Source organism: Struthio camelus, chromosome 11, assembly GCF_040807025.1.
Source record: "Struthio camelus isolate bStrCam1 chromosome 11, bStrCam1.hap1, whole genome shotgun sequence".
Taxonomy (NCBI): Eukaryota; Metazoa; Chordata; class Aves; order Struthioniformes; family Struthionidae; genus Struthio; species Struthio camelus.
The window spans coordinates 11818433-11879380 of record NC_090952.1 but is presented as its reverse complement, the minus strand read 5'-3'; the positions used below and the strand labels follow the sequence as shown (position 1 = coordinate 11879380).

The 60948-nt window shown below is 40.7% G+C and overlaps 3 protein-coding genes across 3 annotated transcripts; 1 reads left to right on the top strand and 2 right to left on the bottom strand.

Moving 5' to 3' along the window:
* Window positions 1–479: 479 nt before the first annotated feature.
* CUL4B (cullin 4B) lies at window positions 480–25585 on the bottom strand. The gene is made up of 20 exons (XM_009671975.2): window positions 24906–25585; window positions 22234–22349; window positions 17428–17531; window positions 16410–16479; window positions 15853–15926; window positions 14514–14676; window positions 14326–14415; window positions 13918–14000; window positions 12718–12785; window positions 11475–11593; window positions 10550–10742; window positions 9315–9419; window positions 8893–9003; window positions 8021–8106; window positions 7071–7178; window positions 6732–6845; window positions 5700–5805; window positions 5453–5625; window positions 4720–4872; window positions 480–3547 (listed from the first exon to the last, which is right to left on the bottom strand). Exons 1-20 carry the CDS (start codon window positions 25435–25437, stop codon window positions 3452–3454), a joined length of 2664 nt encoding a protein of 887 aa, XP_009670270.2. The 5' UTR covers window positions 25438–25585; the 3' UTR covers window positions 480–3451.
* A 6004-nt stretch (window positions 25586–31589) lies between these two features.
* Window positions 31590–38941, top strand: MCTS1 (MCTS1 re-initiation and release factor). The gene is made up of 6 exons (XM_068957471.1): window positions 31590–31696; window positions 32254–32406; window positions 33186–33283; window positions 34341–34474; window positions 35549–35616; window positions 37799–38941. Exons 1-6 carry the CDS (start codon window positions 31686–31688, stop codon window positions 37878–37880), a joined length of 546 nt encoding a protein of 181 aa, XP_068813572.1. The 5' UTR covers window positions 31590–31685; the 3' UTR covers window positions 37881–38941.
* A 253-nt stretch (window positions 38942–39194) lies between these two features.
* On the bottom strand, window positions 39195–43637 carry C1GALT1C1 (C1GALT1 specific chaperone 1). Its single transcript, XM_068957470.1, has 2 exons — window positions 43567–43637; window positions 39195–43213 (listed from the first exon to the last, which is right to left on the bottom strand). The coding sequence occupies exon 2, from the start codon at window positions 43206–43208 to the stop codon at window positions 42252–42254; it is 957 nt and encodes a 318-aa protein (XP_068813571.1). The 5' UTR covers window positions 43209–43213; window positions 43567–43637; the 3' UTR covers window positions 39195–42251.
* Window positions 43638–60948: the final 17311 nt, after the last annotated feature.

The window sequence follows — 60948 nt, the reverse complement described above, 5'->3', positions numbered from 1 at the left end:
TTTACCAACTTAAGAAAGACTCTCTGTACCCATGTCAGACTTGTTATGAAACATTAAAAAGGTTTTGCTTTTTGCATCAAAGGATGCAATGGTGACACATGCCCTGTTTGCAAGTCTGCATAAACTATAACTTTTTGATGCAGTGAAAAAGCACAATTTTATATTCTGGCAGCCGAGTGAAGAGGCTTCTGAAAAGTAACAGGGTTAGTTTCCCTCCCCCCCCACTCCAGACATACTCTGAAGGACTCTCATACAAAAAGTATATTACATTTTTGAATGCTGCTGTACTCTTACAATTTTAGTGTAACTTTTCAAAGAAAATATTCTTCCTACTATACAAAAATCACTAAAAACAAAGTGGGAACATTTCTTTAGATGCTTTTTTTTTTTTTTTTTTTTTTAAAGAAAGCATTAGGGCAAATGATATGTTTAGGAAAAAACAAAAAGACTAACTGAAAAAAAATGAGCAGAGACCAAAATATGAGTCACAGCTAAAGCAACTTAACAATTTGCTATTTTTTTTTTTATTAACTATTTACTTTGGCACCTTTGTGTAAACTATAGAACAAAACAATGTTTACAACACATTTGCAGTTACAGCATTTAAACAAAATGGTCACTTTTTAAACCAGCCAAGACAAAAAAATAGTCCATTTATGGGTATAAAGTTTAAAAAACCTAAAATATATATTTCTAAGAATAAACTGCAATTTCTTATGAACAGGTGCTATAAACTGCATGCAAGTCAAGATTAAAAATGAGCGGCCAAACAGACAAGCTGTGTTATAGCCAGATGAGTTGTGGTCCAGGCCCACTTTTATTTTTTTGTTTTTTATATAGAGATATATATATGGCTCAATAGGCAGGCACATGTTCCCAGCAGGGTTGCAGTGTTGTACGGCTGGACAATAATCTTGGCTGCAGCTCTGTCATTAACCAGGAATGAGCAAGACCTTAACAGAAGAGATGAATGAGTTCTTGGGGAAAAGTCATGAAGATACAAGAACAAAAGATCTTCTCCTCTCCCTCCCCTCACCCCTTTTCTTGGCCTAGCCAACGTTCTCAAAGTCCGTTCTTTGGGTTGCTTTAACTAGACTGCCAACAAATCGCTTAGAGTCAGCCTCAGCTCTTGAAGTCCGAAGAGATTTGAGGACATCTCCTATATTTATAGTTTTTGCACTTAAATTACTGAATGATAAAAATTAAATAAGCCTTCACATCTTTCTGATTGGTTTGAGTGAATGCTTGTCTAATGAGGGAGGATTTTACTTTTGCTTTTTTTTTTTTTTTTAACTTTACTTTTTAAAAATTGTTTGTTTGTTTTTAAATACAGGGTGGTGTTTGAATTATTTGTTGTAATAGACTGATTGGATCCAGTTCAGTATTGATTTTCATCATCTCCTGCCTCCTAAAGAGTTGAGTTTTATGCTCCTTCTCCAAAACACCTTTTTAAAAGGAATCGTTTATTGGCTAAAGATACAAAACACATACAAGAAAAAGGAACATTGAATGCAAAGTACAGGCGGCTTTTTTCAGGCATTCTTTACTCCCCTATGGATCTCTATTTGAATTAATCCTTAAAGATTTGCCTCCGTTTGCAGGAGCAGGTGTCCAAGTTTTTTTTAGTAAAAATTCTATTGTTAGCATTTTCCCTACAGAGGCAAGGGTGGTCCTGGATGGCTACCAGTGATTATGCTGCAATCGCATCAAGGGATAGGTAGATTTTCTGCAGATTGTATCACGAGCTATATGACAATTAGTAGTGGATGGCAGCAATTAATTTAGTAGGAAGAAAACATCTGCTTCATCTGTCAACTGAGGACTGTCTATAGAAGAACTGGAGAAAAACACAGCTGGAGAAAATACAGAATTGAACAGTGGATCAAAAAAGCATTAAGGATGGGATGTGTCAGATACAATATATAAATATACACACACACACATTCTCCCCCTCTCACACACACCCCCCTGAATATGGGATCACAGTGATAAAAGTTATAGATAAGGAGTTAAGTTACACTGCCTTTAAACAAAAGTAACATCTTGTTTCAAGAAATATCTGGTGTTCCCCAGGACTGTCAGTGCCTGAAAGAGGATGAGGTTTTTCATTGTGCTCTGCAACACAGCTGATGGTAGGTCTAAAGCTTGGCTGGGTAAGGAAGAACTGTTACGTGGAGGAGTTACCTTTTCTGGTGACACTTTTTTCCCCTCCCCCCATATATTCCTGGCATACACTACTATAGCAATAAAAATCCGTCTATTGAAACAAAGCTCTACATTCAAGTGACTTATTCTCCCATGTTTTATAAAGATGCAAAGAATGCTCTCTGGTCATCTAAGGAAATAGCTTCTAGATGCCTCGTAGCAATACTTAACTATCTTTTCTTATATGAGAGGTAGGCTTCTGGGTTCTAGGAGGCCTGCCACATCTAGGGCTGAATTCTTAAAGCTTTAAGTTAAAGCAATCCAAAGCAGGGCAGTCGTATTAAGAGCTGCCCTGTCTAAACCTTGAGGTTAGTTCAAGTTTAGAATGTTGCAAAGCAAAACAAGTATTAAAACCCATTTGCAATTTTTGTTCTTACAGCTTTATCAAAAGAACAGTGTGGCTTTTCATAAATATCTTTACATAGATTCTCTTTTGTAGAGTATTGCTGCCAAGAGGTGAAGGCCTCCTACCCATGACTAGTAAAAAAAAAAAAGTCACTTTTTCCATTATGGCTGTTTTATGCTTAAAATTCCCAAAGGTGAACACTAAGTTTTATAGGCAAGCCATATAAATATAAATCTGAATCTGTTTTGTTGTAGCAGTTATTTAAGAATGGTGTTTGTATATATAACATATATGCCCACACTGCAAACTTTATACATCATTTTATATTGGTACCATTATGTCTTAATCGCGTCCAAGAATATATTCCACTAGATCATAAGCACAGCTTGGCTTATTCCCCATTTTCCCTCCCTCAAGGGAAAAATCCAAGTGTGGGTATCAACCAAACCAATGGTATGTTGCTAACTGAAATGCATTCTGTACAGTAAATTAAAAGTTTGCATGCAGTTTAAGCATTTTAAAGGCTATTTTCTTATATTAATTAACCTTCTGTTTCTGTTTAAAGGTGTGAAAGACATCTGCCATATATCAAGGGACTCCTCTTCAGACCCAGAGACAAATGGAATCACGAAGACCAGGTACTTTCTTGCAGCCTTCTGCACATCTCACTAAACAACATGCAAAGAGTTCAACAGCATTCTTCTTAAAATGTAAATAGTACTCTTTAAATGGGCATGTTAACCACTGAAAGAAGTCCACTCTACTATATTTTTCCATTACACTGCTTTCATTCAGTCATCGGTAGTATAAAAAGTCAATTAACGGGATCAACAGGCTAGTTTATCCACTGGCAATTGCGTATGACACCAAGTGTGCAGTAAAACAAAGGCCAACATATGTTTATGCAATATAGTTGTATTGATTTGGGTTCTCTTTATCTCTTTCCATGTAGTCCCTGTCAATTAAGGATTCTATTCTCTTCTTAAGGTCAGCAGGCTGTAAAATAAAGCAGATTGTCAGTGTTACTATTTTGCGTGCAACAATCCTCAATTCTTTCTTTCCATATAACCCAAACATCCGCATTGTTCAAGATGACCGAGGAAACAGGAATCAATTTAAATGCTGTGTATAACTGACTGAAGAGAAAGCTACAGAATTAGCTTGTCACCTGTAACTACCATAATCCATTTACAGCACTGAAAAATACGTGCTCCTTTTCAAATTGAATGCTACTTTGAAAACTGGAATTCGTGTTACCTGCCAACGTGTTTCTATCTCTGACTTTTTTCCAACACAATTTTATCTTGATGTGAGTACATTTTGCAATAGCTTGGGTGCACTATAATTTTGTTGGGTGAAAGACTTCATTAAAACTGCCTCATGTTAAAAGAGTGGAAAAAAAGCATTTAAGTTACCTGTTAAATCCCTACATGCCCAACTGCAGCTTATGTAGTACTTAGTACAGGCCCGCAGGAATTTAATGTGGTAACAAAATAGAATAAAAAAGCAATACCTTTTATTTCCACTGATAGAAAGCACTGTATACTTCATCTTGGAGACAAACAGGTGCATGCATCACTTTCTATTTGAAAATCGATTTCCAATTATACACCTAACCAAGCTATTTAATTTTATATTAGAAATATGGGCTGCATTTGATTTGAGACACTCACCAATATCTGATTTTCATTCCTCATGTTAACTAATATAATCTGTCCAAAAAACTACTGTATATGTATTGTTTACTCATTTATAAAAAGTGTCAACTAAGCAGGCAGAATCAAAAACACTTCTGTGTGGCTTATCTGAACTATTTCCACCTGCCCCAGAAGAAGGCATTGCCAGAGCACTTACGAAATGCAAGAACAGTTTAAGACAACACATAAACAAAGAGGGTTAGCTTCACAGCTACTACTGACAACAGATGCCCAGTTCTGAAAACATTTTGTAATAGGTTTTATGAACTTACTGAAAGCCTGAGATAACATTCAGATAAATTAATGCAACTGGCACTTTTAAAAATTCCTCAAAGTGAAATATTTGCCCTTCCTAATAGTAACAAGATTCATGTTATGGACAGAAACACTGTTTAACTGGAGAGAGACAAGGGAACATTAAAAAGATGCAATTTTAGAACGTTTTTAGAACAAGAAAAATCCGTACTCCACCTTTACTGGGAATTTAAGCTGGTTGTAAACCTCCGACACAAGCAAGTTATGACTCAATGTCTTGCGCATCTTCATGATTCGTACAATTGCAGCATCAATCTGATATTGCCGGTCCTGGAATACTCTCTCTGTAGTGCTTGCCTGTTCCTCTACCTGGAGGATTCGTTTAGAAAAGTTTTTAGGAGAAAAACCAGAACTGTCAAATCAATTTTTGTTTCTCGAAGACAGAAACGTTCTTAGTGTCGGATACTAAGATTTTTTAAATTGTCAAATATTTGATGTAAATTCTTCACAAGTATGAAGACCTGTTATCTATTTAAAAAGTTGTGCAAGGAATTAAAATCTTTGCACAGATTTTACACTGGATGGCTGTTCATAGATTAACAATTGCTGCAGATATCATCTCTGCAAAATATTAAGGGAAAACTCATTCGAACTTGTTCCTATGTTTACAAACCATTTAGTAAAGCTCCACATAACGATCAAGCATCAGAACAACATTTACTACTTAGAGATATCTAGGATCACTGGAATCTAAGTTAGTATGGCAGCTCACATTTAAATCCCCCTCTGTTATGTCTGTGCTATCATCCAAAGTATCCTTTACAAAGATACCAATATACATGTTACAGCTGAGAGGAGAGAGAGAGGGGGGAAAAAAAAATTTGTAAATGAGTAGGCAACAGAGACTTGACCCAAGGTTCTAGAAACTGAAAGATTAAAAAGAATATACCGTTTCTTTCATTTGAATTTGGTTGATCTTTATCCTGAAAAGCTTATGTCTAAAGTCATCATTGCATGTGAATTTATCACCGTCTTCCACATCTTTGCCTTTGGGGCTTTTAGTCAGTACTCTGGCTTTGCCACAAGCCAGAGATTGAAGTGTTCTTCTCAGCTCTCCATCCTCTAAAGCAGAAACAAGTTGTTTAGTATTTCAAGTCAAGAGTATTTGAAAGTAGTCAGCTGTTTTCAATACCAACCTATCCCAGTGGCTTGCTTTATCTCCTCTAAACTGAACTCCTCTCCTTCATTAAACATGAGCAGCACCAGTGTCTGGAACAAGGAGACCTGAAGCTCTTTTTTGCCCTGTCACAGAGAAAGTAAACAGACATCAAGGAAGCTAATTGTGGGGGGGGGGCGGGGGGGGGGAAGGTCACTTAGAGAAAGTGACTGCTATTTTATTCATTTGGGAATATGAAAGAATAAGAGGAACTGGTTATCTTGTGTTAACTGTGAAACGCAGAATAAACGCTCAGAAGGTTAGAATATCACATCCACTGACAAAACTCACTAAGATATGCATCAACATACTCAAAAAAAATCCCAAAGCCATTAAGTGTTTAGAACTACAGTTTGAAACAGCTTTAATCCAAAGATTAAAACAAGCATTAGTTTAAAAACACAGTATTAGGAACTAAAGGATCTTTGAAATAACCAGGTTTGATAATACTTGTTCTATCATTAACGTTTTTCTGAAAAATAGAACAGGTAAGTAAGAGATTTTTTTCTTGAAATATACTCGTGCCAATGAAGAAATATTGAAGGGGAGTAATTGGAAACCCTCTAAAAACAGTTATATTCTTGTGCAATCCAAAACTTTTATTTATTTTAGTAGTGAAGAGCCTATAGTAAACATGCTTAATATTGTCAAATGAAGCAAAGTGCTCTACGGAACAAAGTCCAATTTTCAGTATTTAAAAAAAAAAAAAAAAAAGTAGTGTCATTTGTAATACGGAACCAAACCACATGATATTTTCCCCAAGCAGTAACTAACGACTTTTTTCTCCCTTAATACAGAAATCAAATGCTTCTTCCTTACACCTTAACACATCTATTTCAGAAACTACCATATCCAGAGATGATAGCAAGAAGTCATATGTTAAGAGTAAACGCAAAAACAGTGCTAAGTTTTTCATGACAGCAAAAAAAGCTTTCCTATATATCCCTAAGGTACCACCCAGAAACTTAGAACTGACAAAGTAACAGGAATAAAAGGGAAACAAGACACTCACCTCTTTAAATTCTGCTTTTAGTACACAGTGTCCTAGTGTTGACTGCCACTGAAGTTTCCTACCACTGTGTTTTCCTAAATAAAAGGTCTTGAAAATCTCCTGCAGTTTTACCATCTAAAAACAAAACAAATTCCACTTTAAAAGCATACCTCCCTCTCTCATGATCAAATGAGCCTTAAATAAAGGCTTAGAAAAATAAAGGGAAATACAAAAAAGGGAGCAAGCTTTATTTAAAGAGATACTTCCTAAAGATTGTATGCATATTTAAAAGTTGCTGGTTGATATCAAGATGCATTACTGATATGCAAACACTGGATATACTATGTGTGTAGTCATTACCTCTGGGGGCAAGTGGACCTCCATAGGCACATAGGTAGGCCAGTAACCCATAGTCAGTATATTCACTGTTAGTTCAATGTTTCCGGGTACGTTCTGATTTTGCATATACTGCAGAAAGAAGCAAGCAAATTGCAATAAAGCAACGTTTGTTAAATTTACTTCAGGTACAGCTGAAAAGCTAGTAAAAACAGGTATTGAGTGTGACCTGCACAGAAAGTAAACGATCTTATGATGTCTTTGCTATCCAAAAAGCAAGTTACACGGAAGAAAACTAGGGTCAGAGGAAACGCCTTTCAGATGTTCTTAAAGGCACTTCAGAGGAAAATCCCCCGGCAAAAAAAGTGTTCTAGCAGGTCGATGTGAAGATGTACCTAATTATAAGGTGTGTGAATTAAAGAAAGGAAGTTTAAACTTCGCTTGTAATCAAAATATTAAGGAATCGTCAAAACTAATGGGCAGAAGTATTCTCCTGGCATCCCTGGTTGACTAAACCACTGAACTTAGGAGCCAGTTCCATTGAAATACAGTAGTGTTAAAAATGTTTCATGAATTTATAATTCTTCTTTTAATACCTTCACGCTATTATTAAAAGAAGCAGCTCCTTGTTCCAGGTTTTCTACTTTGTTGTTCAGGAAAACTATTAATAAATTCAGTAAAATTTTCCAAAGGTACAGACAGGAATTAATCAATTCCCACTGATTTTCAGTAGGAGCCGTTTTCCTCATTGGGCTTTTGTCTGCTCCCTTTGAAAGCAATCACCTACAAATCCTTCTTCTCTGTAGTGAAAGAGCATTACAGACAATAAAAGTAATTTGAAAGGAATTTAACTCAATTACAATAGAAACATTTACAATTAAAGTCATCCTGCACCCTCATATTAGGCCTTTTGAGAATAATTCATTCAAAACACAAAGTAAATGAAGGAGCCATGGCAGGCTTTCCAGCAATACCTGTTTAAATTGTATCATTATGTCTTTTGAAAGCTCCATATCTTTAAACATTCCTTCAAGTTTGCTGGTGAAAGCAGCTCCACATTCTACAAGAGAGGAAATTTCATTCCTAAAAGTTATATCTTGCTTATTTTCAACACCATAGAGTAGTTATTCTAAATACCAGAATGCACTTTGATGCAAAAAAAGCTATTTCGGCAAATATTCTTAGCTATTTCGGCAAATATTCTTAAAGACCTAAATTCCAATTAAGACACAGAATAAGTTTATTTAAAAAGGGGGGGGGGGAGGGAATATGGCTTAATGTGGCAGCTATTTTGCAGCCCAACTGTTTTTCCACACAAACAAAACTGTTCGAACATACTAAGACTCCACTGACAACTTGTCACTCAGACTGTAATTCTAATTTTAATTAGCTGCCTGGCAAACCTTGTCTCTTGATGGTTAATCAAGATCGAGTTATAAAAATCTTATTCTATATCACACAGACTCCATACTATGAAGCAATGAAGACCAGACTAGAAGACCGCTAGCTGGCAGTTTCATGTTTCAAATCTTATATGGAGTAAGCGACAAGAGGAAAAAGTGATTCTCAAGTTCTCTGAATACATCACTGATTTTTTCTGCAGAAACACCTCAAGTCTACTCCAAAGGCCAAGACACAGTGAGCTTAAAGCTCCTGATTTTTGCCTATTGCTGCTATAATTACTAAACTAAAAGCTTCTCAAGTATACCAGAGTCATTCAAGACTTCTCACAAAGAATTCTGCCCTCTTATGAGCAGGGCAAAATGAACAGCCCTTCTGGGAAGTTCATTTAAACTAATCTTTTAAAAAAGAAAGAGAGCAAGCTAGAAGAAGTATAGGTATTTACCATGTTTGAGTTTGGAAAGCATCGATTTTTCAGCATCTACTGATGCACTTTTCCCAACTAGTAGCCTCTTTGCTAGATCTTTTTTATAAAACGCCTCAAACACATCTTTTCCTGTAAGAGATGAGATTTGACAATGATCACAAAGATCTTTGGGAACTTTTAAACAAATATTGCCTACAAAGGGCACAATTCAAAGCTCAGCAAAGCTAACAAGGACCTTCACGTTAAGATCTCAATAGCTCATGAGTCAGGTTTTGTTATCGACATTCTAACACACATGCTAGTTAAAAAGCACAACACCAGCAAACTGTCCCTACAGAGTTTGAATGCTTAAAAATGCGGTCTGGTGGCAAAAAAGATTTCAAAGTATCTTTATGTTATTGATTAAACAACTGTACCCACACAAAAAAAATAACACTTACCATATATGAACCTAAATATGATCATGATTTTATCCAGCATTTTTTCAAGTTCTTCATCAGTAGCTTCTTTGTTGCCTGCACGAAGCTTTGAATCTACATATTTAGCTAAAAATAGTTAAGGAATAAAAAATTTAACATACACTTACTATCAAACGAAACTGCAATTTAATTTTTTATTTGTGTTTAAATCTAATATTTATAAGATCCATTGGAAATGTAAAGGATCCTGAAGTTACACCTTCAAATCAGTTTCACCACAGCTAGTTTGATATATTTTCATAGATGCTGTAAAATTATAAAAATGCTACAGCCTAATGTCCCCTTTCAGGTAAGCGATTACAGTAGCCTAGCTTTATTAATGTACATAGTGGTAAAGATATTTACCAATGTAAAACAAACCCTGGTACATATTATGATGTCAAAGTAAAAAGTCAATTTTGTTATAGATTGACGTAATTATAATAAAAGTGAAAAAAACATTATCTAGAATAAAAAAATCAGTGAAACTTAGTTATTGAACTTGAATAAACTGCCTAATTTCTCCAGAAGGTTACAGTTTGTTTTAATTTCAAATGGTTTGGTAAACACATTACAATTAGTGAATTCATTTAAAAAAAAGAAGGGCAGAAAGCATTACTCCACACCCCTAGCACCACAATAAAGAGCAAAACAGGTGTTATGCACTGTGCAGGGAAACAATTAAGCTATTCAGGAGCACAGAGCACCAGGCGTAAAATATACAAATCCGTAAACAATGTTCTTTGCAAACTACAGAGGCTCTGTCCCCACAACACGATAGAGATTATGGGTGCAGTGTGTATCCTTATCCCTCTTCGCTTTTATATGTAAAAAAATAAATAATTGTCTGGAGCCCCTTATAGCAGCACAATTATGTAAGCTCCTGAAAAATCAAATTATTAAAAGTATTCTCCCCTGTGTCATCTCATCTGAGCACCAGGCAACTGCTGGAATACCTTAATGCTAATATTTGTTACTTTTCTTTCGCACTGCCAGTGAACTGGTGAACAGAGGTCATTCATGATGTTTAATGGTATCCTATCAAACAATTCATCTGCATAATAAGGGCACAGTCAGTCCCACAGTTTGATGTTATATTGAGCGTAATGTCTTAATATACTTAATTCCACCGTAGCTCATCTATTTAAGCTGCATCAGCTGTTCCTGCCTGTCCCCCCACCCCAGTTCTCACATGGGAAGAAACTGAAGAAAAATACCGATGAGTTCAGCTGGCTTATTTGGTCTTTTGTTAATGAATGTTTCAAATGCTTCTTTCATGGCGTTTACAAACTTCTCATTCTTGAGAAAGCAAACATCAATAATATGGTCAACTTTATCTTTAAAATCAAGTAGTTCTTGGACCATAGTTTTGTCTTTTTCTGGATTGATTACTATGGTGCTACCAAATGCCTGCAAAATAAAACACATCCTTCAATCAGTCTGAAGTAATGAATTTAAGTGACAAGACTTCTAAAAGCCTAAATTATCTTTATCAAGTCTTATTTGTAAAGTCTCATTTATTCTACTAATACAATAGAAATAAAAGCACTATAAAGTACTTGCTATATAATCAGAGAGAACAGAGATTAATATTAGACCTAACATTTTGATTCAAAACCAGTCTGTCAATAAATGAACAGATTCAGAACCTTTGTCAGAAGAAATAAACTTGCGTAACACGTCCTTTTAAAACATCTGTATCCTCAGGTTTTACACAGGTAAAGCTCCCACTGAAGTAAACTTTATCTAATACTAACTCTATGACATTAGAAAGCACTCCTTCACAACAACCACCACACATTCTGACAAGAAATTTTAGCAGGGAAGTGATAGAAACGTTCTCCCATTACCAGTAAAATCTATGGAAGAAATCTAGTTGTCCCCAAAACTAGCTACAAACAAGAGAAGAATTTCAGATGTGTTTTGATGGCATTCAATACTTTCTTCAATACTACTAGAACAGTTACTGTCGCTTACCCAGTACAGTTTCAAAGGCTGCCTATTAAATATATAATTATAAGCAAGAAATAGCCTTTAATGCTTAGAAAAATGCAGTCTAGTATCTAGAGATGATTTAAATATCTGTATGTAAATCCCATCAATAAAATAGGGATACCTGTTCAAGAGCCTCAGAAACAGTACCTTTATGTATTCAATCCAGTGTTGCAAGAGAACCTGCACTCCGCCTCTCACCCGGCTGAACAACTGATACAGAAGAGACAGGTCTTGAATTCGGTTTTCATCAAGGAGATGGTTTAAACCTGCAAATGAGAGAATTTCAGTAGAAGTTACTAACATACAGTAATCCAAAGAGAACACAGCGTACTACTACAGGAAGGAATCTCTTCAAAGCTAGTATTTTTTTCATCAAGCAATTAGGTTTTTTGGAAAATTACCTAATTTATCTGAAAGACAACAGTGAAACACAGAATGGCTATCTGAACTGGCTCAAACCTTAGCAGCTGTCTGATATCTTGGACTACATGCACTTTACATAGCAGACTTATCGCAACACCGTGGCTTACTTTTACTTCAGTGTTCCCTAAAGATTTGAGAAGTTTATGCTCTGCTGATCAGTAAGGAACGTTCCCTGGCGAGACAGAGCTCTGACTCTCAATTCCAGCTAGAAAATAAACTCTGCAGATTTTAAAGGCAAGGAGGTTCAAGTAGCCAAGAAATATCTTCACGTTTAAGTTTTTGGGAGAGAAGGCTTGATGCTCCATAGCAAGGTTCTAAGAAAGTAGATGGGTAAATTTGCTAACTTGACACCCCTCTCAGTAAATAGAAAGAGTCTGTTACAGATTTACATGGAGATGCTCACACAGCTGTTTCACTCAGAATCTGGCTTGTAAGAACTTGATCACTTTCTTATTATTCCATTTTTGCTACACTCATATTTATCTCTAGACTATCCCTTAGAGCAACAAAGGGTCACTTGACTCCACAGAAACAATTGCAGAGCTGAGGTAACATTCTTCATTGCTTGAATTGTACTAAGTTTTAAACAAGCTGCATTTTATAAGCAGCAAGTAATTGAAGTTTCCTCTTTCTCGTACAGCCATAATTCAAAGGCCACTCCCTTACGTCTATTCTTCAAAATGCTACTTAGCACATTCAATTCAGAAACCCTTATTCTAGTTTTTTTGTTTGTTTTGCTATTTACCTGAAGATACCATTGTGGCTCCTTACCTCTGACAAGGAGAATTGCGCTTGCCCTCTTGCAAAATGGTCAGTGCTATTTCATGAACTGAGTGGCAAAGGGCTTTAAAGAATGATGTAGCTTGTGTCCTCCCCCAGCACCCGAATCTGTCACTTTCTTTTCAGGACAGGAATTGAAAGCCCCGAAGCAGTAATTAGAAACATTTCTATAAAGAAGAAAGATTACCTTTCTGAAGAATGGCTGTTAAATGTTCACCTAGAAGTTGCTTTTCTACAGTAGCAATTAGTGGCTTCCTATAGAAAAAACGTTTAGAATTACTTTTCCTTTTTCCATTATTGACAGTTTAAAATCCTTTTTTGAGATTACATTAACTACACTTGGCATTGGGAGGGCTCTAATTATCTGTGGCCAAGGACCTAAAATGAATACATACATATTTATACTTCTTCCTCCCCAGGAAGCAGCCTTTTTAATGTTTGCTGACTAAAGATTTAATTTACACATCAAACCTGCTGTACGTGACCTCTAAGCAGCTGGATAATGATTCCATCAGAGAAGAAATTGGGCAAAAAGTTTGTCAAGGAATATACCCTCTCTTGCCTTGTGAGAGGAGATTCATGTCTTGGGAGACAGAAAACAAGGAGAGGAGGAAAAAAAAAAGCCAAAAAAGCTTGCTGACCCAAGAGATATCAAAACAACACAGAGAGCTGGCCACTAATGATGGTGTGGAAGGAGAAAGCCACTAGCCAAGCCAAAAGTTCTTAATAGCTGAAGGAGGAAGGAAATCAAAATGTAAGAAGGTAGCAACAAAGCACTTTCCCCTCAGAGAGATCCTCTGTAGCTGCTCTTTAAGAAGTTGCTACCACTCGTTCAAATAGCTGTTACACTACTGACCTGCATCTCCTCTCAGCCACGACTGCTGTGGCTTTACATTAGGAGAAATTTCTCCTACCCTATCAGTCATGACTTCCACCTGATTCTATTCGAGAAAATCCTACCTTTAAGTAGCAAAGATTGAAGACTGACATTATTATTTCCCCACACTCTATTAAGAATATAGAAGTAGTCTTATGTAAATATTCAGAGGCTTTTACTTGAGAAATCTCTATCCCTGGTCCTCTCTTTTCCAGGTAGGCAAAAGATCCAGCTGATTATTTGCATTTTAGCAAGAGAGATGTTTGGACTGGAGGTGGCAACCTGTATTTCTCCAACAAATGCCCAACTCTCATGTCAAAAGAAGTAGAAGCTTATAAGAATAAGTTGTGTGAAGCAAGACGGTGCTTTACTATTATCAGGGAACTGTGGGAAAGAAGCATTTGATGGTCAATCAACCAATAACTGAAATAAATTGCAGCTAGTAGGTGGCCCCCAACAGAAACAGAGCCAAACAGTTAAAGATACAAAACAATGAGAGATTGCACTTACTGCGTGCTCTGATCTAAATAAGTGATTATCCTATCTGCTTCTTCTTCCAAGCGCTTGTTGACATGATGAAGATATTCTGGAACCTGAAAATGTCAAAGCAGTTTTGTATGTTTAAAAAAAAAAAAAAAAAAAAAAAAAAAGGAGGGAAAAAATATATTGGAAATACTGGTTTGACAGCAGCACCAACTCCAATTTTAAGCAGAAAGTAATAGCACCATGAAGGCAGCTGTAGGTGAATTCGCTTTCCCTGAGTACTATAAAACATAAAAGTCATATCATTGCCCAGTACACTCATATATGGCACTATTCAGTGAGCATAATATTCTGGATACAGCAGCAGCATAGTTCCTTTCCTTGAGGAATGTTTCATTACTAGGCATAACAAGTATTGTTAAACATTCAAAATACCTCTCGTTCCTGCATAAGCCTCTGTCCCTCTGCTGCATACAGACGGTTAGTCTCTTCCAAGAATCTATGTTCGAAAGAATCTTGATAGATCTATGGAAATAACATGATGGCAATCCAGGTAAAGCTTACTGAGCTCTAAATATGAATCCAAGCTGTTTATTTGTTTCCAGATGAAACAATTTACTTACCTGCAAGTCAGAAAGCATGCTTAAAAGGCTTCGCAGTAAACTCCTGTCAATAGCCTCACCATTTCTTTCCCTCTCAATCAGTAGAAGAATGCCATCGATAGTTTTGTTCTGAACCTTCTGGTCACTAATTATATGAGTCCTGAATAATTCTAGCCCCATATCCCTAGAAAGAAAATAACGCCTCTTCAATAAATTAAGTAAGAATCAACCCCAAATGATCTTATTGACAACACTTGATCTAGATCAAATGGAGAACCCAATACATACACACATCCCTCAAACTCCTCACTCCTCTGCTGTCAAATCACTCACAGGATGAACGAACACACGCACACTAAAAGAAACCTTGACAAAGTATCAACAGTAAACCACAGATTTTAAAGACTAACACGTACGTTTTTCCTAAATAACCGCCTAATTTTCGCAGCAGTTTTATTTTTCACCTAGTTGGCAGGATAACTGAAACTGAATGAACAGCAGCCTACACTAGGAATGGAGAATAATATCCTGAATCCCAATTCCATCTTTAAGCTCTTTGACAATACTCGTTTTTGTCCATCACTTTCAAATATCAAATTCTCTTGGACGGAGCTTTGAAGAACTCCGTGAACTGAAAGACAGGGATCTCTCCTTTGGGCATCCCAGTCAAAACCTTCCATGAACTCAAAATTGTTCGGTGCTGGACACTTTTAGAAAAGCCAGGCCCTCCATTCACCACTCCTTCAGTCTGTGGTAAACAAAGTAACTCACATAGTTTACTTCCCAGTGAAGGGGCAAATGCTATGTGGTAAAAGCACTGTAGGACATTTGCTAATAATTAAAATATTAGAAAGAGAGAGAAGGGTTGAAGTCCAAACAGGAATAACTTGCTCTGATTTTAAGTATTTTTTCCTCTTCAAAAATACTCAAAGAACTTTCAATAACTAGGTACGTTCAAGCCAATAACTGGCAAGCCGAACCCTGGTGCTTCAGTTGATGAACGGAGCCCTTTCTTTTACTGTGCAAACTAGAGGTTGATAACGACTCAGCTGAAATTTGCAATCACAGCTATACTAGAAGAATCCTGCAATTCATGGCAAGTAGATTGAAAATACAATCACCCTTTGCCACATGCAGCCCTGTATTCATCATCTAATTCACTGGTCACTAGAAAGTTTCATATATATGTGTGTGTGTATATATATGAGTACATATGTATATATACATGAGTACATATGTATATATACAAATATGTATATATACATACACACCCAAAAAACCCAACCAACCCTGCCCAACAGCAAGATAGTACAGGATAATTCAAGCATTCCTCCTTCAATGTTATTCTTCTTGCCCTTACCAAATAGACGGCAGCATTGAATTCTGAAGTACGTAAGTTCGATCCAAGAACAAAAAAATACTTCTAATCATGATCTGTTATGAAAAGGAAAAAAACCACAATCGTTTTACTCTTGAAACTGAAGAGCAACACAACTTGTGCTCGACAGCAACAACAACAAACTCACTGACAAGTTTTGGGCAGTGCTCTGTTAGACAGTTTTGATTTGTTTAAAATATTCCACTGATCTCAGTGATATGATCAATATAACATTTAGCATCTTTCTCTATAAGAGGAGAATAGCTCCTTCTATAATACCTATAAAAGGAAAAAAGTTTGCATAGAAGCAACAGCTAAGAGATTCCACCCCCCCCCCACCAAGATCAGACCAATGTGTCCAGAAATACTCTAGAGACAAGTATTTCAAGGCAAGATTTCTAATGAACTAGACGCAATTTTGCTTCACAAAGAAGCCTTTCAGAAGCACAGCGTGTCTATAAAGGAAAAGGGATAAGCAAAACATTGAGTGGACTATGCAATGGATTTTCTTTAAAGAGAAAAAGAAGAAAAAACCTTACCATTTGTCTGCAGTGATCTTGCCAACATTTGTCTATTTTCTTTAGAAAAAGGACACTATCCAATGAATCCATGAAGAGATCATTAAGAAAATCATGATTACTAGGTAGTGTAAGCAGTGAAATGAACCAACATTACTTTTTCTTTTTTTAAATAATAGCAGACATTTAACAGAGTACACAAACTTACCTACTACCAGATAGAAACACTTAAGTTTTTTTCCAAAATGTTTAGTTTTATTTTTAATGAGGGTCCTGGTGTTAACACAATAGCATTTTCTGATAACAGCAAAAGTATTCGAGCTATTATTTAAAAAGGATCTAAATTAATTCGAGTGTTTCATCCAGTCTCTCCTCCCCCGCTCCAAACCCAAGATACCCCCAAACCTCAAAAACCAACAACCCACAATACATGCAAGAGTCTACCACTACACAGACACTACAGTTTCAGGTCACGTTTAGAGATAAACGACATTCTTTCCACAAAATTTGACCTGCACTCAGTTTCTAGCATAGTTCTAATACGAACAGAGTCTCTTTAATATCCAACGTAACATGATTTCAGTATGATTCAACTCCAAACTTTATAAATAAAATGTTCACATAATAGGCTTTCAGACCACTAATAGTTTTTAAACAGAAAAGAGGAACTAATTTGTCCACGACCACTTTTTCCAAGACCATTTACCTCCGCAAGGTTACTTCGACATACTAAAAACCCCGAAGTGATACAGCAAACAGCTATTTTATAGCCCAGTCTCTTTTGAGCTTCTAGGAAAACATGACAAACTGTTTTTATAAATACTAATGAAACTTTCTCACAAACGTTAAATGGTTACAGACACAAAGGAACTAGCAGGACCTCAGAGAGAACACTGCAAAAATGAAAATAGACCCAATTATGCAAAATTTGGGAGTTTATGACACTAAGCAGTGGTAATCTAAACTAGTGAAAGAAATTTATCACCACATACTGGCAGGTGAAAAGCATTCTGGCTTGCCAGCAATTAAAAAAGGATATTCTCTGAATTGGTGAATTTGTGCTTTAATGTGGTCTTCACAGATCTGTCTCAATTGTTTATACAAGTTTGCAGAAATCTTGTAGGAGCAGAGATTTTCAACAGCCTAAAGTAAAGAGAAACAGACACTAAGAAATCTCTTTGTATTCTCACATGTGGTTTTACAAAGAAAGGGGAAGAGAGACACGGAATTCTTCTGGTTCTCACTGAAAAATTACTAACTCAAAATTTTAACATACTTCTCAGTTGCGCGCAAAACTCCAGAGAGATACATGGCACTATACAGTAATAAGAGACAAACAGAGCCATGCCCTGAGCAGCTTAGACTCTAAGCGCTTATTAATTTCAGTTGGAATATTGGTATCTAATTAAGAACTAAAAGATTTGCCTCTCAGAGAACGAGGATGTTAGTTTAATATGTTTCAGCAGCATGCTGGGTTTAATACTTCAAGGCAGACACTTGAGGTCTTAATTTTATTAACTGCTGTGCTTTGCAAACCACACTAACGTTGGTAGAAAAGCACTGCTGGTGTTACACCTTTTGCAATCCTTACCTTGATTAAACTTCCCCTCAACCCCAAAAGCGTGTGTGTGTGTGTGTGTGCACACGCGCGCACATACGTATATGTATTCCTTAACCCTTGCCTAAATCAATTCAGTTTTAGTTCTGAACAATTTTTAGCAGTAGAGTTGTATTCCAGATGTTTAGACTGACAACAGAAAAATGTCCTATTTCTAGATCATAATTACAGAGTAGGAGAACTGTCTTTGTTCTTCGCAAGTGATTTTAAGCAAGAAGCAAAAAGTTTAATGGGGACATGTCTTAGACAGGGATCAAGCAAGCAAGCAAACGTTCAAAGAATCCATAAGCTTAACTCAGACTTTTTCCACAAATGATATCAATTGCCCAGATTTGGAAAGCACCTTAGCAATCTTAACTCTGTGGATGGGTGAGAAAGAAACAGACAATATGTAATTATTCTGTAAAACTTATCTGTTGAAGCTGGAGAGAGACATAACTGATTTTCAACTACTGCTTTTATTTATTTATTTATAAATTTCAATTGCCAGTACAACCAACTCATGGAAACAGTAGACTGGAAAATCAAGTTCATTCCCCAGCAGCCGTAGGCAACCGTGCAGTAACAACGTAGTCCAGAAGCCTACATAGCTTATCTACTCCATTATTCTGAAGTCCCCCAGCCGTCCATATAGAAACAATCAGCAAACAATAAACAGCCATCACTAGAGTGGAGCAGAGTAACAATCAAAAGATCTAATCAAGGTGTTCCCCAGTTTGTCCCAGAATATCAACAAGAACGATTCCGGGGGTGGAAATAACAACACAGTCAAGCAAGTGCACGACAGCTAATATCGGCTCTGGGACATAGAGGAGTTAAGAAACAGAAAACTCCAAGAGAAAACCAAGCGTGCATAAGCTTATTGGCAGAAACAAACAGATATAATAAGAGAGTAAGCGTACCAGTTAAGACCAAAAGGGCATTGCCTGAATACTGATACACACAAATACAAGCTAAGTACTTAAGCTCTGAATGGTGATTATTAGGAAAGCCAGAACTTAATTACTGCTGAAGTATATAGCTCTTAATATTTGGAAATAGCAACAAATTCAACCCTCAGTTAAGAAATCCCAAACAAATATAATCATGTGATGAAAACATATTGTACAGTTCATCGTTCAGAGCATGTTACTGACAGTGCTCAGCTTGATTCTTCTGTTGTACATAGGGTCAGGTTCTAAATGAGACAGCGGCAAAACCACAGGAAATAAATGCTACTTTGATTTTAAAAGAAAAAGTCTATGGAAAACACTAATTTTAAAGAGTTTGATTAGACCTTCAAAGAAGTGCAACAAATAGATTTCTTCCTTTCACTTACTTATTTGGGAGAAGCCAACAGAGCTGGAAAGATGAATGTTTTGGATAAAACTTGCTAGTCACCTACATAACCCCCGTTAGTCTCACTTTAACTAGTAGGCTATGACACCACTACTTTGCTGTACTTTATACGTAAAAATTTCTGGTCAGTCCATCCAATCTCAACTACCTACATTTTCATAGTTCAAAACAAGTACTACTTAAATCATGCTGCTCTAATCCCTAGAAGAATTTAGTCTTTGCACTGTAGATGGAAAAACACACGTACTCATTAACATATGTTAATATGCACTTATTCTGTAATTTTTATATACAGCTGTGCTTTTGCATTTGTGTATCGGAAATTCCAAAACGTTAAACATCAAAAACTCAGATACTAAAACACACATGAACATCAAGCACAAGCCTCCTGGATCTTCACTGAAGTTAAAACATTTTTTGTGGACGTTCTAATTTGTGAGTTCAGCCTGAGCTACTGACATTACTTTTTTTTGGTAGAGGATAAATTGTCTAAGCACTAAAGTAAAACTCACTCTGTGGAACATAACAACACTACTAAAATGTTATGTGTGCAAGTGTAATTACTGATGTTACAAAATGATAATTGTAATATATCAAAAATTTCTGACAACTTCAGGAGCTGTAGTTCACAGAATTATCGTATTCTGAATTAGTGGAATAAAGGTTCCTGATCAGGGAAACTGCCCTGAGGATGGTTAAGACATCTGAAGGCAAAGTGTCACTTTTCCACCGTGTAATAACATTTTGTTTTGTTAATTGCAGCATCTGTATTTGTGTTTTTGTGTTGGGGAAAGTACAAAAAAAGAACATTGCACTGATAGGAGAACATCAGAACTTTCTGGAAGTACTTAAATATGATTTAAAAAAAAAAAAAGTATGTATTTTAAGTAGGGAGCTGGCACCAGAGCTTTACAAGACCTTTACTTTCTGGTACTAAGGGAAGGAAAATCATTCTAGGAAGCAAGCACTTGTGGAAAGCTTTCAATTCTGTAGTGCTTTGGCTACTCAGATATGTATTATTTCTCTTGTTGAGGAGGAGAAAAACGAGTAAAAAGCTAAGAGCCCACAAAGAAATCAAGTCTCAAAATGTTTCCTTATGGGAATTTTACTGACACATACAAGAGTTAAACAAAACTCAAGAAGCTTAACTATGTTAAAAAAAACCACCACCACCACCACCACCTTATTTTGAGGTACGTAGCAGGAACTTTTGCAGATTCTTTTGCTATTCCCCTCTATGCTTGGATAATGGTGTCTGCCAAGGAATATTTGGAATCAGATCTATTTACCAAGCAGCTGTTCAGAAACGGCATTAGTTCAGTTAGCGTTTAAAAACGCTAGTGACTGCTATTACTATTTTTAAATTAAAACTTTCTTAAGGTTTATAATAAACAGGATGTAATCGAGTATGAAATTCTTCTTCTTCCTTGAAATGTATCTAAGTTATCGCTATGTTAAAATGGAGATTTAAAAAAGAAAGCTTATCTTTTATTTTCTGAGCATAAACACTAATAAAATTAGGTTGTGGGGCAAAAGAGCAGAAATTTAAGTGAAAACTTTGAAGCAGAAGTAAGGCTTTCAATAAAACTGTGCATCTTTAACCAATATTGTTTATCCTTCCAGTACTGCATTAATAATTACTTGGTCTGTTGTTCAGTTTAGAGCAAGTCATTTTTACTTGAAACAACTACAGCGGATTGTAACTTGTTACTAGTTTCACCACCTACTGCAGAAATAACTTTTTTTTTTTTTTTTTTTTTTACAATATCACATATTAGTTTAAAAGAAACTCAGAAGAAGCTATTTTTAAATTAGCTGAACATTACACAAGAATACCCTAAGCTTAAAAGCGCCCTGGGCAGAGGAAATTGGCCCATGTCAAGAGCAATTTGTCTTTCCCTAAATCTGTCTTCAAATGTTGTGCAAACAGGATTTTTTCCCAACTTTTCATAGAAGTCAATCACATTCAAATACATTTTTATTCAAAGCAGGAAGGAACAGTGGAAGACAAGACACTAAAACAGATGAAGAGAAGCATATATATGCACAGACACCAATCCAACAAACAAGTTGGTTACAAAAGCTTTAAAACTGCAATTAAAAAAAAAGTAAGCACTTCCTAATAGCTAGCTAAGGCAGCACTGTTACTAAGCCACTAAAAAAAGGCAAGTGCTAGGAAGCTGGGGGTGGGTGGGTGTTTCTCTAACAAATTAAGCTGAGAAAGCAGAAGTGGAGCCTGTAAAAAAATTGGGAGATGCAGTTCAAAAGCCTGATCACTTCTGAAAACATTTAGAGCAAAACAATCAGCACTATTATTAGGAATAAATGAATTGTGACTCTCAGTTGTTAAAACATACAGAACTCTAATAATCAATGACAATCAAACCAAAACAATACAATTCGGGAAGAAAAATGGTGTTCTACTAACTTTTAAGTCAAATAAGGAGTTTTGTTTTTTAAATGAATGCAATTATTTATGATCCTTAATCATGAGCAGATTTTCTTCAGACACAGGATTACATTTTAATCCAAATTGTCCTTTTTTTGTTTTTAAACCTAAATAGGAGCATTTCAGGATTTCACGCTTCTCCTTTAGCGCCTACACACCACAAAAGCATTAAAGAGAATACAGCTCCTTGCCTTATTTAATTTTTGTCAGCTGTTGCAAGGGAAACCATACCTTAGATTATGTTTATGGCAAATAAAAAAAAACCTTAGTTCAACCTCAGGTCTTTCAAGTCGTTTACCAATAATTTTAAAATCTGAGTACCTGTTGCAAGAGAAGTTTGTCAGCTAGAACAGCAACTGTCAAGCAAAATGTCATGTTTACCTTATTGTCTCAAAACTATTTTTAAGCAAAATACAAAAACTTTTAAATAAAACACTTACCTGATAGAGCTCCTCTAAATTGTATTTAATTGAAGTACTGTTCTGGATAGCTTCTACAGCTTCTTTCAGTTTTTGCCAAGTTTCATCTGTGTAGTTTTCAGGCAATTTGGGTTTATCTTAAAAAAAAAAAAAAATTATATAGAGTTTGAGAAAGTATTTAGTAAGAGCAGAACATTTTACCTTTTACAGAAATGAAAAATACTATTTTGAAGAAAAAAGTATAGATTGATGCTCTTATTTTTTACTTATACACAAATTAATAAAAAGCATTAGTGTAAAAGCAGTATCTGGTTTACATTTGAAACAGTAACGTCTTGTAAATATTCATTGTTACTCTTCACATCACCCTGTTTCACGTACACTTTACAGCACCCATAGCCCAAACCATAGGCATGAGTTAAAAAAATCACAGTACTGTGACTTGCAGCAGTCTGCATCTTCGTCACACTTTTTCACTATCACGACAGCACAGCTGAAAGAACGAGAAAGTCACGTAAAAGCTGAACACGGTGGATTAAGAAAGCGATATCAATATAATCAGTATTCCAAAACACATAGTTGTGTATACGATATTTTAAGTTTACTGCTTATTAATTCTACTCTGTATAAACACTTGGAAGGAAACCCCTAAGAAACATACATGGAAATGCTTAATTATATTACTGGCTTTATGGTTGCCAAGAAAACCTTCCTACTTTGAACTAATTCAGTGATGTCTCTCTTGGGCTTAGCCAGTGGGTTTTTAAGAGAGTTAAGCCCTCTCTTGTGCTCACATAGCTCAAATTTTGCTCACATAGCTCTATTCTGATAGAGGGAAGGAGGAGAGAATTTAGGGGGAAAGTCACACGTACATCCATGCCACCAATAGGTTAAATTGGCCCAGAGTTCATACTGTATTAAAATCAACTTCTACCTATTTAAACATTAAGAAACCAAAAATCTACAGCCTCATGATTTCTCCAGAAATAACAAATGAAGCGAAGTAGGGTTTCCTTTTTCCCCAAAAACAAGCATTCTTCTACAATACTGGCAATACCCCCACATCGCTTGCATCACAAGAATCTGCAGAGACAGTTAAACACAAGTGAAACTTGCTTGTTTTCACTAGCAATTAGCAAGTGAGCTACTCAACAGCAAATAGTAGGATTTTGAATTTTAGGAAGTTGTACAGGTTGTAAAGGATGTTATTTCTATCACAGATAAAGGCATATTAAAAATATTCAGCTTGGGATCTGAGAATAAATAAAACACAGAGTTGCTAGATTTTCAAGTGATTCAAATACCAATTCATAAGCAATGATGATCATGACAACATGCAATTCACGAGATTTAGCAAGTATTTTAAACATGAAGAGCTGACTTCCCTTAAAGATAATAAAAGAGTACAAGCAGCAGCAGAGTGGCCTTTATTCCTCGCTATCATGCATCATCAATGCAACATTTAAAGTAATCAGTCTCATTAAGTGACGATGACACGTGAGCATGGGAATTGGAGGGGAGCACGTTCTTGAGAGTCAGGAGGACCTTAAAGCTTACCCAGCAACCATGAATTGCTGTAACACATTACAGTGGCTAAAATAAGCCCTTCTTTCAGCGATATCTTTACAGGACATCTGTATCAACTGTACGTTTATATATTAGTTTTCATCTTCGTAATATTAAAATCTTTAAAAGATATAACAACTCCCTGACAAAAAACAGACATACCGGGGAAAAGAAACATAACTCAGGAAAAAAAGCTACTGGACCAGTATGGAAGATAGTAAGAGGTAGGAAACCAGGAAAGCTCCCGATTTACCCATTTTATAGGCAAACCCACAGGACTTTAGGTCCCTGAAACTAAGTTCTTTGTCCACACCTATTTGTAACTTATTTACTAGAACATCAAGCAACATCAGCAAAAAGTTTAATTTCTCCATTTCAGTTGATCTCAATTAATGATACTTTAGCAGATCTAACACCTGTTTGTTGAGAGGGGTTACAAACAACAAAAAAAAGCCATAAAAAGGTTAAATAGTAGAAGTTGCACCACGGATATTGCGACAAAAACACCTGGCAAAATTCTGAACTACCTACTTTAAAGACAAGCAGGAGAAGTGGAAAGGAAATCCGCCATAATAGCCTCATAATCACCTTAGTTTCAATATTTAAACTAAGCACAGACAGATTAACCTATAGTCAGACAAAACAGACGGGGCAAGACATACAACTCTGTTCCCCCCCCCCCCCCCAAACAAAAAAAACCCCTGCCCCACAACCTTCTGGGAAGACCTACCATAAACCGGGCTAAACTATACACTGCGCCCTGAATCAGAATTATAGGAAAGCAATGTCAAACTACAAGTTCGAATAAAGGTGGTTTACACACTTACGTAGTAAAATATTTCATTTAACTTACAAGTTAAGGTCTTCTCCTCAACAGGTAAGAGTGAAAATAGTGAAAAACAATTCCAAGCAACACATTGTAGTAGTCAAGACAGGCACAGGACTGGGCAAGTATGCATCATAACACATCATTTCCCCCTTTACATACAAACAGAAATGTTTACCACAGAAAATCATTTCCTGTAAAACCTGGACCTATATGAAAGCCAACCGCTTTTAATGTTGAAAACAGAACACAAAGTCGAGCGCCAGCTCCTCACAGGTTGTGACAAATTATGGCCTGTTACCTTTAAAGTTCTTGATCACTAGTTTCTTCGCAGAACCAGGTTTACTGTTGGCAAAACTGGAAACAGTAGAGGAGGCAGCTTTGGTCAGGCCATTTGCATGATGCCCCACAGCCACTGAAGAAATTAAAAGGCTTTTATTTTTGAGCTGTTGTTGGTGCTGCTGTTGAGAAGAGGCAGCAGGAGAGGAGGAGGAAGATGACTCTTCGGCCATCTTCACATCGAGTCCAATAAAATCCAAGGAGTCCTCAAAGCGCAGCTTCTTCTGGAGGTGATGGTTGGAGGAGGCAACCCCTGAGGAGGAGCAGGAGGACGTGGTGATGACGGAGGAAGATGAGGAGTTGTTTTTGGAAGGAGAAGAGGAGCAGGAGGAAATGGAATCAAATTCTTCTCTCTCAGAGTTGTTGCTGCTGTTATTTAACTTTCTCTTCTTGCAGGAGGAGCTGCTGCTGCTGCTGCTATTACCATCAGTGGCAGGTCTGACCTCCTGAGCTGCTGCTGGGGGGTTGGGGGAAGAGAAACCTGTGGGAAACATGAACACACAGAAGTGAACAGGCTGAGGGGCATCAAATCCTGGTGGTGTGACGAAGGGAGAGAGAGTGAGTCTCTGTTTGCTGTCTCCCGGGGGAGTCTTTCCACTCCTTTCTCTCTCCTCCTTTTATCAGCGGAGCCTCTCCGCGCTCCCTCTCCTCTGCTCTCTTCTTCGGCGGAGGAATCGCTTTATCTCCCCTCTCCCCCTTTTCCGTGTTACTGTGTTTCTTCTCGCGGTTTGTCTCAGCGCTGGCGCCTGTCTCGGGGAGCGGCTCCGTTCCCGCCTCTCTCCGCCGCCCAGCTCCCGGCCGCTCTTCTCTCCAGGGCCGGCGTCTCCCCGCCGCCGCCGCCGCCGCTCCCCCGCCCGCTCCCCGCCGCCTCCGGCCGCCGCGTCTCCGCCGAGCAGCAGCGGGCAGGGCCGAGCGCGGCTGCCGCCGCCCGCCTCGCCTCCAGCCCCGGGCCCGCCCGCGCCGGCCCCGCGCCGCTCTGGCCGCTCGCGCTCCGGCGGGGACGGCCCGGCCCGGGCTTGTTATTGTCAATACAAGGCGGAGAGGGAGCCTAAAGATGGCGGCACATCCGGTCGCCGGGCATGCTGGGGCGCGGCCGCCCGGAAGCGCGGCCGGGGACCCCGCGGCGGCGGCAGCGGCGGCGGCAGGCCCCGCCCCGCCCCGCCCCGCCCCGCCGACCCGCGCCGAGCCGAGCCGCCCTCCCCGCGCGCCCTCCCCGCGCGCCCTGCTGCCGCCGGCGGCCGCGGCGAGGCCGCCTCCTCCTCCCCCCCCCCCGCTCCTTTCCGCTACCCTCTGACCTACCGGAAGTAATCATGGTTGCCGGCAGCCGGTGACGAGCGCGCTCGTTACCCCCTAGCGCGCCGGCGTGGGGTGCGTCGTGCGGAAGGGGGCGTGGCCTCGGCCCTCCGCGTGGCGGCAGCGGGAGGGGCGGGGGCGCGGCTTGGCCCTCGCCAGCCCCCGTAGCGCCGCCGACGCGGCCTGCGCCTCCCCCGCCGCCCCCTGAGGCGGCGCTGCCGGTGGCGGCGGGCGCCGAGCCGGTCCCTGCGGTCCCCGCCGCGGCCCCGGCGGCAGAGCGGGAGGCCGAGGTCCTTTCTGCGCTTGTCGCGGTGGCTTCCCGCTGAGGTACTTCGGGACGAGGCTGCCGCTAATCAGCGCTGAGGGCGAGGGGCGCCCGGGGGGTCGGCCGCGGGCCCCCTCCCGCGTTTGAGGCCTTTGTCTGTTAGCTTGTCTGGGAAATGGAGGCCTTTCTTTTTGTGCGCTCATTCGGTATAAAGAAAAGTTATAATTATTTAGTGTCATCACACCGCTTTTCTTGCGGGTTTAACATAAACGGGTTTGTGCTGGGCTGGAGCTTAGCACTTAAAAAACAAAAAAACTTGGAAGCAAAAATAGCAGCTGTGAGCTGTCCGCGGCTTTGTGTCGTGCTGGTGTTGTTCCGTTATCCAAAGAAATGCGAACTCTCCACGAACGCTGTTATGGTTCAGTCAGAGCTGGGAAAGAGCTGCAGAAAAAGTAACAAGACAAGCTGTGAGGTTGTACCGGGGGAGACTCTCAAAGGACTTCTGAGAGCTCACACCTGCCTTTCTGACAGCGAAGCTGCGCGCTGGAAGGCTGTCGGCAGCCGTGGTTCTGGTAGAAAAATATACGCTGGCTTGTCTTGACAGAAACTGTGGTTCATGAATTTATTTAATTTTACTTGAATGTAATTTTCCTGAGTTTTTTTTTGGAGCACATTTTCTGTCTGTCAGGTGGCTCCTGAGGCCTGAAACCTAATCACAGTGTTGTTCAGAAAAGTACTTTTTCCAGATTTAAAAAAAAATACGTGAGTTTGTTTCTGACTGGATACAGAACAAGTTATATAGTTGCAAAAGCCCTAATGAGTTACAGTCTAATTCATATATAATAGAAATAAACAGATTTGGTAAATAAACAAAGCTTTAAGGGTTATACTGTCAAGTTTTCCTCTGTTCTCAGTAACTGTCATGTTTACTGAAGTCAAATTAAGTCAGAGGTGTAGCGGTCATAGCTTACCTTTCTCCAGAGTCATGACTTCTGAAAATGAGTATAAAGGGGAGATGTGCGTAAGCATCCCCTTTGCTGGAGAAGCAGCAGGGTTATCCTTTCCTCCTCGTTGTTCCGTTAGGCAGCAGTCAGCTACTCGGGCGCTGTGTCCTGCCGTTGATCGTACACGACTCCTTAGCTCCTAACCGGTCGTGGTCTGGGGTGCCATGGAGAGAGGGGAATAGGAGGGAGGGTCCTGGGGACTGAGGGGGAAGCCAGCTGCAGTGGATTTCACCACTTTCCTGCTGAAACAGGTGGAGGAGAGGGAAAATTCTGAATCCTTTGTATTTAGAATATGATCCTGCCAAGTCATCTCCCTAGGAATAGGAAGGGCTGTGGAGCTATTTGCTAGATGTCCCAGTTGCTTTGCAGGTCTTAGCCAGCTACCGTGCTTTTAAAATTCTGTTACTTAAAGGTGACTGTGCAGCCGTGCAAAATTTCAGTTTAAGGGCTCAGTATCTTCTTCAAAAATTCTTCGTACACACAAGTTTAGGTTGGGCAAAGAGTTAGCTAGCCCTGAAGTCTGTGCAGCTGCACCAACAAAAAGCCTTCTCTTGGAAGAGAAGGTGGAGGTGCGGAGACCAGACTGGAGATTAGCTCTGCTCTGAAGGGAGCCAGTGAGCCAGATGAATTCAGCTTCCAGAAGAAAGGAGATGAGAGCTTCCTGTTGACAAAAGCCATTTTTTGAGAATTATGAGCTGATCTTGCTGTTTTATGCTTGTGTGAAACCAGTGGTTCACATGGTTTCAATGAGACGTGCCATTTATTGGGAGTTATTGAGGGTAAGAGTTTTTGCCTTAGGTTTCTAATGTTGTGTGTGACAGTATGATGAAATTTTCACTACTATTTTTTAAAATGTCACCACACCTGCAAGGATTGTTAACTTGGCAAAGTATTATTAAAACAAGGTATTCTGAGGAGCACAACAAACGTATGGAATAGTTTGTCCGTGTGACAATTTTCCCCTCTCACTTTCTCATCTGAGCATGAGCAATATTACTGTGCTTCAGTTAAAACTGGATCCTTGATTGTAGCTTCCTATTTTAAGTAATGCTATAAAGTAAGAGAGTATTTTGAAGTTAAATGCTTGAGTGTTTATATAATGCCACAGTTCTTTCCTCTCCTGTTTGTTTAAAATCGGTGTTTGTAACTCTGTATTTTACAATTGAATAAATTATACCATTTATAAAAGCTTGATTTTATTTTGTATGGCTACTATTGTTCTGAGGTTAGGTTTTAACTAATTATATAATATCAAGATTGACGTCCTTGATTGATTTCCTTTTGTGTAGCAGTTAGCAAAATGATGACCTGCTCTTTTTTGTCCTTTCTTCCCTCCCCTTTACGTCAGTGATAATGTTTCCATTACTCTCAAAGGAAATAGAATTGTGGCCCGTGTATATCCTGCTCCTGCAGTTAGCTGTATAAAGAACAAAATCATACGTGTTTGCTCTTCGAGGTAAAGAGCAATATGATAAAATCCCCTATCTATGGTTTTCATTGTTATTCACAGTTACTGCAGGCAAAACATAACTTGATCCTAATAAACACTGTAAAGCACAGTGGTCTGCACCAGAACCCATTTCTGTGGCGGTTGAGATCTTCACGGGAGGCCAGGTTTGCTCTGCTCCTCCTCCACCCCGAAGGATGGCATGTGTCACCGTCGCCTTATCCCCTGACAGATTTCCTGACTGGCTCCGGTATCCACTGTTCGACAAGAAACACACCTCTTTCACAATCCTGTAGATCAGACCTTGTTTCCTGTTCTCAAACTGGAGAAGAATAGCTTCTGCTTTGCTATTTTGAAGGTGGCTGCAGTTTTTTTTTGTTAAACATATTTTGTGTTTAAATAATATTAGTGTTTATTAACTCTTCCTTTCTCTTTTGAAGTTTGTTTTTTTTTTTTCACTCAGAGTGGTATAATACCCAAGAAAACAGTGATATGTCTGCAAATAATAAACAAGTTGTTCTTATGAAAGCAAAATAAAGACACTGTTGTGCAATAGGCTATAACATGACAAAAGGGCATGCCAAAGATCTTAAAATGAGATGATTTCTTGCTCCATCCATCATCTCTCTTCACGTTCTGACAAACCTAGGTTTTTACATAGGCTTTAAAAAGCTACAAGCAAAGTATCTTTGATCAATTTGAATACTTTAAAATGGTATGGCAGTTTTAAGAAATTTCTTCAGTTTTAAAGATAAGTCTGTCCTTTGTAGCAGTTTTGTAGTTTAGAACAAAATCTTATTGGAATCAGGAGCATGAGAACAGTAATATTGGATCAGGCAGGTACGCACCTACTGCAGTCAGAGAATGTGTTCGCAAGGGAATTTTAAAAAATCTTTTAGAAAATACATTTGCCCTTGGGGGAGAGTGACTTTGTGAAAATGTATTTTAATTCATACCATCTTGGCTAAGCATTACTGTTATTTTTATATGCATATAAAATGTCTAGCATAAACAGTTTTGCCCATTTAAGTGGCATGCTTGAGCTGAGAGTCCCTTTTGCAAAAAATGAGGTGATGCTTTTTAAAAACATGATTTTACTTCCAAAAGTGATGGTGTAAAAATAGTTTCTTAATAGGACTACGCCACGTTTGAAGTCCGGTTGTATCTTGCTGTCTTGAGAAATAAAAACAGCTTTACTGCTGTAACTCCTGAACGTCCCACAGCAGCGGCGCTATGGGGAGAGTGTCTGGGTTTGTTTCTCGCGGAGCTGCAGCCACGCTGTGGGCTGAACTGATGTGCCAGGGCGCTGCAGCCATCCTGCTGGTAATGGCTCTAAAAACCGAGAGGCTCAGAGGGGAGCAATAAAAACGATCACAACGCTAAGGGGAATGATGTTTGACAGAAAGTGGGTTCTGACTCTCGTGTGGTTAGATCAAGCCCAGCAAACTAGAACTGAAGAGGTTATGAGGTGAGTGAGGGTGTAGCTGCGAGATGGCTCGAGCCCGTTTGAGCGGGGGCTCCTCCACAGCCCTGCTCTCAAGTTCATCCTGTCACTTGCAGTAGTGGTAGCGCCTGTGAGGTGTAGCTCTGAACCTGTTCCCTGGGCGGATCTCGCTGGAAACCTTCTTATTTGAGGAGCGATAGGGTTAATTTTCGTTTTTGGGTAAATCGGGTCCTTCAGCTAGCGTATCACGAGGGACTGGGAGAACGTGCTGGGGTGAGGAGAGCAGTGGTGGCAGCCCCGGTCAGACGACGTAACCTGCTGTGGAACTCAGAAAGCGAAATGCAATAGTTTTACCAAATGGTGAAGGAAGCAGAGTGATTTAGGTGTGCGTGGGGAGTCAGGCAGAGGGATTCTTACTGTTTCCTTTTAAGAGTCTGTTGGCCTAATGTAGCTGACTGGAAGCTTTCTCTGTTATTTAATTCATTTAGGTAGAAAAAAAGCACTAACGGTTCAATGCGGGAACCAATCTCATTTTGGCAGAGACGTTGATTAGGTTAAATTGGCCTTTATGTGATTATCTGAGCTGCGCAGCTTGACGGTAAATGTGTTTTAACATCGCACTGATCAGCACTGAGAAATCACAGTAAAACCTGTCCCTCCTATACGCATTGGCTATTAGGTGCCTGCTGCGTTTTAAAGCAGCTGTGTCACGGTACCAACTATGCGGGCAGGCCTTTCGGGCTGGAAGAAGGTGGCAGAGAGATGGAGGCGGCGCGGGTCTCAGTAACTTTGCACTGCAAGTCGGTCCGAGTTTCGCCTGCTTGGGCGGGGACTTCGCCTGCTCGGCCCCGCCGGAGGTGCGGGAAGTCGAACTCCCCGACTTTCCTCTTAAAGTCAAGCCTAGTCTTCAAAGGCGTCTCCTGATTACTGCAATTTTACAGCCGGGCCCGCGCCCCGCCTCAGGGGGGCGAGGCGCCCGCCCCGCTGAGGCCTCCGCCCCGGCGGCGGCCCCTGGCGCGGGGGGGGGGAGGAGCGCGCAGGCGCGGAGGCGCCGCGCGGGCTCCTGGGAGCTGTAGTCCCCGCCGCGCTGCCGTCCGCTCCCGCTGAGGCTTCGCGCGTGGCGTTGCGATGGTGCGGTGCGACAGGCCGTAAAGCGGGCGGCGCTTCCGGCTGGCGCGGAGGGGAGGGGAGGGCCGGGAGGGACGGGAGCCTCGTGCGAGGAGCCGTGGCCGCCCGCGCCGCCGCCCGCGCCGCCGCCGCCCGGCCCCCAGGCCCCCGCCGCCCCCAGGATGTTCAAGAAGTGAGTGCGGCGCCGCCGGGCCCGGCCGGGGGGGCGGGGGAGGCCGGGCCGGGCCAGCGCTACCCCTGCCGGGCTCGTCGGGCCCGTAGTAGGGTTGGTCCCCACCCCCACCCCTCTAAGCGCTGAATGTTTCAGCTGCCTCGGTTTTGGGGTGGCATAAATTGTAGTTTATGGGTCTGTGGTAAAGGTGAGCGACTGCCTGTAAGCACATCTGAACGGCACTATGACAGTCAGTGTCATCAGCAAAACCTAATTTCCTGGCTGAGGAAGTGCCGCTGAGTGCCGAGGTATAGCTATGAGACAGTAGAAGCTATTTCACGGATGTACGCAAAATTTTGGGGCAAAACCAGGCTGCTAGTGAGACCTCCCCCATCCCACTGTCTCCAGTGGACAGATTTAAGCCCTGTGAACAATCTCTGAGCCTTGAAAGTTGGACGGTTTTGGTACTGTTGAGGTTTTATGGCCAATTTGCAAGCATTTCTTAAAATGCTGGTCAGGTGTGGCCTATTTTAGGCAGCAAACTCTAATTTTTTTAAATATTCTCACTGGCTTGACAGATTTGATGAAAAGGAGAATGTATCAAACTGTATCCAGCTGAAGACTTCAGTTATTAAAGGTATTAAGAATCAACTGATAGATCAGTTTCCTGTTATTGAACCATGGCTAAACCAGATTATGCCAAAGAAAGACCCTGTCAAAATAGTAAGATGGTAAGTTTCTTCTCTCTTTACCTGTGTTTCTAAGGTGTTTTGATTACTTTGTGTATGTATTTACTTTCTATAGTAGATGAACCTAATGTTTTTGAAAAGCGTGTATCATTTTATAGTAGTGCATGTTATGACCAAACCATAAAGTCTGCATATGTTCATCCTGCTTTTGAAGGCTGTTAGTAGGATGTTTGAACAAAATAAAAACACCACTTTGTAGGGAGTACATGTGCAACATATTCAAGGACTCTCCAAGGATCAGTCTTTTCCTTTTAATCTTTTACTTTTAAGGGAAGCATTCAGCTTTATGGCTATGAAAGCTCAGGCTTATTTTTGCATAGCTTCCAGTAGCACTATTTTTTCGAATTTTGGGCTTCTGTATGTGATTGGCTTTTTCTTTCTTTTTCTTTTCTTTTCTTTCTTTCTTTTTTTTTTTCCTTTGGAAATACAGGGTAGTATTTTTTTGCTATTTTTTTCCGCTTGCCTGCTCCCTATACGGGATGTGCAAAAAAAATGAAACAAAAACAAAAATTCAGCTTGAGAACTGCTGGGTGTTTGTCTGCAGGTATTTTCTAAGGGGAAGAAAACGTGCAGGGGGCAAATGTTGAAGAATAAGGCATACCACAGGATAACATTTTTTTATTCCAAAATTTCCCGTTAATTTACTGCCCTAACTCTCAGATGCTAAGACAGACCAGACTGTATGAGCTGAAATATTTCACTTAAAATATCATAGGGTTAAGTAGTTATTCTAATAACATGTTTTTTTTTTTGTCTCGCAGTCATGAACATATAGAAATCCTCACTGTGAATGGGGAGTTGCTGTTCTTCAGGCAGAGAGAAGGGATTTTTTACCCAACCCTAAGGTTACTCCACAAATGTAAGTTGCCTGAGGACAGCTGTGGTGGGGGGAAAGGGTTGAGTGGAGGATTCAGTAGGACTGCTATAAAAATTAATTAAAAAGAACTTACTACTTACATGCATATATAGAGTCCAGAATAGATCTTGAAAATACATTCCAGGTTAGAAGAGGTACTATGTTGTTTTGATGTTTCAGTTGCCTCTATAGATTGCTTTCTCTAGAATTATTGTAATGCTAGATATTAAGCAACCCAAAGTTTAATTTTTAAGAATTAAATTGCACAAAGTGCTACAAAATTTCTTGAGAGAGTTTTCTCTTTGACTGAATTGAAATGTCTTGTTGTTGGTCTTGTTGCCCCATGCTGTATATCTTTGTTCTTCGCAATGTTCCTTTCCACCCTTTTTGCTGCTTTCAAATACTTGTAGGTGCTTACTACAAAAATATTCTTTAATCATCAGGTAGTGTTATATTATGTACTTCCCTCCTTTAAGAGTTTATGCTGCAAGGTTTTTACTACTTAAAAGTTAACCTTGGGTATTTTTTTGCTGTTCTTGATTGTGTTGCTCTGGTTCTGATGAGCTCAGGTGTTCCTAAAGATGTTATTCAGTCAGATCCCAGTGTTTGAAAACCATGTTTGAAATAGTTCAAGTGGTGGTGGACACTTAAAGAATAGCTGTGAGAGCTGACAGTCTGCCTTCATAACTTTTGTCCACCTTTTGCCTTTTTTGTCCTATTAACATTAAACTTTATTTTTCGTGTAAGAGATTATACCTGCCATTTGGGGAAGTCAAGTCTCTTTGTATGTGGTGCTCTGTATAGAGGCTCCATTTGTATGCAGGAGGCTTAGTGTTGGATTAGTCTTTGGTTCTGCGAAAAAGATATGAACTGGGAAAAGAGTACTCCTGTCCTTTGGGGACAGTACTGCCCCGCAGGAGCTCTGGTAATTGTTTCTCAAACTTCCTACCTTCTCAGCACAATATACATCCAACTGCCCCTTCTAACCTAACTTGGTAATGAGTTGTTCATATTGTCATCCTACCATATTAATTGTAACGCTGTATCTTTCCCCTCCTAGATCCATTTATTCTACCACATCAGCAGGTTGATAAAGGAGCCATTAAATTTGTACTAAGTGGAGCTAATATAATGTGCCCTGGCCTGACATCTCCTGGAGCAAAACTTTACCCTGCTGCTGTTGATACTGTTGTTGTATCCTTTAACGATGAGTTACCACTTGCTGTGAGATGAGAAAATTTTTATTTGTGTTTTGTCAGCTGATCATAATCCGAATTACTTTGAATTTTAATAGTATTTCACAGAATAACTAATGATCCGAAAAGAGATGCAGGTAATAAGATGTTACTTGGCAAAGTAGACATTGCATAATTCGTAATTCTTTCTACTTACTGTGGTTTTCCAAGCCCAAAATAACTATTCCTGCTGTGCTCAGTAAAGTGGGATGGTGTTTCATTAATCTAATGGATAGGTAAAGTCTCTTTGTGCATTTATGCAGAACTGTGCAAAGAGGTGAGGTACAGTGTGATTTGTCCCCTCTCCCCTTGATCTTGTACCTCCTTCAGTTATAGAAGAATTTGGTTCTATTCTGAGTGAATTCTGAGAGAGGTTTGTGATAAGCCTTGCTGTAGTCAGGATTTTCCTCTATGCCTCATGATGAACTTGTGAAATGAGAATAAGTGTCCTAATTCCCTCCTGCCTGTCATCTTACTGAGAAAGGAACTGTGAGCAAATACCACTTTGATGATACCAAACTGCTGCTTTTGTTGTTACTCAGATGCTATAGGAAAAGATTAGCAGTTAGCGTCTTCTGTTGTTGAGCTTTAAAAAAGACACGTCTGATTTCAATACTTAACATTTTCAGATTTGTTTTGCTATTCTTCTGTACCTTGGAATATAAAATGGTTCTGCATGTAGTTGTAATACTGTTCTAGAAAGTAGAAGAGTAGTCTCTCAAGTAGAAACTTGAGAGACTATCATCTCCTTGTTTGGTACAAGGAAGAAATTAAATGTATTGTGCTGGAAGTTTTTTTTTATAATGTAACTGCTGTTTGAGGGTCATAAATAGGTCTTGTGCACTGTGATTCAGCTGTTAAATACAGCACACTATTTTGCTTATCCTCAAGAGCTCTAGAATTACTAAAGGGGCAAAAGTTCAACTAGAGATTTCGATGCTTTTTTGAAAAGCGACTTCCTCATGTTACTGCTTTTACTTTTCTGAAATAGTTAAAAAAAAAAAAATCAATTTTCCTAAGCAATAATTTGTAGGCGATAATGGCAGAGGGAAAACAGCACGCACTGTGTGTGGGAGTAATGAAGATGTCAGCTGAGGACATGTAAGTCTCTTAAAAATTGAAATATAACCTGTTCCATATCCCATATCATAATTCTTATGTTAGTTTGGAATAGAAGCACCATTGACAAGGCTGCTGAATCGCTGTGGCACCATATTTTTTTCAAATCAGAATTTATTTAGACCTTCATTCTGTTGATTAGAATTCAATCTGGAGAAGAGGAAGCAAGGAATATCTTCCCTACTTATTTATCTACCAAATGGAATTGAAACAGTTATTTTATGGGAATACGGATTTTTAAGCCCCATAACATCAGTGATGCCTCTGAATGTTAATATTTCTTCATCTCTGATCATATTTTCCTCAAAGATCTTGCTGAACAAAGAAATATCTATATGGACTACTTACTAGCTGGCCTGGGCAAGAGATGTAATTTGAATTTGAGGGGGGCTGAAAATGCTGAAGTGATTTTGTTTGCAGGGATAGCAGAGAGCCAAGTCCTGCTGGTTCTTGGTCGACCAGCTGGGCTTTCTTCTGGGACCTTCTGTCTTTCTTTGCCTTGCTCCCACATGCACTATTCCTGCCTGATGTACTTAATAGCTTAGCTAAGCTTCTTGTGAAATGTCCATCCAAGGGATACACATCAACTGAAAAATTACTTGAGAAGGCAAAGAGGATGTTAATTGGAACTGGAGTGGAATAGATGTTAATTGTCCTTAACATTCAAGTAATGCTAAGTTATCAGGAGCTAAATCATTTTGTGATTTTAAGTTGCATGACTTCTAGCAGCAAGTAAGTTGAACCCAACAGGTCTGGGCCGCTTTGGTTCCAGCCCCTTCCAGCACGTGTGTGGGTGAGAAAGTTGACTGGGATGAAACAAGTCACTCTTTCTGGTGGGGATAATTCTCAGCTGGATCATCTTCTGCACTGAGTCACTGCACAGTCATAGGTGGTAACAGTAGTGTGAAGGAGAGCAGGGGCATGTTAGTGAGGACTGGAGTTGAGTGGGACTGCAGCAACTCGGATTTGGACCTGCTTTAGCTGCTGAGGAGCTACATTCCTCAGGATGCTCATAGTGCCTTCAAAAGACTCATAGAATACCTGGGAAGAAGGGAGATGCAGGTACTCGTGTCCCTATGTGTACGACCTGCTGTGATCACTGCAGGGCTAGAATATCTCTAATCTTAATCCCACGTTCAAATTTGGCAGCCTAACAGTTGAATATCCGTTTCCTGTGAGAAGCAGCATGAACTGAAGAGGGGAAAAAAGCAGCATGGAGAAGAAAATTAAATGATACTGATCTGTGCAGTCTGTTAGAATACTGTTTTGCATAACATACTACAAAATGAAAAACTGAAAGCGTGATTTCTGTTGTTTGGAGGGATTATGATACATAATCCAACAATTTGTTAATTATTTCCAATAAGCCAGTGATTTCTTTTTCTTGTTGTCAGGGTAGTGGAGCACTCTAGTGGGAACAGAGTATATCATGTTCTCCAGGGGAATGAAGCCTGTTCTCAGTCTCAGAATGTCTTGCTTATTGTGACAAAACTAGATTCTCCCATGGGATAGTCTGCTGGAGAAAAGATAAATGCAAATCCAATGGAAATACACAAAACTATTTGAAAGATGATATGACTCAAAAGGTGTAGAGGGATATTCTCCAACTGTAATGTGTTACAAGTCCTTGGCATGAAAATTTGGCATTTGCACTTCTTTAGGAAGCGGGTAGATGTCCTGCAAATAGCAGCAAAGCAGATCACTGGTGTTTGGTTGTGTCAGTGGCACATCTGGAACCAGAACTTGTTGAATTCTATATTCCAGCATTGTTTTGTATTACACCACCATGTGGGCAGGGAGGAGGGTCACTCACAATTGCTGTACTAAATGGATAGAGAAATGAAACAGTTAACAAAAGTAGCAGAAGTGGTGTGTGAAGTGCTGTCTCCCACAAAGAAACCGTCAAAAAAAATACCGTGGTAGGTTGCTGACAAAATGTGGAAGGCAAATATTGTTGTCTTACCATTCAGCAACGTGGTTATGTGTAATATGGCAAATACTGTTTCTTCTCCATCTGCTGTGTAATAATATGCCTTTATGGGTGATTACTTTCCCCCATTTCAAGTGATAAATGCTATATTTTGTACTCTAACTATTGTATCTTGTACTGCTTTAATGTTTAACCTGACTAATGCTTTTATACCTTTTTTTTCCTTGTCTACAGTGAGAAGGTCAACAAAGGGATTGGCATCGAAAATATCCATTATTTAAATGATGGCCTTTGGCATATGAAGACATACAAATGAAACAAAAGGAACTGTGTTACTCCAAAGGAATGCACTTAGATTAAATGTGGACTGCTTTGTAATTCCTTCTGTTTTTAATGTGACTGAATGTACAAATTATTTTGTTCTGTGGCTATGCTAAATAAATCAAGTGAATGCGAAAGTATTGTTAGGCTACAATAGTTTTCTAGATTTTTTTTTTTGTATTACAATTCTTAATTGTTTTGTCTTAAACCCAAGTCTTCAGTCACTGAAGATTTAACTGTTGGAGAGATCGTGCATGGACTGTGAGTAGACTATTTCAAACTAAAAGGAGGAAAAAGCCAAGAAATGTTTACATTTTTATGCTCTTCTAACAGAGTAATATAAAGCATATATGAAATATAACTAATACAGTTTATACAACCTCAAAAACATTTTTTTCTTCTGATTAACATCTCTTTAGTCTACCTGTTTCCTGAGCGTGGAAAAAACTTTTTTTTGAACTGTTTTTTTAAACATAATTTAATTTATTAACAACATTAGCTTCAGTATTTTACTTCAGGGTTTTCTCTTTTTAAGATGCATTTATCTGTATAGGATTTATGAACTTAAACTAGTATGTGAACTATAAATTCTTTTATGCTAGTTCATATCTAAAGAATATATATATGTTCAAATTTCTACCTGCCAACACTGTTTGATATCACTCTCCTTACAGTGGAATTTACAGTAAAGGTGGGCATGCTCCAAATGGAATACGTGCCAATTGGTGCCTGATGCTCTACTCCCTATTTGCCTTCTTATTTTAGGAGCAGAAAAAAAAAAATCACTGAAATCACTGTTCAACAAAGGCGTGATAGCAAAATGCGGTTATTGGTGTAGCCAGGAGTTTCTTCTTCAGGTGGAACTTCAAAAGAGATCTCAGCTTGTGCACACTGCCACATGTACATCTGCAGTACTGGCTAAAGAGCGCTGTGTGTTTGTCTGGGTAACCCAACTCTGTTTAGTGACTGCGTACCCAAAGCTATGCATATGGAAAACAGCCTGTGCCGTGGAATCCTTTAATAAACTAAGGAAACTTTAAGGTCTACCACTCGTAACTCTGTCTCTGGAAGCATTCATTAATATTTCAAGTCTCTGTTCTAACACTTGTGTATTATTAATGACAGAGCTTCATTTTGTATGCAGTGCCGTGTCTCAGCGCTGTTTTGCATGTTCTATTTCCCTATGCTGCAACCTCTGCAGAAGGCAGAGACAGAGGTGTTCTCAATCTGATCCTGAAGTCAAATTACAACATGGGAGATGTAAGTAACCTTTGCAGGAAGAAAAATTTTTAAGTAGCACGTATTAGGTAATATATTACAAGATTTTACTTTTCATTGAAAATGACAGTGTATGTAACCGTTTACTAACGTAGGAATGCAAAAGTTAAGGTGATTATTACAGTAGTGTCACAGGAAAAAAGTGCAGTCAGACCTCAGACCTTCCCTCTGGAATGCTACTGAGCATTCATATGCAGCTTAAAGACTGAGAAAAATGTATTAATTCCTTGTTAGCATATGGGAAATCAGTTTGTGCCTCAGTGGTTCTCTTGTGCCTAAAATGAGCTAGTCAGAGTTGTGTGGCTTTCTTCCCCCCTCACGTCCATTTCCTTCTTCCGCTGTTGTGTTGCAGTGTATCTCAAATATGTGACAAATGAGGTATATTCTATTTTGGATTGTTAACTCCCGCTCTTTCCCTGACTTGTCCTATGACTGTTGTTGCAGCAGGGTCAGAACTGTAATGACTATTGGAAATGCTCCTGAAATCAAAATCTTACTTAATTCTCACTTTGTCTGGCTTTGTCAGAGTACGCTACATTGTGAAGCCCGTCTTTTGAAAAGCATTTTGTAAGCAGATAAAGTTAAATCAAGCTTTGATTGATTGACATACCAATTTAGCAAGTTGTTGCAGTTGTTAAAAATACTAACTACAGTTTTATCTAGGTCTTGGCTACTGTTGTGCACTTGTGTGTCTTGGTACGTCAGCTGAGCTCTGGCTGGCAGTAGGAGGAGAATATGCACAAATCATGAGGTGAAGTGTGCCATGTTAAACAGCTGGGCTATGGTAGCTTGCTTGGGTGTCTGAGCAGTTATCTTACCAGTCTCAAAAAATGAAGGATCTGACACCATCAAAAGAGACGGTGATATTCTCATCAGATCTGAAGCAGCCGTTTCACGACTATGTGTTTTTCTGCAGCTGAAGACAGAATGAGATATTACAAATGGTCTGATAAAGGTGTTGTAACCTAGTATTTTCTCAGGTGTTCTACAGATTCCCTAGTATCAACAATTCCTGTAAAGCTCCTAGACGTAGTAGACAGTTGCAGGACTCTCCTTAAGTCTTGAAACGTCTACGTCAGGGAGGCGAATTTCAAATGGAGTGAACATATTGAAGTGTTCATTGCCATTTACTGTGACTGGGGAAGGAATGGAGCGTGATCTGATAATTTATATGAAACTTTCAATGCACTTACTTGCTAGAAAACCCCAGTATTTTGGAGTTCTACACGCTTCTTTGTTGCACGCTTATCTATCTTGAATCACTTTCAAAGAAAGGTTGAGTGCAAGTACATGTTGCTGCTTGGTGTTAAAAAATATCTGTAGATACATCTGTATTTTACATTTGTACTGACAGCTCACCAACTTCTTCCTTGTAATACTGTCAGCACCACTAGCAGGAGTGAATATTAATAGACTAAACCTTTATTCTAATATGCTTATATGTCAAGCAGAATTTAAAAAGAGCAATTACTTTTGTGCTAACAGGCTACCTTACCATGTTAATATTTATTCAAATTTAGTTATCTCTTTCTTTTGTCCACTTAAGAATGAAAGTCCAAGGGTCACTTTAAAAAGTCTGTTAAAGGTCTAGAACACTATTGTTAGCTTGCGTCCTGCTCTTACTGGGTTAGAAAATTACACAGAGCGATAGGAGGCTGTGCAGTATAACCAGTATTGCTCAAGCTATTGTAGAGAATATAAAATCTTTTCCTTGTGATGGAAAAATTTCTCAAGGCACTTGTATTTTCATTGCTCAGTATATGTACTCCCCCCTGCACTTACTATTTTGTTACTGTAACATATCAGCACTAGCTAATTTCTTTAGGTAAGTAGAAGCATTTCATCTATGAGGCTCTACATTTTTTTTTTTAATTGCATGTTAAAACAAAGCATCAAGCAATGCTGGGCAACCCAAGAGCCCAGGTCAGTCCTGTAACCATCAGTAAATACCTAACAGGAAGAAAGCTTGCTCGGTCTCTTGTAACGTTCAGTGAAGAGAATGCATAGTTTTATTTCACAACTAAGTGAGAAGCTTTGGTTGTCTTGGATGTTCACAGATTACAGTGACACCTGACTGCTACTGCCAGGCACTTGATTTACTTCCTTAAAACTGTTAACTTTCTAGTCTAAACGCTTGCATGGTTGCAGTCCCCCCGAGAGAGTACATGATGTAGCACATAAAGTTTGTTCTTTTGCTGCTATGCAACTCCTCCAAAGAACACAAGGCTTTTTTCAGTAAACAGTATTTCTTCCTTTAAAAATAATACATGGTTTTGCTTGTATGAAAAAGGGTATTTGAAGCCTTACCTCGTGGCTACCTAAGTCTTTTCTTTTAAGAAGATGTTTTGGGTTGTGGCTTCAGGTTATTCTCCCTACTTTCTACGTTTTTGTCTGCTGCGTTCTTAATCTGAACATAAGGCACAGAAACGTGCTCAGCCTCATCTGTGCCACAGGTTAGAGAAAGTAGTTTCAACAGTACAAGGTAAGATGAGTATTTTTCACAAAAAATCAATTCCAATGATTAATTAGTAGATATAGCATCCCTCCACATTGTTCACAAACACTAACTAAGATTCTACAGTCCACTGAAATTTGAGACTATAAAAAGTGAGTTTGACAGCTTAATGCAAAGGAAATAGCTTAAAGTTAATCATTGATAATGAATCTGTAGTCAGTTTTATTGGTACAGCTTAGAAAGATAGAAAGACATTGGAGAAATGCCTGAAAGAATTCAAAAGAATGAAAATCTTGCAAAAATATATTTGTAACAGTAGACTAAGGTTCACTTGATTTTTCATTAATAAATATTTACATATACAAACACCCCATATAAATTTAATTTCCTTTATCACAAACATGAACAATTCCTTTAGCGTTTCATTTCAGCACTGTCAAAAGCCAGAAACGTTTCTGTATAAAAGATATAGAAAAGAGTTCTCCTTCCCACTTTTAAAATTAAAAGCATTACCAAACCTCAATGTGCAAAATGTTCACCAGTACCATCAGATACAAAAATTGAATCAGTCTGTACAGACACATGTCACAGGAAGGGCAGACTTCATGGTTACATGCCTTCTCTGAAGAGACGTCAGTCATTGTCTGAATCTGCAGGTGGTAAGAAGACAAGGGCATCACTGTAAGTGTGGCCATACGGTCTCAGCCTGTAAACGCCATACATCATTACGTGCATGTGGTTCGGGGCCAGTCCGCTGAAGGTGATGGCCGTGTCTGAGCAGCAACCTTCCACCACTTGCTGAGGGTGACTGGACATTGCCTCTTTAATGAGAGCACTGACTGATTTGGTATTAAAGACATCTTTTCCTTCTGAGTCTTCTGCGTTTTCAGCGAACACTCCAGTATACTTCAGGCAAACTGCCAGCTGTTTATCCTCAGAAAGTTTCCAAATCATACCTCCCTGCTCTGGACATTTGTCAGAGTCTTCAAAAACAGTGGAAAGTCGTCTTAGCGATTCGATGCTTAAGACGATTCCTCCATCACCATCTACGTACTCAAGGTCACCGGATTTCACAGTATGACCTATATAAAAAGGCTGTGAAGGGTCTTTTTTCAGCAAGAAATATTTGAGATTTTCAATAATGGCAAACGTTGTTGGATGTGCAAGAAAGAACCAGTTGAATTCATTTTTATAACGTTCATAAGTTATTTTGTAAGCTTTTCTCATCATCATCCACATATCATTTGTATTGAGGGCTACCGAATCAAATACTTTAACTTTTTCAGAGCTGTAAAACTCTGCCTTGTCACAGTGCTTGCTCCACGTCTCCTTCACGGCAGCCCAGTGCCCGAGATCTTTTGGTCTCACCAGGATGATACAGTAAACACGGATACTTTCACTAAGCTCCATACGTTCACCTTCTGAAAGATTTAAGACATCTTCTTTGTTGGGAGCTTGAATGTGATGATGCTCATGGTGACGTTCTTTAGTGCCATGGCCCATCTTGACGTGTCCCAGAAGCGTAACCAACACGCAGAAGACTCCTCCTAACACCACACCTTTCACGAAAGAACTGCTTTCAGAAGTCATTTTTCCTAGAAAGCAAAGACGCTTTGAGAACTTATGGAAAGAACTTGACTCCTGTAGATCCCCTATAGGTCAGGGAAGCTCTTCAGCGTCCAAACCCAGCGATCGCTCCCTTCCCTTGCGCGCCAGCACAGCGCTGCTGCAAGAGGAGCGGGCAAGAGAAAAACAGTCCAAGCGCGTTTTCACTAGTGCTGCAGTTGCAGGCCAGAAGCCGCGGTACGGACTGCCTCAGGCTCTTCTCCCCGGCGCTCGCGGAGGAGCCCCCGCGACGGCGGCACGGGGACCCCGCGCCCGCCACCTCGCTGCCCCGCGCCCCGGCGCCCCTTCCCCGCCGCCGCCCCTGGCCCGGCCCGCGACTCACCGGGGCCGCCGGCGCCGGCCTGCGCGATGACACCGGCACCCACCGCCCCGCCCCGGAAGCGGCCCCCGCAGCCCGCCGGAAGCGCCTCCCGCAGCCTTTCTAGGCAGCACCCCGCTCGCCCACTCGCTGGTACCGCGCCACCTCCTGTCAGCGCGGCCGCCATCTTGTGGTGGCGCTGCCGCCGTCGCGCCCGCCTCGGGGCCTCGCCGCGGCCCCGGTGCCGGCAGCACGCGCCCCTCGCCTGCCCCCGCCGCGCCTCACAGCGCCTGCGGCCGCAGCGGGCCCCTCCGCTGCCGCCCTGCGGAGTTGGCCCGTGCTGGTCGGCCCTGACCGCGCCTTGCCCTCCGGGCGGCCTGCCCGAGGTGGCCTGACTCCTGAGGTGGCCTGGCTCCCGCCTCGCTCTCCGAGCGGCCGGCCCTGCCTCGCACGCCCCTGAGGTGGCCTGGCTCCCGCCTCGCCCTCCGGGTGGCCTGCCCTGCCTCGGGCGTCCCTGAGGTGGCCTGACTCCTGAGGTGGCCTGGCTCCTGCCAGACCCTCTGGGTGGCCTGCCCTGCTTTGCGCGTCCCTGAGGTGGCCTGACTCCCTCCTCGCCCTCAGGGCGTGTTGGCCGCATGGTGAGGCGGCTGCCCCATGTTGATAGCCGGCACCCCCCCCCGGGCCCGGTGAGGTAACTCCCACACTGAGGGCAGGCACCCCTATGTGGCTGGTGAGGTGGCTGCCCCCCACTGATGACAGACGTCCCCCACAGGACAGCGAGGCAAGGGTTATGCTTGGAAAGCTTGTGATGGACCTAGCAAGGAGGCTGACTTGCAAGACTAATGAAGGCAGGAGGTTTTGGGAAGAATGAGACCGCCTGAGTGTCCTTGTGATTTGCAGAAGACATGTAAAATGCAGCCAAATGCACCTGATTCACTTTTAGAAATACCCGCAACTTACTTTCCCTGAAGGTGGCTGTCTCACAGAGAGATGTACTAGCTACTGAGCTAAGGGACTTGTAACAGATTTCATGGAAGAGAAGAGAAGCATAGGCAGAGAAACCCTGCCATCTTGTGGGGAAGGATGACTTGCAGAATCTTCCCTGCTGAATTTACAGATCAGTGTGAAGTAAATACAGACTCTTCCGAGCTTGAAATCTCGAGAAAAGCCAAGGGCTGTTGTGGTGGAAGTACTGCTGCCCCTCTGCTAGCGAACTGTACCAACAAAATAACGATTGCGGAGGCTGGTTAGCATTTTATTTACTATATTCCTCTTCTGAATCTTTCTCTTTGTGAATGTATTTATGTGGCTAGCTAGGAAAGCAGTTTAATTTTCTAGCACAAACTCACTGCTTTTAAATAAGGTACATGAACGGAGACAGGACAGCAAATGAAAGGAGGAACCAGCCTTAAGCCATATCCAGGATAAATTTACTGACTCCTATTGGATTTATTGCCCTACATTTTAAGCTGAGTACAATATTCTGTGCTGGAGGCATACTATAATGATAGTATATATCAGTTTTTCTGCCCCTAGAATAGAGCACAACACACACACACACAAGATTAGTTAATGTTTGAGGAGCAAAGCAAGAACATTTTTCTGCTAACCTACCCTACCCTAACCTTTCCTTTTCTTTAATAATAATTATACCTGAGCTCCAGATTGAAATAAGTATGTCAGAATTGCTTTCTACACTCTTGCTTTCTACACTCTTAAGAATTTAGAATTGACACCTGACTTGAAGGAGCAGGACTGAACAACAGTTTACTCTCTTTCACAGAGAGCAGTTTTTCAGCATCTTGTAAAAAGTTTTTTCCCTTTATTAGCTCTTTGTAGCATACCCTGAGGCCAACACAGTGGATAGGATAAACTCCTATCTGGGTTTTACCTGCATTGGAAGGCATGCATTTCTTTTTTATCCCTGGTTGGCTGAACCTGGTGGATTTGATTTAAGTCCATTTACAACTTGGATGCTCTGGACTCCCTGGCATCTGGCTGGGTTCCCCAGATGCTTCGCTCATTCAGGTAAGCTTCTTTCTAGGCTAGTGAATATATTGCAGACAGCGTGATTTAACAATGTTATCTTCGGCAAAAAGTTCTGTAAGAACATTGATTGCTTGACTCTTCTGGGCCTAGAAACCATTGTCTGTGGTTCAGGTAAAAACATTACAAAATAGTGATTTTTGGTTAAGTCAGTTTATCTCCAGAATGGTTCCATTCAGTTAGACTAATCCCCAATTACACACTATGATGGAGAGGAAAATCGGTTTGTATGTTCTGGTAGTTCTGTTGCTACACTAAAGGAACATCGCTCATCCTATCTTTTCCCACCGGACTGCCTTTGAGAATCTCAGGTGGTTATCTACCAGTGACGAGGTCAAATCAAAGTTTATGTTACGTATCCCCTATTTGCAGCACCTACTGCAGCTTTCATAGCTTCAGCACAGCTTCAATGAGTTGCAACCCACTGCTTCAGTTGATGCTTCAACAAATTGTTTTCCTGCTTGACTTTAGTGAGGTTCTTTCCAAGGCTCTGACAGAATGATTAATGTAGCTACGGATTTTGAGTGTCACGTTAATATGTTTTCAACATTGCTTTTATCCAGCAGCAGATCAGTGAAGAGAAAGTTTACGCAGCATGTAAAAGCATGTTATAAATCTGAAAAGACTTCTGGCTTCTGTGTTGCTCAAAATTGTTGCTTGGTGTTAAAAGGAGTAAAATGGTATAGGAACGCATGAGATCTCACACCAGCCATTGTTAGGTGTTTTGGAGCTATGTTAGAGCTCTTAGACACACGTAACCCTGGACACCATCCATCTCAAATTACTGTAATCAGGTCAAGAGACAGTTTTGTTCTTAAAAGCTACAGCAGATTAGTGTTTAAAGTCATTCCACCGTGGGGTGGGAGCTAGTCAGTTCTCATAAACAAGGGAGGACCAGGGCTAAGATGGGAGTTAAGCGAGGAAAGCCAAGGGAGCTACTGAGTCACAAGGGAGCAGTCTGTTCTGGGGCAGGACCGAGCCAGGAGAGGTGGCTCCTCTAATATTGCAAATGGCTGTGTTTTAGGTTTGTATTAAAACATGTAGTTATGCATGCACGCAGCGTATACGCCAAATTTCGGCTTTGAGTACTGACTTGCTGTTGGCTGAGATGTTCTTTAGCTGCAACTTCACCACTTACTACTGATCATTTGTAGTAACTCCGCTACGCTCTCAGTAACAGCTTTTGAAACCTACAGACCTGTGCCAGAATCTGAACTGCAGACGGCTGAAGAGCTCCTCAGTTTGTTACCCGTCTTGACAGACAGCTGATCTCCTGCTCAGTTCTGTTTGTCTTTCTTCACTGGCTGCAGGTACATTGCCTTCTGGTGTTTTTTTGTTGCCTCCAAGGAAAGACATCAAACATCATGTTCTCACTGTGTGATCCAAAATGTCCGTGAGAGATTGGCTGTTATCAAAACATATGTGATAGGAACTTTGTTGCAATTAGTGTGAAATGTTTCAGCTGACACATGAGTTGTCATCTTTTACAGTGACTACTTGTTAGCGGTCACAAGTGACTGTCCGCTCTTTTGGAAACAGATTCTCCTGTTTCTCTGTTAGGTAAGCGTACAGCTGAGAGAAGGATAGCATAGAGCAGTGCGGTAACATTCAGAATGGGTAGCAGAAACTGCAAGTGAGCTATTGTGGAAGCTTCTGGCTAGTTAAAACACCAGTTCAGCTGTTGGCTGTATTGACAGAACCCTTAGTAAGAAGATACTGTTGAAACTATTAGAAATGGTTAGAATTATTAGAAATAATTAGAATGGTTGAATTAAGACAGTTGTTTTTGTTCTCACATCACCAGTGTATCTGTAATATTGAAGCTGTTGGAATATATGCCAGTCCATCAGACTCTTATCAGAAGAGACGGTCAAGCACAGTTGACATCCGAGGGTTACAAACCCTTATCTTTGATAGACAGACTCCAACAGGGAACACGCAGCTAGAGAGTGGCTTTTACAAAGAGGCCATAGTATCACTGCTCTATTACATGCCATGTTCATGTTTCATTATTTTGTTCTGCCTGGAACATGCGTAATCGAGCAAATTGTATCTGCTGAGGTCTGTGATCCTATTGTTGGAAGAGGTTTGGGAATCCCTATTCTAAAACCTCAAAGTAGTGGGATGGAGATTCTAATTAGCAAGCAGGTGGAGTCAGATTTCTTAATTGACTTCACAGGGTGCTGCTCGGCTCAGCATTTCTTTGGGGGAGTATGGATTCTGGAGCCAAATTTTAGCATTCTCTTCTGAAACTTTTGCCCTGCATCCTCCTCTTCAGTTTGGTTTCACACTCAAAATCTATAATCCATGCAAGCTGCACTGAAGAGGAATGCTGCAGCAAAGCCTGATAGTTGTGAATCAGCTTGAAGCAAGCCCCTGACTGGCCAAGAGAACAGGAAGGCGTCTGAACTTTAAAAGGTGATAAGGATTGGCAGCATCCGTTCAGGCAGGTGGCAGGAAGTAAAGACATGGACTCTTTGTAGGTCATGTGCAGCCACCTATATGACCCGTGACAGTGTAACAGGGGTAGGCACTGGGCAGAGGATGAAGATTTTAAAGCAAACAAGAGGTGTTTGCTCAGTGCAACAGTGTTACGTTTTTAGATATTAATCTCAGTGAGCAGGTTGAGGTATTTACCCCTGAAAAAGCGTTCTCTCCAGTTGTGGGACTAAGTGCAGGACTTACTGGATGAAATTTTATGGCCTGTATATGGAGGGGATGATGCATGATAGGCTCTTTTAACCTTGAAATCTGTTAAGTTGATTAACTGTGTTAAACATTAGTTTTAAATCACTTTTCTCTCATCTTTCATCCACGAGCATAGCCAAGGAAGGGCTTGGCATTGAAATCACCATTATTTAAATGATGCCCTCAAGCACAGGAAGATATATGAGGAGCAAAAGATGTGTGACTCCAAAAGAACTTACCAACTTTGGACAGTTTTCTAATTCCTTCTGGTTTTAATGTGTGTAGCTGAATGCAAAAGCCATCTTATTCTCTGGCTATACTAAATCAATCAAGTGAATGCTAATGTCCTGCTAGCTCCAGCAATTCTGCTGGAATTGAACTAACAAGAGACAATGCCCAGAGCTGAGCTGCCGTCATCGTGGATGGCTCTGTTGCACAAATACAACAGAAAGAGAATAGGAACTAGCCATGTTCCTGTCATCTCTCTTAGAAACACGGGAAAAAAAAGAATCATTATTGATCAAATAGAAACAGACAGGAAAAAAAGTCAAAGGTAGAGAAATCTTATTTTTCAGGCTCCCAAAGGAAAGAATCGTGGAAGTGAAGATAGAATTCTGTCAAAAAGAATGGGTCCTTAATCCTATTTTAAAATAAAAATAGGAGTGATGAGGTTATTTTGCTGCATCTTTAAGGAACTTACTTTTGTCAGTCTGAGGCTCCAGTATTTGAAAGGTGTCTCTGCAGGAAATTGTGGTCCCGGCAGAGGTTTTCAGGCTAAGTTTGCATAGGTAGGTAGCATCGCTGTGAGCAGTGGTGACAAACTCAGCCCCGTGGCACTTAGACAAGCCAGGAAAGGAACCTGGCTCTTTGCACGCTGTCTTAACGTGACTTAAGTCACCATGCCTGTGGTGCACCAGCTCCAGACGAGGAATCCTGGGCCTAGAACAGGACTAGATTTATTTACGTTTTGGATTACAGCAGTTCTAATCCAGGGTCTGAGAAAATCTTATTTAGACCTTGCCTCAGTTTTGTTACTAGCATTCTGCAGATACAAATGCTTCTGGCACAGTAATTATTATGAAAGGAGTTGTGGTAAGTCAATAGTTACTGCTATTACATGGAAAGATCTGTGCAGTTCTGTTGACATTATCCTGTTAAGGGAAAGGGAGCAAGAGGAAGGGTGGAAATAGCAGAGCTTTTGAGAGGCCTGAATGTCAGTAGCTTCTGTGAGATGCTTTTGTGCACCAAATGCCGACATCCCTCCTCTTTCCGCAGAGGAAAGTGAGGTTCTGAAATGTTAGCTATTCCAAGCAGATATTTGTTTTCCTTTACTGATGTTGAACTAGGAGACTCCCAAGCTGCACGTGCAGAGGCAAAACAAAAATGTCTGCTAAATACATGTGTTTTCAGCAAACTGGAAATATTAATGATGTCACAGCAGCAGCTCAGAGCCCTGTGCTGCAGCTGTAAATGTGTGATTTAGTGGAGTGGAGATGTGTCATGAACATCATATGCCTGGCCCTGGGGGTGGAGGAAGAACTGCTTCATCTTTACCTGTTAGCTGAGGACCATGAAAGAGAGTTTGCTCTGTCTGGGAAGGGATGGTGTCACTCCGGGACTGCAATTTGGGGGAAAATGTGGTAGAAGCTTTATGCTTTTCCTTTCTGGTAAGCAGTGCTAATAGTGTGTGCGTGTGAGCAGGGAGCAGCACAAACTGCAGGCAAAGGACACATAGGTTCTGAGATTGCTGCATCTGAGGTCACTCAATGCGTCAGATTTTAGCCTCTTTCCCTTTCAAAGAGATGTCGACCTGTTGTCTCACAGGGGCTCAGTTTGGCTAGTCCTAGCACGCTGTCTGGTTTCCTTTAGTTCAGCTCATAAATAGTGGGCTGTGTTTAGATCTCCTGACTTGCACAGTCTTCTATTATTGCAGCTACTGTGCTACAGCCTTTAGCAAAGGCACTGCTGTCAATAACTGAACCGCAGTGCTCCTGAGCTCTGCCTTTTATCGGCCTTATAATTTCCTTCCTCCATATACAAACAAAAAGGCGCCACTCTGCTCTTTGGCACTGTGGTACTAACAACAGTGTGCGAGAGATATGACATAATCATATAAGAAGGAGACCCAGGAGAAAGGCACCTGGGGGATTTCTGAGCCTACAAAGCTCTGCATTGCTTCTGGCTCCCTGCAGTTTTGGCAGGGCTGCACTGGCTGCATTGCCCACTGAATATGGTTTGTTTGCACCAGCTGCACCTCGCCCCCAGCAGTCCTTTGATGGCAGGGGACAAACAGTTGTCCCTGTCACTTGGGTCAGCACATACAGATGAGATATCACACTCCCTAATTTCCAAGGGAAAGAGGCCCCAGGTGGTAAATACAGTGGGATCTGTTGAGGGACAGGGGAGGGAATGTTACATGCTGTATAGTCTTCCCTGTCCCTCCCACATTTCTGTAGAACTTTCCTATCTTTTATCCTCAATATGCGGGCTTTTAAAAAAAATACGTGCAATATTTAACAGGCAGATAATCCTGAGAGTACACTCGCTTTCAGTTGCTGGTATACTGATAGGTAAATAATAGTGCCCTATTTCACAGTCATACCGAAACATCTACTTTCAGATAAGAATACTGCAGTAGCTGGTTGTTACACCATCATTCATCTGGGGTCAATTTCATGATCTCATTATTTTGAGGAATTTTTCATGAGAACAAATTATGCATGTTTGGGTCAGTTATCTCAGGATAAGAGGCTGTGAAGCAGCTATGAAGGAACAGAAAAATCCGTTTAGGACTGTGAATCGTCAGTGATGTACAGTATCTATTCACACTCTAAAAGACTGAATTAAAAGTGATAATTACGTGCTGCTTTTGCTGCTTAAGTGGTTTAATGCCATTATGACTGTGCTACTTAATGGAAAAGCTTAGACTCAGACTAGCATGGGAATACTAAAAAATTTAATGGATTTCTGCTCAAGTCATTCTTTCTATTAGGAAACAAACCCACCAAATATATAACTAGATCTTTGGATTCAATTATTCATTCTCTCTCCTAATTTGAAGAGTACAATTATCTTTTAACAGTGGTTCTCTGAAATAGAATTTTAATGATACTAGTAGTCATCTTTGAGCTGAACGTGATTTTTCCTGAGGAGAACAAGGTTAAAAGATTCTTAGTGCTGAATCAGTTTTGGTTACTAATCCTAAGTACTTAAAAATATACTGTCAACAGCATGTCTTGAACACTTATCAAGCAAGCTCTCTGAAAAAAAATTCAGTGGATTCTCTTGTGCTATCTGTTTTCTCTGTATCAGGAGGCTTTGGAAAAGGCTTTATATGAAAAGGCTTTGGGACATGGTAATTGGTTTGAGATTGTAGAAATAATGTATAGGAGGAGAACTGCACTATATGGTTGGAAGGATTCTGATGGTCTGAGCCTGCCTTTTCATAGTTTTGAAGTAAATCTGATAGGCCTTATCACAGTGTGATCCTAGCTACCCAAGGAAATGTGCAGCATTTTAGGTAAGGTTCTTGTTTTGAGCATGAACTGAGAAAAGGAAGCAGATGGAAGACTGAACAGTTGGTGGACCACCATTTTATAGGGTGATGTTAAAACAAGTGGATTGAGATGTTATAACTCATATGCTCCTTGAACATGGATGCAGATATTCGTGGCTTACAAGGAGAGGTGCTATTGGTTGCAACTGCTATTGCAAATTCAAACACAGAAATAATTCCTTGTAGAACCTCTGCAAAACTTCTCTAGGAAGAATCCTGATAAAGGTGGGAAGACCCAGGTCAAAAAACTCCACTGCTTTCATAATCAGTCACATATTTCCACCTGTACCTGCCTGTGATTATTCTCCTGGATTTTTTATATCCACTCTGAAGACTGTTTAAACTCAGGGGAGATTTCTCCTCAGTACCGTTAACTACCAAAGCTGCTTTGTTCTCAGTGTCTCATGGCAACTATTTGTGCTTTATGATACCTATCCTGGAAAATTAAAGTTAGCAATTATACTAAATGATGCCCTGCTTTTTGGGACAGCAGTAATTTGCCAGGAGCAACTTCTTGACACGCATAAAGGTCAAGTCACCTCCTTAGGCAGCAAGATGTCAGTACTTACACACTGTTAATATTTCAGGGTTTCATATCACATGCCTCAAGTTGATACTGACCAAGAGGCTTGTTTGGCTAATCACTAGTTGTGAACTGCTGGGTGTTTGTGCCGTAATACCCACTATTCCAGCTTGCCAGTCTATTTAGCTTATTGCCCATTTTTCCCTTTCTATGTATTTGCATTTGTTTTTTCCTCTTCCCATGCTTCAATGTCCAAATGTATAAAAGATGTGCAGTGTAAGTTTCTGAGGTCTTTCTGGTGGAAGTATTGGCACTTTCTTTACAGTTGTGCTCAGTCATCTTGACTATAATTATGAAAAAAAATACTGTGAGATTGAATTCTTTCCTCTTTGAAATTGAGAAATTGGTAGAAGTTGACAGAAATGCTCATAATGCATATAAACGTCTTGCAAGGACAAGGCTGTCTGTCTGAGGCTCTTGGATGCTTTTGTAATTAATGAAAATATTACTGTTTTGTCTTCTACGATGATCCCAAATTGTCTGTCAGCACTAGTTATGCGGATTATGGGAGTTTTCCTTGGTGATTTTTCTGGTTGGATGTCCATCAGGAATACCACTATGATAAACGTTAATGTAGGTCCCAATCCCTTTCCCCTTTCCTGCATTTGAAGTGAAAGGGAAGTTGGAGTACAGGATCAAGCCCTTAATTTGTTACTTACATTTGATTTGAAGCTTAGTGTCCAAGGCTGAGTTAAGAGGTTAACAGAATAACTGAATGCCTGCAAACAACTCACGTTAGACAGAAAGCAATTTGATCCAAGGCACAGCATGTTGGAAGACTGCCACTTCCTTTTTCTTTCAGTACTGTTCTGCGTTCTCACTCCTGTAAGCGTTCTCTTCATCCACTCTCTATGGTAACTGGGCTTCCTTCCGGAAACCTTCCCAAATGCAAACTGCGTTTGGCAATAATTTTATATTTGTGTTTGATACAAAAGTTTTCAAAAGAACTTCACAGACATTAATCAGGGTAAAAATGCAGATCTAAAATCTGTCTTATTCTAATGTTTCCTTTGGAAACCATTTCATTTCTTACAAGCGCACTTTGGCAGATGATGTGGCCCTCACAGCAGTAAATCACAGTAACATAAGACACTTCACTGCAGCTGCAACATGGCTAGTTAGGATCCTATTCAAGAAAAAGGCTTAGGCAGTGTATTTTCTTTCCTATACTCTGCTGTGCCATTTCTCTCCCTTATAGATCAAGTGAAAAGACTCTCAGAATGCTCTTATAATTGTCTCCTTAGAGTTATAATCCGCAAATGCATTTTTCTCAAAGATAAAAATAACCAAATCTTAATGGAGCCCATTTAAATGGCACATCATTAACTCTCTAACCTCCTTCATGATTTTGTAAATCTCTTTAATAAGGGTGAGAAGAAGCTTAGAGAGGTCTCTCTGATTGAAGGTTTGACCTGAAATTACTTTGAATTTGTATTTATGGAGTCAGCAGGTTTACCTCAGTAGTCTTAATAGAGAATCTTTTGAAGTACTTTGCAGGTAGAGCTGTAAAGAGAACAAGTATTATATAGAACTTCCTAAAAATTCTGCAGAACCAGCTAACCATCAGAGCACTAAGATCTTGAAAAGCCGTATCCACAGAGCACTGGGAATAAACTACCTTGCTAGTTTAAAGCCTGAATTTACAGCTCTTGTTAGTGGACTTATATAGCAGGATTTCAAGAGGAGGCTGGACTCAGTGATCCTTGAGGTCCCTTCAGTCCTTTGCCCCAGGTTCCTACAAGACTATAATCACTGAAAAATAATAGAATTACTCAATTCATCAAGAGATGTTATGAGGCCAGTGAGTTTCATGGAACTGAATGTGCCCAGCGCTTCATTGCCATGCATGACCTGGCTCAAAGGAAGGCACCAAGGACACAAAGACCTGTAAGGCCTTGTGACTCCACTCATTTTGAGGCTTAGGGGTGTAAGCTTCTTAGTAAGTGGTGTTCCTCTCAAGGCTATCTAACTCTTTGCTGGCTGAGCAGATTTGCTGTTTGTGTCAATGGCAGCCCTATCGTTTTAGTTTATGAAAGCGTTCCTCTGCAGGATGGTTGGCCTCAATTCTCCCTGCTGTAACTTTTTGTAGGGTGTCTAAAGCTTAGGCAGAACTTACAGGATGGGGCAGTGAATCTGCGCCTGATTTACTGTGCAATATTTAACGGCTGACTTTCAAAGTGATTTGGAGCAGGATCATCATAATACTCATGATATGTCAGACACATAATCAGAAAGGTCAGATTTTCTTTGGCAGGATCCCTATTTTCAACCTTTTGTTGGCTTTTGCTTTCATGGTTGGACTCCTTGGCAGGAATACACTTGAAACCTCCCTGTAACCGCTGACTAAGGACAGGAACTTGGAGCTTACAGAAATCAGCATTGCAGTATAAGTAGCCTTTGCTTTTGAGAGTGTGAGTCTGTTTGCTAGGCTTGGATGTCAAATGTCAGCATGATGGAGCATACGTTGTATGCAGCTGAATTTGCAAGACCTGAAGGCAGAGCCACAGTGTCGACAATACAGTTATGAAGTCAACAGGGGAAGTCGATCTTAGTTTCCCCTGTTTGTCCATTTTTTCTCCTGGTTTTCATGTTCTGCAGAAGTGCAAATAGTCTAAGTAGAGAAGCAAGAGTATGCACATTAATTACCAATTCACTGCATAGTGATAGGTGATCTCAGCTGAACTCCCTCGTGTCACTTTGCATGCCTACCTCCAGCACAGTGCAAGTCTCCAAGAACATGTCCTGGCACCTTGGCAAGAGCAGAGCGGCAGAGGTTGGGGAGCAGCTGGGAGGGGAAGAGAAAGCACTGGCACCATGTCTGGAAGGTTACACTGTGCTGGAGGTAGGCGTGCAAAGTGACACGAGGGAGTGTTGGTCCTCCCATATTCTCTCCTACCAGCCCTAGGCACAGGGCATGCTGTCTAGAGTGTTCCCCCAGACACACAGGGCAGCTCCACTCTGGCTCTTTGCTGGGCAGGTGGGGGAGCATAGCTGTTTGGGAAGAGGAAGAAGTAAGAAGAGGGGAATGTGTTTTCCCTCTCCCAACAGCTAGAACAGAACGGCTGTTCAAAGAGGACCCAGATCTGGAGAAGGGAAGCAGGGAGGGCTCACAGAAGCACTGGGCAGAGAAGAGATGGTGAAAAGTAGGACATGGAAGTGACATTGCAAAAAGCTTTTTTAGCCTGAAAGAAAAGTGAAAGGTCTTTGTGACTTCTGAAGAAAAGCCTTTTCAGTGGCTGTGGGCCAGGTTTTTTTGTCAGTTGGAAGGGAGTGTTGCAAAGGAAGAGTCTTCTCTTTGTGTGCTCTGATAAAATGTTCCTTCATCCCTGCAATGATAGCATTAAAGAAGTTGCAAGTGAATTTATTAGGTTCTTGTGTACAACGTGCACATCCTACCCCAGAGCTTGGTGGCTAAATGTAGACAGATTTCTCTGCAAGGTGTTCAATGGTTTCAGTCCCTCCTGAGGCTGGTGACAGAGGATGTTTCAACTCTTATCAGGAGCCCTTAGCATTCTCTTAGAATTAAAAGTCCCATTTCTACAGACTCTGGGGAAACTGAGTGCTGCTCTGCTTAGTCTGATTAGGTGGCAGCAAGGCTGAAATAATGTTGAGGGATGCATTGGCGCAGAATTACTTGAACAAGAAGAATATCTAAGGTGATCCCAGAAGTAGCTGGTATTGAAAGCACAGCTCAGGTGAGGGCACTTAGCACATCTGATGGGACAGGGTAAAGAACACACTAGGACAATAGCAGTGCTGCATTCAGAGAACAACCACAGCTGCACCGTAGGCTTCTGGAATGCCTCAGAATTAAACTACTCAACATTTTATTACTGTTCCTTTTGAAGAAGGTTGGTAGATATAAACCCCGTAAACAGACGTGGCACGGTATCCCTGGACCCATCAAGTCCAGCATCCTGTCTCCATATGTGGCCAAATACGGTGGTTCAACAGGCAGTAGAACAAAGTAAAGCATTTAGCTGATTTTGCTGTAGTGGTGAGAAGCATTTTCTTTGTGACTTCCTGGCAATCTGCATACATCCTCCTGGAGAGAGAGAGGTAATTATTCCTGTCTGTGACTAGACTTTTTTGGAAAAGCAACTGCAGTTTTAAAGTTTACTCAAATGTGGGATGACAGGAGCCAGGACAAAACCTTTACCTCTATGCAGTACTGATGCAACTAGTGGGATGGTCTGATGGTAATGAGATGAAATGGCTTTGGGTCACTGTTGCCCTTTGTCTGAGCGGGGAATGCCAGTCTTCATCCTAGGTTTGACCCAGCTCCTATTAAATACGGTGCAGAAATACCCACAAATTTTTTTTATTACAATATCTAGACCTATGTCTAGAAAGATCAGATCCTTAATGTTTGTTGTTGAAGTATGCTGTGACACTTCAGCACTGTTTTTACAGACATTGGAGAGAGCAGAGGATGATTGGATCTTAGGAAAAATTAATTGTCTGGAGAAATAGATAGTCTATGGCTTGTGCTCCACAGCCGTAAGATATTTCTTGTGTGGACCAATCGAAGGCTCCTTGAACTATCCTGTAGTCCCCTGCTGCCTGCAAGGTCAAGGCTTTCTAAGAAGGAATACGTGGTTCTATGGATGTGACGTTGCTGCAGGGCATTACAGGTGGGTGGTGACAGACTGGGGCTAAGCATGCATTGTTGCTCCCACGCTGCACATAGAGGAATGCTTGTACTAAGACTCCTCTTATGTTTGGTGTGGAGTTTCAGAACAATAGTGGAGTATCTAAAGGGATAGTGCTGAGACAGGTCCAACTGCTTTACAGGTGAGAGGATTATTCTCCCATTCCCTGTTTTAGGCGTGTAGTTTTTTGGTCCTCTGAATCACCTTCTGGACCCGATTGGAAACACCCACCTCTCTCCACTGAAGGTGGGGGGAATATAAGCTCCTGTCTTTGGATGCTGCTTGGAAATTAGATACCCAAGCAGGCTGTGTGTGTACCCCTTTCACGCACATGGAGGCAGAGTAGGAAAAATAAAAATACTGCCTTCTATTCCTTGGAGCTCTGACATCTGTCTCCTATTTTCTGACTTTCATACCATGCCATTTCCTTGTCTATTTTACTGGGTGTGTAGGAGCCTTTATTGCTTCCAGTATTTAGATAGAATGAAAACTATTGCTTAAATGAATAGTTCCTGAAATTGTTTTCTTGCTGCGAATCGTTAATATGCCATATGGATTCAGCTCATGTATCTGAGCTAATATTGCACTTAGAATTGCTAAATCTATTTCTTTTGAACCCTTAACCCTTTATTGGACAGAAGAGGAGGATTTCTTTTTTCTTTCAGTGACTGAGGTTCCAAATACGAGTCTTTGCTGCAGTCATTCAGGAGGTCACACTTGAATGTCTTGTCCTCCCAGGATGATGTAGCTTCGTCTCTTACCCAGAATCTCAGGACGTTTTGCAAAGTTATTCTCAATTCAGGTGTGAGGAAATTGCTCAGGAACAGGGCTCTCTCCAGCACTCAGAGGTCAGTGGGAAATTCAGCAGGTATTGACTGGAGTAATCAGGGTTGAGGGGGTCAGAAAAGACTGAGATAAAAATGTGAAGTAGGGTAAGGGCAAGACATTGCAACTGTTAGAGATTTCAAGGTTGTAGGTGCTCTTTCAGCCCACTGAAAATGCAGAATTAAACATATTGGCTTTAACAACGTTCCTTAAGCCTTTCTGATGTTTACCTGCTACATGCAAGGAAAGAGGAGATTGCAGATGGTCAGCTATTCTGGCTCAGCTGACAACTGGTAATTCATTAAGATATGGTAATTTAATTGCTTGTGATTGTCTTTCTCTGCTCTTAGTATCTGAGCAGGGAAAGTGTTCTGAATCGTAAAGGAAATAATCTGTCCTGACTTATGCCACCAAAAATATCCCAAGGGAAGATTAATTCCAGGAAACGAAAGTGTCTATTAACATAAATGATGGTTAGCTATAGTTAGCATTAAACTTAAATGTATCTATTCTCTCCATGTGGCACCACTGTTTTAAGTGCAGAGGCTTGAGTGCTGCAGTAAGCTGAATGAGAAATAGTGGAAGCTTTATAGCTCAGCTAGGTATTGAAATGGTAGCGGTTTGGAAAGCCTGACAGATGAGACAGGGTTGAGGAAAATAGGTGAATTGAAGCTGTAGTTAGAAAACTAACCCATCCCTAACATAGTCATCTCTCCTATGGTTTAGTGATGATACTTCTGTTGATTTACTTGCCTAACCATGTCTCAGGAGATGAAATCTGCAATAATGATAGAGGGCTCCCTTTTGAACCTACATGATCTCACTCAAAAAGGGGATTAAAACTGGATTTTAGGGTAGTTGCTCTCATGTTGTCTAGCACTGAGAAGCATATATTGCTAGCAGGATAGATATCTTGCCTGGTATGTGTCTGTGTGCCCTCATGTGCTGCACAGATGCCTTTATTTTTAGGACAGGATTGCTCAAATTGCATCTTGCAGGCCTGTTGTGGCTCAGACAGTCCCTCCATTCTGTAAGCTGTCCCTGGCTGTCCCCTTTCCAGGGGACAGTGTGAGACTGCATGGGTTGTGCTGGTACCACCCCGCTTCCGTGTAACTCTGCCATCTCAGCCACAGGAGACGCACGGTGCTGTGTGTTTGCAGCAGCCGTTCTGCAGGCTGGCAGGAAGCCACAGAATTTGTGCCTGCCTGCACTGCTTCAGCTCTCTGCAGTAATCCCAGACACTTCCCTCAGCTGAAGAAGCTACTGTGCTGCACTTGCAGAGGAAAGCCTGTGTGCCCAGGAGGTGTCAGGACTGTGTGTATGTATAGTCATGGCATGGGAGGAAGAGGTGTCACTGTGGTGTCTGGCCCTTCTTAGGCTGAAACAGGGGAACTGGCCCAACTAACCAAAGGGAGAGGGTATTTGTTTCTGTGCGGCAAGGTGGAGAGCAGTCTTGTGAGGGAGCTTTGTGTACTGAGCTCTATTCCCTCCCTTTACGTTGCTCAGGCATGCTGTGCTCCCACTGGGTCTGTGAGTATCCAGCATCAGGTAGGAGGGATTGTTCCCCGCTTGCAGTAGTCTCAGTGGTGTTGACAGAAACAGGAAAAGCAACATAAATACTTCAGATAAGCAGATACAATAATACAACTCTAATGTAGATGATACCAAGAGAAGTGGTGACTTCCACGATTAGCCCACCTCCATTTTGGGGGCTGGGAGGAAGAGGTCAAAGAGTTTTGTAGATCTGTTCTGAAAAGGATGCTGGGGGGAGGCAAGGACAAGAAAATATCTGTTTTAGGAAGTCAAGGCCTGGTGGAAAAATCTGGAGCCTGTTGCAGCTGTTTAACAGGTAGCTGCTAGAGGACACTGAGAGGTAGGACTGGTTCTGACCTGATGAAATGCATCTTTCCTTGAAGATTAAATCTGTGGAGGCAAATGTGGCAATGACAGCTTCCTTCTGTGGTTCTTACAAAATCTTCAGCCCGCTGGTTGCCTCAGTTGTCAGTCCTGGACCACTAGGATGCCTGATTTTTTTTTTTTCTTTAAGCGTCCCTTGTCTTCATATACAATATATGTGAGACTAGCCATGCAGGGATTATCTTGGAAGATAACTACTTCTAACATCATGTTTAGAGAGGAATAGACTTTTATTCTCTCTATTTGTGGCAGATTCTAGCTCCAGTCCTTGCTTATGTATTTCTGTTGTGACACTGAATAAGAGCTCAGATCATTCTGAGGTTGAACTCCAAATGGTAGGAAAGAAGGTAGATGATGCTGCAGAGCAGGTAGCAGTGTCCCTACTGGAAAGCATCTCAAAGCAGACGATATGCATTCACCACAGCTGGCAGAGCTCAGGAAAGCACAGAAAAATGTGGCAGAAACCTGTCCAGATAGACAGCATATTCATCAGGCTATTCCATATATCTTCCTTGGTATCATTCATATAAAGGCTCACAGTTCTCCAGGTTAACTGTGATAGATGAGATTTGCTCCTGGTTCTCTCCAGTGGAGGATGAAACAGTTATGTGGAAGAGTCACTGCTTTTAGGTAGATTTGGAAACTGAAGCAAATGAAACTTCCTTAAATTGTGGTGAGATGGCTAAAGTGCTAGGAGATTGCTTAGTGGGGCTGAGATGCTTTCCATCTGATGGAAAGTGGTCAGTAGGCTGGTGTCTGGATTGCATTTGTTTCATTTTGCATGCCTCTTTCTGAAGGGAAAAAATTAACCTGACAGAGCTTCATCCCAATAAAGAGAGTACCACTCTTCCCCAAGCTCACAGTCAACACCATATCTCGTTCTGAGCCAGCCACAAAAGGCTGGATTAGTGCGTTGTTACAAGCCTTTACAACATATAGGCAAAACAGACTCCAAAGGAGCTGACTGTATTTTGGAAGAGAAGGGACTGGCTGGATAGCTTTACGCTTTGTTAAAGTATGGGTTAGTCTGCTACCTGTCATATTTTAACTCTAGTTGTCCTTCAAGCCCACATCTAAACTCTTGGCAGTAAGAGATCTTGTAAAGCATTTCATTTCAGCTGCTTGAAATCTCTTGTTGA

Coding starts and splice junctions, on each gene's coding strand:
- C1GALT1C1 (XM_068957470.1), bottom strand. CDS start 43,208: ATGACTTCTGAAAGCAGTTCTTTCGTGAAAGGTGTGGTGTTAGGAGGA.
- MCTS1 (XM_068957471.1), top strand. Junction 32,407..33,185: donor CCTGTCAAAATAGTAAGATG/GTAAGTTTCTTC, acceptor TTTGTCTCGCAG/TCATGAACATATAGAAATCC. Junction 34,475..35,548: donor CTGCTGTTGATACTGTTGTT/GTATCCTTTAAC, acceptor AATAATTTGTAG/GCGATAATGGCAGAGGGAAA.
- CUL4B (XM_009671975.2), bottom strand. CDS start 25,437: ATGTTTCCCACAGGTTTCTCTTCCCCCAACCCCCCAGCAGCAGCTCAG. Junction 14,677..15,852: donor TCAATGCTGCCGTCTATTTG/GTAAGGGCAAGA, acceptor TTTTCTTTCTAG/GGATATGGGGCTAGAATTAT. Junction 3,548..4,719: donor AGCTTAAATTCCCAGTAAAG/GTGGAGTACGGA, acceptor TTTATTTTACAG/CCTGCTGACCTTAAGAAGAG.